This window comes from Hibiscus syriacus, unplaced genomic scaffold (assembly GCF_006381635.1).
Source record: "Hibiscus syriacus cultivar Baekdansim isolate YM2019G1 unplaced genomic scaffold, ASM638163v2 tig00117056_pilon, whole genome shotgun sequence".
NCBI lineage: Eukaryota > Viridiplantae > Streptophyta > Magnoliopsida > Malvales > Malvaceae > Hibiscus > Hibiscus syriacus.
In genome coordinates, this window is record NW_024063539.1 from 3,392,482 (window position 1) to 3,464,570 (window position 72,089).

At 33.6% G+C, this 72,089-nt stretch overlaps 4 protein-coding genes across 9 annotated transcripts; 1 reads left to right on the forward strand and 3 right to left on the reverse strand.

Moving 5' to 3' along the window:
• Positions 1 to 9,522: 9,522 nt before the first annotated feature.
• On the reverse strand, positions 9,523 to 12,396 carry LOC120198331 (glutamyl-tRNA reductase 1, chloroplastic-like). The gene is made up of 3 exons (XM_039199669.1): positions 11,808 to 12,396; positions 11,175 to 11,416; positions 9,523 to 11,041 (listed from the first exon to the last, which is right to left on the reverse strand). The coding sequence occupies exons 1-3, from the start codon at positions 12,088 to 12,090 to the stop codon at positions 9,887 to 9,889; spliced, it is 1,680 nt and encodes a 559-aa protein (XP_039055600.1). The 5' UTR covers positions 12,091 to 12,396; the 3' UTR covers positions 9,523 to 9,886.
• Positions 12,397 to 15,702: 3,306 nt separating this feature from the next.
• Positions 15,703 to 32,822, forward strand: LOC120198113 (symplekin-like). Of its 5 annotated transcripts, none has more exons than XM_039199490.1 (27): positions 15,703 to 16,050; positions 16,306 to 16,465; positions 16,818 to 16,910; positions 18,130 to 18,226; positions 18,421 to 18,592; positions 23,214 to 23,388; positions 23,741 to 23,857; positions 23,965 to 24,570; positions 24,684 to 25,286; positions 26,225 to 26,293; positions 26,768 to 26,881; positions 26,981 to 27,226; positions 27,458 to 27,505; positions 27,620 to 27,766; positions 28,123 to 28,284; positions 28,364 to 28,426; positions 29,525 to 29,635; positions 29,742 to 29,825; positions 29,921 to 29,968; positions 30,158 to 30,232; positions 30,826 to 30,921; positions 31,160 to 31,240; positions 31,322 to 31,393; positions 31,559 to 31,603; positions 31,728 to 31,811; positions 31,933 to 32,036; positions 32,339 to 32,822. In XM_039199490.1, exons 1-27 carry the CDS (start codon positions 15,845 to 15,847, stop codon positions 32,454 to 32,456), a joined length of 3,996 nt encoding a protein of 1,331 aa, XP_039055421.1. In that variant the 5' UTR covers positions 15,703 to 15,844; the 3' UTR covers positions 32,457 to 32,822. The 5 variants fall into 5 exon arrangements, with proteins under 5 accessions (XP_039055421.1, XP_039055422.1, XP_039055423.1 ...); XM_039199491.1 differs by having other exon boundaries at positions 16,824 to 16,910; XM_039199492.1 differs by having other exon boundaries at positions 16,827 to 16,910.
• Positions 32,823 to 33,366: 544 nt separating this feature from the next.
• Positions 33,367 to 35,924, reverse strand: LOC120198617 (probable beta-1,4-xylosyltransferase IRX9H). The gene is made up of 4 exons (XM_039199925.1): positions 35,078 to 35,924; positions 34,144 to 34,393; positions 33,811 to 34,030; positions 33,367 to 33,602 (listed from the first exon to the last, which is right to left on the reverse strand). The coding sequence occupies exons 1-3, from the start codon at positions 35,845 to 35,847 to the stop codon at positions 33,860 to 33,862; spliced, it is 1,191 nt and encodes a 396-aa protein (XP_039055856.1). The 5' UTR covers positions 35,848 to 35,924; the 3' UTR covers positions 33,367 to 33,602; positions 33,811 to 33,859.
• Positions 35,925 to 60,208: 24,284 nt separating this feature from the next.
• On the reverse strand, positions 60,209 to 66,340 carry LOC120198423 (protein FAM135B-like). 2 transcript variants are annotated; one of them, XM_039199773.1, is made up of 16 exons: positions 66,226 to 66,340; positions 65,538 to 65,947; positions 65,376 to 65,461; positions 64,819 to 64,973; positions 64,322 to 64,386; positions 63,965 to 64,159; positions 63,710 to 63,767; positions 63,085 to 63,330; positions 62,847 to 62,971; positions 62,396 to 62,585; positions 62,212 to 62,271; positions 61,887 to 62,135; positions 61,485 to 61,743; positions 61,200 to 61,405; positions 60,990 to 61,040; positions 60,209 to 60,852 (listed from the first exon to the last, which is right to left on the reverse strand). In XM_039199773.1, the coding sequence occupies exons 2-16, from the start codon at positions 65,711 to 65,713 to the stop codon at positions 60,562 to 60,564; spliced, it is 2,412 nt and encodes an 803-aa protein (XP_039055704.1). In that variant the 5' UTR covers positions 65,714 to 65,947; positions 66,226 to 66,340; the 3' UTR covers positions 60,209 to 60,561. The 2 variants fall into 2 exon arrangements, with proteins under 2 accessions (XP_039055704.1, XP_039055705.1); XM_039199774.1 differs by having other exon boundaries at positions 60,739 to 60,879.
• Positions 66,341 to 72,089: the final 5,749 nt, after the last annotated feature.

Here is a 72,089-nt window from a genome sequence, read left to right on the forward strand (position 1 = left end):
GTGATGCTGAAAAGGAACCTTACATCACACAGTCAAGGAATGATAGTAAAGAATACAAAGAACGGAGGAAAGCACATGAAAATAAGGTATTCATTAAACTTGTAAATACGTTGATACAAAATATAAGAACTATAACATTATATATTGTTAAAAAATGTAGGAAGTGTCGACAAGATGCAGCATTAAAAGGGTGAATTTATTAATTAAACACCTTAAGGAGAAGGGTCAGTTGAATGTGCTGGGAGAAATAGGTTTTGGATCGTTGATCGGAGTAAGGGATCGACCTATTCGGAGGGAATTGTGTCGATCCTTGATGGCACAATTTGACGTCAGTCAATGTATGGCTAAGTATGGTGATTATTCATTCCCTCTGGGGGTATCTACTGCTGCAGCCGTATTGGGGGTACAAAACAAAGGCAAAAGTGTTATAGAAGTCTGTAGGAGTAAGAACTGGAAAGCACTTGCCTCCAAATATGGTTTGAATCATAAGGTGACATATACTGAAGTTGAAGAGGATATCAAAAGTGGATCTTACTTGGGGGATGAGCTGAAGGCCCGAGTTCTATTGTACCTTGTCGGTATATTTCTTTGTCCAACGGGTGATACGTCAACGAACAAGGAATATATGAAGCTCATTTGCGATGAAGGCTTGAAGGGTGAATTCAATTGGGCTGAATATATCCATTCGAGATTGATTGAATCAATTATCACCTTTAAAAAGGGCAGCCAGAGATACCTCAAAGGGTGCATAGCAATCTTAGAGGTAAATGAGTTGAATCACTTTTTTGTGTTTTTATATAAAAATTCTAATTTTATTATAAATGCAGGTTGCACTGTTCGATTTTTGGTCGGGCTGTGAGGCAGTGCCGGCTTATGAAAGAACCGGAGTGGCACGCATCCGTGCATGGGGGAAGGAAGAGGTGGTTAGAGTGATGGTGAAGTTGAAGTTGGATAGAGGGAAGAAGCAAGAAATGGTAATAAATGTAATTAAATAATATTAAGAATATAATCAATGTCTTAATATTGTAATTTAATTTTTTGAAGGTTATTGGCAAGGATGTAGAGGAGGCAGTGGAGGCAGAGGAGAAGAAAGGAGGGATGGTTGTATTGAGGGAAGAAGTATTGGGGGATGAAGGTGAGTGGGACGACGGTGAAGCAAAACAGAGTAACTTCGACATTTTGATGTCTGAATTGGCTGATATCAAAAAAATCCAATTTGAAATCATGCAAAGACAATCAAGAGTCGAAGAGAAACTTGATCAAGTCGTAGAGAAACTCGAGAGGCATAAGGGGGTAGTGGAAGGAAAAATAGATGGAGTGGTGAAAGAAGTAGAGGTGTTGAGGGGTGAAGTGGTGAAAGAAGTTTCGGTGTTAAGGGGTGATATTAAGATGGTGACGGGAGAAAAATTTGAGGGAGTGGTGAAGGAGGTTGTTGATTTGAGGAGTGAACTTACGGGGGTGAAGGGGGTGGTTGATAAATACTCGGATGAAGGAGCTCAATTGAAGGGTGAAATAAAGATATGAAGAGCTATGTAGAAAAAAAGTACGATGAACTGAAAAAATATGAAGAAGAAAAGAGGGAGGAGGAAGAAGAAGAGATGGAAGAAACGAGGAGGAAGGAAGTCGATGTCATTTATACACCGGAGAGTGTTATAGCAGCAGTTTTGGATTCGGAATGTCCTGCACCCCAGAAGAAGAAGCAGAAGGTAAGTTTAATAAAAGAATACTTAATTTGATTTTTATTATGTTGTTGTGACAAAAATTTGTATGCAAAATTGTAGGTTGAAAAAGCGGACATTCCAACCGGAATTGATGACATCGAAGCTGCAATTTGTGATTATTTATGGAATAGCGAGTTAGAATCGGGGTAAGTGAAATATATTGTTTTGTGAGTGATATTTAAATATTTCATGACAAGATATTAATCCTAATGATTCATACAGATATTCTGTAATATCAATGGGAAATCAATTCGCTACTGTATACGACGTTGCAACGTTGAAGCCTACGGAATGGGTTGGCGGTGTGGTAAGTAGAAAGTAGAAAATAAATAAAACTTATTGAATATGTTCTGATTGTGTAATTAATTTTGTTAGGTTATCGATTTGCTCGCCTGGACCATATGCTACGATTCTCAAAAGTCACACCGGAGGATTGGCTACCTTCCATACCTCTTAGTGGTGAGTTAAATTAATAAATATTGAAAAGTAGTGTTATAGACGGTAAATTAATAATGTTTGTTGCGTAATTACAGCAACAGGCGTTGGAAGGCAACAACAAAGAAAGTGTTGAGGGTATTTCTACCTTCTGGGGTGTCATATTGGATAACTATGTGAAATTGACCGACTGTGAGAAGGTAAGACACCATACCAATTACAAATGATGTTTTCGGATATAGAATGTTGAATTTTGTCAAATTGGGTGTGAAATTTGTTGCAGATAATGATCACAATAAACTACCATAATTCACATTGGTATCTGTTGGTGTTGGATATGGTAGATCATGTTGTAACAATATATGATAGTATGTTTACAACTGAAGCAGCTAAACAGAGAGTGAAGGATGCTAAGAGATTGGTATGTATGTATGTATGAAAGGACATTATGTAAATTATAATGCATAATTTTTTGGTGCATAACTTCTTCTATTTTAATGCAGATTAAAATATTAGATTCTTATAATAAGAAACGCATTTGGGTTGAGTCATGTGGATCTCTAGGAAAGTATCCCTTGAAAAATTTCAAATTTGTGGAGCATAAGAAGAATAAGCAATTGAATGGGTATGAGATGTTATCCCAAATAGAAAGCTTAATTTATGCAGTATTCATCATATTGACATGTGTGGTTTTCAAATTTTGTAACAGATATGATTGCGGCATGTATGTGATGATGTGGATGGAATCGATCGGTTCTACAGGGGCAACTGGTGATTTTGTAAGTGGATAGAAAAAATTGTTTGTGGTAAAATTGTTAAAAGTCGTAGATTGAATGCTGTAGTTGACAATACTTAACGTTCTGACAATTTGAATATAGGTTGTTGGAGACTGGGATCGATCGCGAGTATTAAACGATCTCGTAAGCCACAATCAAAATGAACGAAGACAGGAGATAACAAAAGCTGCAATATTACATAGGAATAACAAAAGGATGCAATGATGTAAATGTCGAGTTAATTTTGTATAAGATTTATAATTTTGTATACGATTTATATTTTTTTATGTGAATATAATTATGAATGAGATGAGAAAAGTTAGCAGTATGTTGTTGTACATGTTTCTTATACACATTAAGGGTCATGTCGATACTAATATAGTTTGTGTCGAAATTTTTTTTCCAGAATGAATTAAAACAAGGTGCACGCACCCATAAAGTGTCGATCCATATATAAAAAAGTGTCGATCCCAAAATCATCGAACCCAAAAGTATAATGTAATATGTAATTTTTTAATCTAACCGGTACAATTATACCGGTTTTATGAGAGAATAAGTCTAAATAATGTGTCGACACTAATATAGTTTGTGTCGAAATTTTTTTTCCAGAATGAATTAAAAACAAGGTGCACGCACCCATAAAGTGTCGATCCATATATAAAAAAGTGTCGATCCCAAAATCATCGAACCCAAAAGTATAATGTAATATGTAATTTTTTAATCTAACCGGTACAATTATACCGGTTTTATGAGAGAATAAGTCTAAATAATGTGTCGACACTAATATAGTTTGTGTCGAAATTTTTTTTCCAGAATGAATTAAAAACAAGGTGCATCAATAAAGTGTCGATCCATATATAAAAAGTGTCGATCCCAAAATCATCGAACCCAAAAGTATAATGTAATCTGTAATTTTTCAATCTAACCGGTACAATTATACCGGTTTTATGAGAGAATAAGTCTAAATAATGTGTCGACACTAATATAGTTTGTGTCGATATTTTTTTTCCAGAATAAATTAAAAACAAGGTGCATCAATAAAGTGTCGATCCATATATAAAAAGTGTCGATCCCAAAATCATCGAACCCAAAAGTATAATGTAATATGTAATTTTTCAATCTAACCGGTACAATTATACCGGTTTTATGAGAGAATAAGTCTAAATAATGTGTCGACACTAATATAGTTGTGTCGATATTTTTTTCCAGAATGAATTAAAAACAAGGTGCACCCATAAAGTGTCGATCCATATATAAAAAAGTGTCGATCCCAAAATCATCGAACCCAAAAGTATAATGTAATATGTAATTTTTAATCTAACCGGTACAATTATACCGGTTTTATGAGAGAATAAGTCTAAATAATGTGTCGACACTAATATAGTTTGTGTCGATATTTTTTTTCCAGAATGAATTAAAAACAAGGTGCACCCATAAAGTGTCGATCCATATATAAAAAAGTGTCGATCCCAAAATCATCGAACCCAAAAGTATAATGTAATATGTAATTTTTTAATCTAACCGGTACAATTATACCGGTTTTATGAGAGAATAAGTCTAAATAATGTGTCGACACTAATATAGTTTGTGTCGATATTTTTTTTCCAGAATGAATTAAAAACAAGGTGCACCCATAAAGTGTCGATCCATATATAAAAAAGTGTCGATCCCAAAATCATCGAACCCAAAAGTATAATGTAATATGTAATTTTTTAATCTAACCGGTACAATTATACCGGTTTTATGAGAGAATAAGTCTAAATAATGTGTCGACACTAATATAGTTTGTGTCGAAATTTTTTTTCCAGAATGAATTAAAAACAAGGTGCACCCATAAAGTGTCGATCCATATATAAAAAGTGTCGATCCCAAAATCATCGAACCCAAAAGTATAATGTAATATGTAATTTTTTAATCTAACCGGTACAATTATACCGGTTTTATGAGAGAATAAGTCTAAATAATGTGTCGACACTAATATAGTTTGTGTCGATATTTTTTTTCCAGAATGAATTAAAAACAAGGTGCACCAATAAAGTGTCGATCCATATATAAAAAGTGTCGATCCCAAAATCATCGAACCCAAAAGTATAATGTAATATGTAATTTTTCAATCTAACCGGTACAATTATACCGGTTTTATGAGAGAATATGTCTAAATAATGTGTCGACACTAATATAGTTTGTGTCGATATTTTTTTCCCATAATGAATTAAAAACAAGGTGCACCCATAAAGTGTCGGTACTTTTTGTCCATATTGGAAGAAAAATGTGTCGATACAATTTAAAAAAGTGTCGACATTTTACACATCGGAACCCATAATTATAATGTAATAGATAATTTTGTAATATAACCGGTATAAATATACCGGTCTTATGCGCGAATAGGTCTACAACCTATATCGACACTTTTTAATATTGTGTCGGTACTTTATGTCCATATTGGAAGAAAAATGTGTCGATACGATTTAAAAAAGTGTCGACATTTTACACATCGGAACCCATAATTATAATGTAATAGATAATTTTGTAATATAACCGGTATAAATATACCGGTCTTATGCGCGAATAGGTCTACAACCTATATCGACACTTTTTAATATTGTGTCGGTACTTTATGTCCATATTGGAAGAAAAATGTGTCGATACGATTTAAAAAAGTGTCGACATTTTACACATCGGAACCCATAATTATAATGTAATAGATAATTTTGTAATATAACCGGTATAAATATACCGGTTTTATGAGCGAATAGGTCTACAACCTATATCGACACTTTATAATATTGTGTCGGTACTTTATGTCCATACCATTTAGTGGCAAACACAATTGTGTTATGGTGATGATTGACACCAACAATAGGCATAATTGGTCGACCATACAAATTATCTTTGTACGTTGTGTCGAACGCAATTACATCACCGAAGCATGTGTAATCCGATCTCGATGTAGAATCCGACCAAATAAGATTATACAATGCCCCCGATTCGTCTACCGAGTATGTCATAAAAAAACCCTGGATCATCATGTTCCTATAATCAAAGTAGGCAATAAGCGCATTCACATCCCCATCGACGATTTCCTTTGCTTTACCTCTTTGAAGTGCATTGTAGAGGTCTTTATGTGTAAATCCAACATTATGATAGCCCCCTGCCTGCTGCGTTAAATAGTTCATTACTTGTGACGTGCCAACACCGACCTCTTTCAATGTTGTTGCCTCATCGATATCAGCCTTACTTACAGCTCGATTAGAACGCATAAATGGTGTCATAGCAGATGTGCACAATGCATGATTATGTTTCTGATCAGACTTACTTATAACCCACTGATCGTTTGTATTTGTTGCTGTAACTACGACTCTAGCCTTACATCCTGTTATTGTGACTGGCGTATGAGCACGTTGACGATCAACAGTATTGACTTTTGATACTCGAAACCCTTCTTTGGAACAACAAATTCTTGTGTCTTCACATTCCCTTCCACGTCAAGCCGTGTTGTTCCCTTACGTGCACTAAACCCATGTTCCCGTGCGAATCCCTTGTAAAAGTGCCAAGCTTGATCACGTGAACAGAAGAGCTGACCAACCAATCTGTCAGATTCATCAACATTATGTACTTCATGGCATTCCTCGGTTGGCTTAACATTGTCTACATCAGTATTATCCATGGCAAAAATTTTGTTGTGCAAGTTCAGTGCTCCAGGAGTTGATGGATATGTAAACGAAGGTTCATTTTGAACATGTTTCTGTAGTTAAAGGGTGGGTACAACATTAAATTCGCAGTACATATTTAGGTATGTACAATAACTACAAGTATATTCATTTTAAATTCGCAGTACACTGTTAAAAAAATTGAAACATAAATTACATAAGTTTAAAAAAAGTATCGATCCTTTTTATAAAAAGTATGGACACTTTCAATATAATAGGTAAACATATGATGTAATAGGTAGCCCTTATATAATGTAATAGGTATCGTTTATATAATGTAATAGGTAATGGTTATATTGTAAAGTGTCTATCCTTTTATAAAAGTGTCCATACTTTTTTCAATGTGGAAAACATTAATTTAAGGTTATCTTTTGAGTGAGTTTTAAGATATTAATTTAGTAATTATAGGCGTCTAATGATTTTTTTTACGTTACGGTATATATTATTATTAAATTAAAAATTCTAAATAATATTTTATAAAATATAAAACAATCAAATAATTTTTTGTGCAAATGAAATTATTAAATCAATATTGTAGGTGGAAAACATGAAACACTGTTAAAAAAATTGAAACATAAATTACATAAGTTTTAAAAAAAGTATCGATCCTTTTTATAAAAAGTATGGACACTTTCAATATAATAGGTAAACATATGATGTAATAGGTAGCCCTTATAATGTAATAGGTATCGTTTATATAATGTAATAGGTAATGGTTATATTGTAAAGTGTCTATCCTTTTTATAAAAGTGTCCATACTTTTTCACTGTGGAAAACATTAATTTAAGGTTATCTTTTGAGTGAGTTTTAAGATATTAATTTAGTAATTATAGGCGTCTAATGATTTATTTTTTACGTTACGGTATATATTATTATTAAATTAAAAATTCTAAATAATATTTTATAAAATATAAAAAATCAAATAATTTTTTGTGCAAATGAAATTATTAAATCAATATTGTAGGTGGAAAACATGAAACACTGTTAAAAAAATTGAAACATAAATTACATAAGTTTTAAAAAAAGTATCGATACTTTTTATAAAAAGTATGGACACTTTCAATATAATAGGTAAACATATGATGTAATAGGTAGCCCTTATATAATGTAATATGTATCGTTTATATAATGTAATAGGTATCTATCTCGCATGTGAGTACTTATTCCAACCATGTGACAAGTGTGACAACTCCATCAACTCACAACTCAGCTTTGAACTCAATCAATATTGTCTTTTAGCTTGATGGTTCATAAAGCATGTTACTTGAACAATATGAATCAATTATGCAATTTTCATGTTCAATTTAACACTGCATTTCAAATTCATTTCATATGTAATTGGAGTTTGAATTTAAATTTCAATTTGAGTTTGAATTTCAATATATATTTCGGCTCCACTATAAATATTAGCCCAAGCCAATATGCATGTTATCATTGATTATTCCTAATTTCCATTGTTTTTTTTCCAACGTATAAACGCGAGGGAAATCCCGACCATTTATTTTTGGTCAACTTTAAAGCGTCAGAAACGTTTCGGGCGTATGATCTGGGTGGTATACAAGAAATGTAACAAATAGCAACTAAAATCATAAGTTGAGTACCACCCAAATCATAAGTCTGAAATACTTTCGATGCTCATCAAAATCCAAAGCTCATATGGTGCCAAGCAAAAGGAAATCAAAATCCAAATCTCATATGATGCCAAGCAATAGGTAGTGGTTATATTGTAAAGTGTCTATCCTTTTTATAAAAGTGTCCATACTTTTTTCACTGTGGAAAACATTAATTTAAGGTTATCTTTTGAGTGAGTTTTAAGATATTAATTTAGTAATTATAGGCGTCTAATGATTTATTTTTTACGTTACGGTATATATTATTATTAAATTAAAAATTCTAAATAATATTTTATAAAATATCAAAACAATCAAATAATTTTTTGTGCAAATGAAATTATTAAATCAATATTGTAGGTGGAAAACATGAAACACTGTTAAAGTATCGATCCTTTTTATAAAAAGTATGGACACTTTCAATATAATATAATGTAATGTAATAGGTAAATTTGCAATGCTATCGGTATAAATATACCGGTTTACTTATAAAATAGGTAAATATAAGCGCTACCTATTACATTATATAAGCGCTACCTAGTATGTTATTGTACTTTATAATATTTGCGGTTAAATAATATAACATAACCGGTCTAAATTTTAACCGGTCACTTGTTTAACCGGTCACGCCGTATATTAGCCGTTTTTTTAGGCGCCGCACCGCAGAACGACCCAACAGGCCAAGCACAAGCTAACAAAAATGCAATAAATGAATAGCTGTATAAAATAAGGAAAAAGAGTTGTAATTATTAATGGGATAAATTTTACTGTTATTTTATCACCAAATGGTTAAATTGTCTGCTCCTATACCATTGGTTAACCCTGATTGGTGAAAACCATTCAGATACGACACCAGGAGATGACTAACCTTATGGAAAAGCAACACGTGAAAGTCCCAATTCCAGGAAGAATCTGAGAGTATTTCCACAAGAATTTTTAGGAAGCTGCTGAGTTGTTTCCCAGACACAGCAAAAGGAGATATGGGAATGAATTTTCTATTGCATTTGAGACCCTTTTAAGTAAATCCAGTCTATCAAAGCCTAAAATTATTGTTTCCTTTTTCCTGTTTCTGCTTTTCTGAGCAGCCAAACACAGTAACCTAATCTAATGGCATTGCATGGTATCATATCCAGAAATTTTATCCAACAAGATAGAGAAGCTCATGAAGTAAATAAACATGGTTAAAAATTGGTTTAGTTTTGCATGAAGAGTTTTATATTTTAATTAATAATTGAATTTATTTTCACCAAGAAAAATCCCAATAAATGCATTTGCAGAAAATTTCAGCACTATATTAAAATAAGTAGTAAATGAATTACATGTATTAATTGTTCCCATTGATATCAATAGAAAATTATAAAGATGAACCCATACAGGGTTCAAGCTTACCTCATACTGGAATCTATAAAGCCGAAAGACACTACATAACACAGTAGAAATGCTTTAACCACAAATTAGGGCCGAGCAATGGTGTTTTACACCAATTAATCAATTGAAAAGCTGCTCCACAAGGGCCTCAAATCAGTTAGATCGATTAGCTACTCTGTTGCAAGTGTGACAGACCAAGGAAGTTCTCTTATTCGATTGTGAGGAAGGGTAGTTGATTGTAGTGTTAGAGGTTCTGTATTCGATGCTTACTTTTGGCCTTTTTCTATCTTTTCTCTAATTTTCTGTTCGAAAAGTGACATATCTGACTCGAGGCCGAACATTCTGTTAAGCGCATGCATGTTCTCAAGGACCTCGTCTAGAGTTCTATTGTCCCTATCATCACATCTCAGGTGCTGCATTGGACCGTGGAGAAGTTTATTCACGATACCACGGCTGAGATCTTCAATTGCCTTCTTTGATTTCTTTGGGATATCATCACCCATCTTTGATAAACATTTATTGAACTCCGCATCTCTAATTCTTTCGGCATAGGCTCTCAACTTCTTGAGTGTAGGAACAGTTTCCAGTGAATCCCTCCATGCTTCAAACTCTCTCAATTCTTCAGCAATGATGGACTGTGCTTCCATTGCTTTCCGTAGTCGGTCCTCCTTATTAGCAGCTACAACCTCTTTCAGGTCATCAACATTGTAAATTCGTGCACCTCCAACATCGGTGACACATGATCCTACATTACGTGGAACAGAGATATCGATGAATAACCTCAAACCACCGACTTCAGAACTGACCGGGGGAAGATTCTCAACATGCTCTTTTAAAAACAGTGGTGTTTCAGATGCTGTACTGGTGAAGACCACATCAGCTTCAGCTGAACAAGCGAGCATGTCTGTAAGGGGTCTGTAAATAATCTCAACACTTTTCGCCTCACCTTTTGCCTCAAGTTTCAGCTCTTCACGGATTGCTGCAACTCTCTCTTCACTTCGGTTAACAACAACCATCTTGGTGCAACCTTTTGATACCAAGTGCTTGATCACAAGCTTTCCCATCTTTCCAGCTCCAATAACTAACATTCGAGCAGTAGCGTGTGAGGACTTGGGAAGCTTCATTAATGCTAGTTCAACAGCAGCGGAGCTAACAGAAACAGCTCCAGCAGCAATATTAGTATCAGTTCTAACACGTTTTCCAACAGTAGAAGCACACTTGAACATCATATGTATGTTCCTTCCAAAACCAAGGACACCTTCTCCGGCTTTGAGAACTTGTTTAACTTGTGCAAGAATTTGACCTTCTCCAAGAACAAGAGAATCGAGACCAGCCGATACTTTAAATAGGTGTTGGGTAGCATCCTTGTTGTACAACAAAAACTGGTGCTTGCAAATCTCTGAAACTGGGACGCCACTAGTCTGTAACCAAAATTGTAGTTAGCTAAAAAACTGCTGCATTTGAAGTTTTCACATAAAATCGATTCATGAAACTAACTTAAATACTTAATAGAGGTTAATACGACAAAACTACAAAGGCCAACCGGTAATGTACCTTTGACATCCATTCCGTTACTTCTTTGACTCCACGATGTTGGGACAGAGCCACAACATATATTTCAATCCTGTTACAGGTGCTAAGAACAGCAGCCTCTTCTATATGATTCAAACTGCATAACTCCCCAATGGCTCGTGGCCATTCTGCTTCAGGAATGGCGAGTTTCTCACGCATCTCCACAGGGGCAGTGTGAACACTGAGCCCTATGACAACAATGCTGCTCCTTTCCTTTGTATATCCTGGCATAGATCAAATGAGGATTCTCGGTAAAAACAGTCATAAAAGGGAAATTGACATCTACATTAAAGATGAAGGGCCATTATATCTAAATATTGGTTGATTAAGATCTAATAGTTCTGACATTAAAACCATACAATTATGCCGATTAGCTATGAACACAAGAAACTAATGATTTTGGGGGATTCCTGATCGCAATTAACTAGATATTCCTTGTAAATTGTTACCCTAATATTTAAAAAGTATGAACAAGTCAAACAGGACTGCTTCAAAAAATAAAATTTGAAAGTTTTCAGCGAAATCAAATTAAGCACCACATCAATCAAAAAACAATTCACAATTAAAAGCAACATATAGAAAATAAAATTTAGCAGAAATTAAAGATAAACGTACTGTCAGCTGCGGATGTCTTGAGTTGTTCAAGAGCAGAGAGTGCGGCAGTCTTGGAAGAATAGATTTTTTCGACTTCCAAAGCGGCGTTGGATTCAGCGGCTTCACATCTAATTCCTCCACTCCTCGAAAGCGTACCTTTCATTCCACGATTAGCCTTGTTAAAGACCTTTAATTGTTGCTGATAAGGAAAATAAGCTCGGGAAAAAGTAGCCGAAGACGATGAACAATAATTCATCAACACATTCTCCAATTTAGCGCCGGAAAAACTCGAAGAAATCGCCATGATGTTGGAAAATTTGAAAAAAAACTCACGATCTAAACCCCCAAAATATATTAAAACCCAGAAACACAAATTGAAGGGAGAAATTGAGCGTGAGCATTGAATGGGTATTTATAATATTTCCTAAAATCGAGGGAAAAGGCGTGTGGTTTGATTACGTATTTGTCTATGGTTGAATAAATGCAGTGGTGGGTTTAGTTTAGTTTATTTGGTATGAAACAATTGACCCAAACCAAAATTCAACCAACGACCGGTCAATTCAAGCTTTCTGTTGGGGGAAAAGAAAAAGTAAAATGTGGGAAAATTGAAGGGTAAAATATGTATTTAGTCATTCATATATTTCTATGATTCTTTTTTGGTCACTAAACTATTTTTTAAAAACATATTTAATATTTCGTTTTGATTCTATTTGGATCATCAATTATTAAAAAATTAATGATATTATTGACGTGTTATTATAAGATAACATCATGACATCATAAATAAAAAATAAAGAATAAAGAATTATTATATCAACAATTATATTTATTTTTTTAATTGTGAATGATTAAAACATAATGTTAAATATGTTTAAAAAAATAATAGTTAAATGACTAAAACAAAATAATAAGAATAGATAAGTCACTAAATATAAAGTGTACCCAAATTGAATTGGGGAAGGTATTAGCATTGAAAATAGAGAGGGTTTTCCTGTTTTCTGATTGGCTGATAGACTGGAGACGCGTGTTTTATCCACACTCCTTTCCTCTCACTTTAGCTCTTGTTTGGTGGCCTGTGGGATATTTAATTATTTTTTAATTTTCATTAAACCGAATAACTCATTTAAAAAAAACAATAACGTGAATATTCAACTTATACATTTTTTATTGTAAACCGTCCAAATCAAATTACTATAATATTACTATAAATCGAATTATTATTTAATGTTAAATTTTATTTAAAATGAATTATAAAATCATATAAAAATTAAAAAAAAAACATATTTTATAATATCTTATAGTAAATAATTATTTAGGGTTTCAAATAGTAGTCTAACTCAATTGAATCCTAAATCAATCTCTCTCTATATTTAACTATTAATTTTAACTTTTTTAATATAAATGAGATCGAAATTAGAAAATCATATTTCTACATACGGATAAGAAAGATTATGAATATTACGGAACAATATAATAAATACAAATTTTGATGGTGAACCGAAAATGGATATCGATTCATCGACTAAAATTTCAATCTTAGCTATATAATCTGCAGTCATCTCGGCTGCACCTCGGGTTAATTGAAAATCAACGAACCAAATTTTGTTGTAGAACGTATCTAACAATATTACTTTAACTTTGTTAATAGAAAATTGATGTACTGTGGTTAAAAATTATCACCGGACAATTGATTTGCATCATTCCTAATGCAACATGTGGAAAACTCATAGTTAAAACACGTACCTAAAATAATTAATGACCATTAAGCCTACGGGGTTTGAGATAAACAATTCTCGTATTATAGTCAATAGTCACGTGGGATATTCATAGAGAATTTAAATTTTTAATTTTATGTATCAGAAGTTTTGAGTTCTTATTGTTATATTTACTTCCATCGAACTTCAGAAATACGAGTTTCACATTATAACTCCAAAGCAATAGACCTTCAGAAATACAACTTCGATATTATAGGTATTTGGGCTCTAGAAAAAAATCATACGTAAGAATCGTATAAAAATAATTAATGACCATTAATTCGTAAAGGTGTGTGATAAATTAATCTCATATTATATTTTTGATTCATTGAATTAGAAGTTTCGAGAGCTATGATAATATAATAACATTAAATAAATCAGATAAGATGTGGAATATTATAAAGGCAAGGACGACCTTATTCACTCAGTTTGCTCCATTTGTAAATTTCATAATTTGACTTTACTTAAAGAATTTATTACCTCATCTTATAGATCAACTGATTGTTGTTGTTTTTTACTTTTATATTAACAATAAAAATTTATGTGTATAAATATAATTAAATGATATATATATATATAACGATCATAGATGTATAATATCAAAATTATGTGTCATGTAAATTAAATATATTTACTTTCAATAGATCATCTTTAAATTTAAGTATAAATAGATAAATGTCTAAAAATAAACATAAAAAAAAAACAAATCATAAACTCACACTTAAACAATAATATTATTAAATGATATAATATTCATATGAACAATGAACTCATGAAAGACTTTAGGCTGTAAACTTTTTATGAGTATACTCGTTATCATAGAGTTTATCCCAATGTACTCTATGAATATTTGTCCACTATGTACTCTATGAATAATGTGCCAAATCTGTGAACGCATATATTCGACTCTCAACAATTGATGAATATGAAATCTTTTGTACTTTCTAAAATTTGATGTTAATCGACATTGAGCATAACTAAATTTATCTCATTTAATAGTACTATAAATATCACTTGATCTAAAAAAAATTATGTCGAATCTTTTGAGTATTTTATTGATATTTCTTTATGAAAATTCAAAAAAAACTCTAAATCAATCTAATTTATTTAAAATTTTAAAACGAAAAAGATATTTCCAAGATCATTTATCTCAAAATATTTTAAAAAAAATTATTAATTTCGTCCGTTAATCTTATATTATTGTTGACAAACAATATCTTCAACACATGAAGTAAAAAAATATACTTATTCAATCAAATATGCGAAACACAGAATCATCAATATACCTCCTACTAAATTTTATGACAATCACTAATTAAATTTTTGTACTAAAACTTATTTATAAGGCCACCAGAAGAAGAAAGCATTACAAAAAATACTATAGAATTTGATCCATTTTTTGTCACAGTCGGCTCTGTTGCGCCTGAAGGAAAGGTTACATAGCTCCTACTGGGCTACTGGCTGTAATAGCTCCAATTCCAGTGCCAACATTTATTGCAATGATCATCACAAGTAATCTTACAGAAATCACCATGTTAAAAAATTGTTTGGATTTGATTAAAGATGGATATTTCATTTTACAAATTTAATTTTTATAACTTATTTAATGATTTTTTTCTATTTTTTTTGTATTTATATGATTTGTTTAGTTTTTTTTATAATTTCATAAAAATCTGTCAGAAAATATTTTAAGCAAGTTTATTTCAAAATAAAAATATCTTTTAAAATTTATCTTCCAAAATTATTTCTAATAAAATAAACAGATCCCAAATCTAGTAAAATATTTAACATATCATATCCGAATTTTAATATAACAAGTACGTAATATTTAAAATTAATCTATATATATATATATTTTATCAGAAATAAATTAATTTTATTAAATTAATAAAAAAACAGAAATGTAAGAATTAAATTTTTTAAATTATTTTAAAATAATATAAATACAATTTTTTTTATCATTTTATCAATTAATAATAGACCATGTCTTCGGCATATAATAGTCGATTCACTGTTGGATTATTTTACCGTAGAGTAAAATACGGAAATGGCTAGTATAAAAAGGGGAAACAAAACGGTAAACTTACAAATGAAATCTCCACTTTGACCTCATAAAATCAAGAAAAAGATAACACCGAAAAAATAAAATAAAAAAATCCTCCCCTCTCCAGCCTCATAATTTTTTCATATGAACCGCCCTCCGCGTCTAAGCCCTTACCCCTCAAAACCCTAACTCCGTTTCCCCTATATTCACAATTCCCACAAAAAATCAATCAAATTTCTATTGGGGGAAAGACCGAAGCCATGAACGTTGTAGATTCTAGAGACCAAGCCCTCTCTCTCCTCACCGCCGCTCTCAACCACTCCGACTTGGCCGTGAAGCTTTCCTCTCTTAAACAGGCCAGGGACATTCTTTCCTCTCTCGATTCTTCCTCCGCCGCCGATCTCTTCCCCTACGTAGCCGACCTCCAGCGTTCTCCTCATACTCTCGTCAGGAAATTTCTTCTCGAGTGAGTTTCAAACCCTAATTCTTTATTTTTCTACATATAAAAATATATTTTAAATATTTTATATCCTGTCGCTTTATGCTTAACTGCTTCTTAGTTTTAATATTTCTGTGATTAAGGAGCTGCAATTTTTCGAAATGTTTCATGTTAAGATTATACACATTACTGATCCAATTGCTTAGGAATAATTGTTTTAATTTGTTCTCTGATGTTATATTTATAATGTCTTATGTATTTTTTTTGTTCATTGGTTGGCAGGATAATTGAAGATATTGCATTGAGAACGATAGAGCATTCTGCTGTACTTGTACCAGTTTTAGTAGCGTTCTTGAGGGATGTTGACTCAGATGTTGTGAAACAATCTATTGTTACTGGCACACACTTCTTCTGCAGTGTCCTGGAAGAAATGACACTACAGGTTACTTTCTGCCTTTTAATTGAACCTGTAGTCCGAACCTAATCCAATATTCTTTTAGCAGTTTTCCCTTTTTTGATTGTATTTTATGCCACCATGTACAATTGGAGCACAATACTTTTAGATTTTCAATGTATGTGCTTTGAATCATTAATGTTTGCTGCTGGTTTTTAGTTACTGTTCTCTCTGATTGAGTTCTTGGTGATATTTTAACCACTTGATGTAGTGTCTTTGCATCAGTTTTTGGACTACCCAAAAAATTGATGATTCAGTCCTGTTATCTTGTTTTTTCATTTTTATGTCAAAATATTTGGTTTCTTACCTATGCTTAAATTTCATTTTCTGGAAATTTTAGTTTCAGCAGTATGGAAAAGTTGACCAGTGGGTTCAGGAACTATGGATGTGGATGGTTAGGTTCAAGGAAGGTGTGTTTTCCATTGCATTGCAGGTATGGCATATTTACTTTGGCTTTCCAAGATCTTAACAAATATTGGCTAATTTTCAATGGTTGACTATTTTGACCAAGGTAGGTGCTGTTTGATAAATTGAAATACTAAATTAAATGCTGACCTTCTACTATTGAACTAATTCTAGGAGAGCTGGTTGGTTGTTCGTTGAAAATTTATATACAACATAAATTTTGGTTGATTTTCTTTAAGAAAGAGATTTATCATTTAATAGAGTTTTCTCATAAAACAGTAATTTTAAAAAATGGCATATAGGAAAATTTTGCTAAAACATATGGCCATGTAATGATGTTATAAAATGATACTTCAAAAGTTGCAGATAGATGACATTGGTAGATTTTAACTACTTAATATGTTTCATTTATTATTTTTGAGGAAGTGGTGCTGTGAATGATTGATCGAACAAAGTTGTATCCTTAAAAGGCCACAAACTAAAAAAATTTAATTAATTGAAAATTGTTACTGATTTATCAAACACTTCTCTCTCTGTCTGTCTGTGTTTTCCTTCCCTTGGGGAAGGCTGGTTGATTGGTGGTTGTGTAAAAAAGAGTAGCTTCTTAATGTTAACTATAATAAACAATTTTTGGATATTAGGTTTCATTTATGTCCATGTTTACTATATAAAGAAACTGTGTTACAAAGCTTTTTATTTCAACGTGATATGTGATCAAAATGACACAGCATAAGTTTTGAGTATCTCTTTTATAACAGTTATCAGATGAGAGTTAAACAAATACTTGTCTTGTCTTGAGGTGGTGACTGATGCTAAAGTTTTGTTTACTAAAATGCATATCTGGGGCAACCTTTATGCACCAAAGGATCAGCGATAAATGGATAAGGCTCTTGACTTGATGCCTTGATTTGAGCAATTGGCTCTGAAAATTCTTGTGGGAGATTGTTCTTTTAAGTCAGAGAAACAGTGAAAATTTGCTATTCTGGATCCCTTATTTTCCCCTTAAGGGATCGAGGTGGGCTGTGCAGGTCTAATGTTGTATTAGGCTGTGCTATTGGTCTAATGTTGTTTTGGTCGTAGTGGTATTTGTTTGATATTTTTTTATACTTATTTATGTTCTTTTCTTCTCTATCACTATTGTCACTCTTATAAATTATTGTCTTCTGAGAATTATTTAATTTTACAGTGATTTCATATTATTAACTCGCTAATCATATCTAATCTATGTTTTCTCATTAAACTTGTAGCCTGGTCCAGTTGGGATAAAGTTGCTGGCGCTGAAATTTTTGGAGACATACATCTTGCTTTTTACGCCCGACAATGGTTATCATGAAAAGTTTGAAGGTATTGCATTCCAGTTGTGAAGGGCTCCACTAGGACATGGTTTGGTTTAAGGGTCATATAGCCATGTTTGGGAGTTTGAATTTTTGGGTTTGCATAGAACTTCTGTTTTGTTTTTCATTTATAGTATCTCCATATTTATATATTCTATAGTTACTGATATATATGGAAATTTATTCCTTTTAATGTTTCTATAGCTACCAGAGGAAGTAGACGGACTTTTAATATATCATGGCTAGGTGGTACTCATCCTATTTTGGATCCAGTTTCTCTAACATCAGATGCGAACAAGACTCTTTTTGTTTTACTTGACATGTTGCAACCAGTCAGTTGTCTCCCTGGAGCTGTAACAATCAATATTGTCAATTGGTGAGCTTTTTGTTACCAGTAGTGAGTTGTTTTTATTCCTAATTTATTGTATTCCATCTTTTCCTTTTTCTTGTGTCATTTTTCTAGGCACTTCTCATTACCTAGTGTTCTATAAAATCTGGACATGTGGAGTTTAAAATCATTAGGGGATTATAAAGCTGTACATGTTTGCTCTTCCTCCTAAGCTCCATATTAGGACATATAATTGTTTCAGTGGAGGTGAAAAAGTTTTTTCTTTTGATTTTGGGGTGATAAGCGTTGGTGCTAAGTCTTACTTGTTCAAGAATGCTGCAGATTGCCCTTTTGCTTTTCCCATTATGGGAGCTTTATTTGCATATTCATCTTTTTCCGTTTTATTCTAAGTAATTATATCCTGTCATAACTGAATAGTTCTTACTTTCAAGCCAGAAGGTCAGAGAGTTTTGTAATGGCACTTTTATTTATGCATACTCATCAATTGTCTTTACTGTCCATATGATAAATCAATATTAAATTTTATAATATGAGAACTGCACTGTGTGTAGAATTTTCCCTCTGTTTTACTTCTTTAAAACTTTTGGAGGGATTGCTGAAAGCTTGGAAGCAGGTTTTAGTACAAGTTCAAGTGCTTGTTTGTGATAACACTGCAGCATGTTGTTCAGCTCTCTTTTGAGGAGTTAATGGCCCTGGATGCTGCTGCATTGCTGGTGCAGATATTGGGAGTTACAGGGCTAGATAATGTTAACATTTATCTGTACTATGGAGCACCATTGGCCAATGATAGGAATGGTTAAGCAATGGACATAATCATCAGTCAACTCATGCTGAGAAACTTGGTGGTCAGGAAATGAAGTAAATTATTAGGGGGATCATATAATTTTTTTGGTCTCTGCTGTATAATTGAACAGCTGAAAATATGCAAGCTACCTTAAAATGTATTGGTTATTTTTACAACAGTTGATGCACATTAAGTATTTTAATAATCAAAATTCTTTTTAACTGGGGATTGTCCTGCTACCATAAATGTTTCCATTCTATGGTTTACAATTATTGTTATACCTATGTTTGTGATGCTGCATTATTTTCATGTTGCTAAGTTTATTGGTTTTATGGTCAACAATAAGACATCTGACCACATTCTCTGCAAGCACTTCAGCTGTTAGTTACTTTTCTTGGAAGATAATTGATTGGCTGTCTTTTGACTTGGTTCTTTGAAATACATTAAACTGCATGGCACAAGAATGATTTGATGCGAAAGATGGATGTAAAATCTTTGAATTTATACCCATTGACACTGTCACGCCTCAACTAGTTTCTATCTGCATATAGGCAAGCATTATTATGTCATGCAACGGTTTTTGCTTGAGGCAAGTTATCCTAAATTATTTTCAAGGAGTGGTATTATATTATGATTGTTTAACAAACGATAACAAATGATCAGATATATATATTCTCTCTATTGGTTTAAAATGTACACTTTTTTATAGTTTGGCTGACATTGTAGGGAGGTTTTTCACTTCCACAAGGGAGACTGCTTCATCATAAACTTTGTACCATCTTCTATCAAAAAAAAAAAAAAAACTTTGTACCATCATCATCATCAAAACTTCCTAGTTTCCTCTGAGTTTTTATCTTAGCAGCTTCTTTCCTTACTATTTTAATCACCAACCTTTATTGTATAGGTCCAAAATGTATAGTGTTTATTACAACTTACAGCTAGAGGGAATGTTTTTGGCCAAAAACAAAAGATATCAGAATTTTGAAGATAATACTCAGTCTTGTTGCAAGCATGTCTAGAAAATTGCTAAGAACTTTTGTATGGTGAGATGGTATGTACTTCAAGCTTGTTCATTGGTCCATTGTTAATAATATATAATTTATTTCTTTGGATGTAAATACTCATATTGCAAGAACAAAGTGAAGTTAAGTTTGCAGGTTGCACCATCTTTTGTATGTTTAGCAGGTTTGCCCACATAATTGGTGGTTATGCTATAAGTACATTCTCTGTTTTGTTTTCATAAAAGATGATGATGCAGGAGCATTTCCTGTCAGATAGCATCTTCATTATAATTAAGATCAAAATTGTGTATACTATAGGATATCTAGCAGCAGGGAAAGATGGGTGGTATTGACTTATATATTTGATATCTGGTGAACTGTCCGGAATTGTAAAGAATAAACTGGGTTTAAAATGGTCAAAGAATCTTGTTTGCAATATTAAAGCCTTTATTATGTTAATATTATTGATTATAAGTAGCCAAATACTGTCATTTTAACTGTTAGAAAATATTATATGCTAAAAAGATAAATTGCTTGAACTCTGTCACTTTGTAGGACTGTTCCCTGCATGATATGTGCCTAGGTTCTATGAATTACTTGAGCATGACTGTGTGAACCTGAAGTTTTTTTAAAGGCATCTTATTGCAGTTTCAACATGGAAATAGTTTTAGATTTTTGAAGGTGGTTGGAACCTTGACAAATTTGAGTATTACTTTTGAAAGAAGGTTTCTGATAGTTTTTTTATTTATGTGATGTCTGTTGGTTGGCCATTGTATACAAAAGACAGGTGTTGTAGGTAGGCATGCCTAGTTGCAATATTGGTCTTCATGGTTTTAGTGGTTGCATCCATTGAGGATCTTTTTTTCGTAAATCAGAGTAATACATAAGGTTGTCTGATTTCTTAGTAATACTTTTTTTATCCGACTCCCTTGAGGGAGGATGCAATGGTTCGCTGCATGCTTGCCAGCATTATGCATGACTAGATACCTGCCATGAAAATTTGAGTTATTTGCTTTGGTGTTGCTATTACTTTCACGCGGACAATGGCATTTTCCCCATAATACCCTGTGTATGTATTTTTCAACAGTGCTGACCTGACATCATTTGGATTACTTTTATTTTAGTTGATGTCTGTATATACTGTTAATGTGGGTGTAAGTTTATGTAGCTTAAAATAACCATGAAGTCATAGTTCAATGTCTGAAGTTGCTTGAGTCACTGTTTTGAATGGCATTCCATAAAAGATCTCTCTGGGAAGTGATTTTAAACTATTGTGTAACTTGAGCTATTTGAAAATTCAACAGCGCTCTTAAAATGTAAGCCTTGTTGAATATGTTGAACTGATCTCAATAGCATGATAAGAGCCAATCCTTCAGTGATTGAAGAGACATTCATATTGTATTTGTTTTACTGCTAATGAAGGGTTGCTGTTTAAGGATTTACTCTTATTTTTCTCACTTTAGAACTGCTTGAAATAAATTCTTTCAGCTGGATCATGTTGAGTTTACTTACCTGTAAAATATAGGGAACGTTTGTGAGGCAAATTTTGTTCATAGAGTTATATCTTCGCCTGCCTAGTTAGAGCATGTTTAATTTGAATTATTGGTTGGCGTCTTTAGTTAACTTGATTACTTGAATTGTCTTCTCTATATATACAGAATATATGGAGAAAAACTGAATGTGTTAATTCTTTTAAATCCATTGTTCTTGGAATTTGTAATTAAAGGGTGTCTTGTGTGGAAGAACATAAGAGTACTTAATGTTCTTTTCTGGTAATACTGTTGGGTTGAGTATCACCTTCTTATGCATGTTTATTTATTTAATTGTCTGTAATGTGCATGTGTCTTGAATCCTGCTATAGTTTCAGTTGACCTAGAATGTGGATTTTGAATTGAGACATTTGACTAATTTTTATGAGATATGGTGTGTCCATTAGTCATAAGATATGTTCAAGTTCTAATACTGAACTGTTTTATGTTTGAAACCAAAAGTGGTTGAAAGTGCAGCTTTCTTTTAGAGTCTTTTTTTGGCTGTCTATTGTTCCTGGGTATCCTGCTTAAGAGTTAAGAATTTGTTGCCAAATTGTTGGTTCTTTGATGATAGTTAAAAAGATTCTAGAGAAATTTTTACTGTACTTATGGAATGTGGAGATTAGCTTGATCTATAAAGAGCTTCATTGGAAATATTGGCGAAAGTTGGTAGAAAGTTCGGTTTGACTGCAGTGCTGAGCAAATTACAGAAGTCTTGGAGTGATAGGGAGGATTAGTTGATTTCAGGGAAGATTGTTTTTCTCTGGGGTAAAAGTTAGTGATTAAACAGACTTTTGTCAATGATGGATGGTTAATCTAGGGTTTTTCTCTTGTATGTTTTGAAGGTCTTTGTATACTTGTTGAGTCCTTGCTTAGAAATATTGTTCTGGCGTTACAATGTGTTGCTTAAGTTTTGCTTATGTTATGCAACTGCTCTTTTGGTTTTCTTTTGGGTTCATCTGATTACGTACTGCTTTAAAGTTTTATCATTGATAGAGAAAGGGTGTTGGGTTGGGGGGGGGGTCGCTAAATTATTGTGGGGCTCTTAGGATGAAGGAATCAGAAATGAGCTTCTTCTAATTGTGCCACTCTTATCTTTAATATTTGAATGGAAAGCTAACCTTGATCTGAAGTTTAGATTGATTGTGGCAACACATAAAATGTCTCAAAAATGTATTCTTTTTTTTTTATCTTGTCTAGAAATAGCTATAAGTCTCGGCAATTATTTTTTCATTCTTGTAGTTGTTTGATTGTGTGGAATTAGAATATTTTTTCCAATGCTAGAGATACTTTATATTATTTTTCTGTAATTTATACCCTTTTTTGTTTGTCAGTCTTGCTGCCATAGCAAGGAAGAGACCCCTCCACTACGGCACTGTTCTTTCTGCACTGCTTGATTTTAATCCAAACTTTGAGACGGTGAGGGAATGTCATAAAGCCAGTATTCAGTATTCCTTGAGGACTGCATTTTTGGGATTCCTGAGGTGTACTTATCCAGCCATTCTAGAGGTATTTTTTTTTTTTGGGGGGGGGGGGAATTCTGAATACAAAATCTAGAGGTAAATGATGTCTTTTGGTGAAACTAATATGTACACAGATCAGTTAAATTTTGGCTGCTGAATATCACCGTCTTCTAGTACTTTTAATTTTTTATTATTCTCTCTAAATGACTGATCACATTCTTGGTGGAATTATTATTCGAAGGTCACTGGATTTTATGCATCACAAATGCTATGTTGACTACTCCTGGCTAGTTGAATGTAAAAATGGAACATAGGCCTTTACAACCAGCAATTTTAACTTTTAGGGGCTATTTAGTGCTCTTGCACCTGACAAGTTGGATATTTATTTTGATGAACAGTCGAGAGAGAGATTGCTTAGAGCTCTACGAGCAATGAACGCAGGGGATGCTGCTGATCAAGTCATCAGACAGGTTGAAAAGTTGATAAAAAATAGTGAGCGTGAGCGTGCTTCCAGGGTACTGATTTTCATTGAAAAAACTGTTCAGTACATAATTGGAGTAACTGGTTTCAATGCTTCATAGCTTTTTACCAGATTCTTATGGTAAATAAAAAATGTTTTCAGGATGATCAAGCATCAAGCCAAGCATATATTTTAGGGGATGTGTCAAAGAAAAGATCTATGTCTCAAGATAATGAAGAACTAACAAATAGTTTTGAAATGGCCTCCAAGCGTATTCGCTCTGGTCCCAATTCCCACTCGACACTCACACCACCCACTCAAATTAACGATTCCGGGCAGGATTTTTCTTCTGTAAATGGAGCATCTCCTAATATTCCACTTTCGGATGATAATTTAACTCCTGTTGAGCAAATGATTGCAATGATTGGTGCTTTACTTGCAGAAGGAGAAAGAGGTGCTGAATCTCTTGAAATTCTTATTTCAAAAATTCATCCTGACCTGCTGGCTGAGATTGTCATCACAAATATGAGGCACTTGCCTAAAAGTCCTCCTCCATTATCGAAGGTTGGGACACTGCCTACAACTCAGCAAGCCATTAGTGTAAATAGTCGGGTTCAAGTTGTTCCACCTCCTGTTCCAACAAATTTGCACCCTCCTGTTTCCACACCCCAACTGCCTGTTACTTCAGCTGCTACAACTGGTTCATCCATATCTGATACATCTACTGTCAATAATTTTGCTGCAGATTCAAAACGCGACCCAAGAAGGGTAACTGCATTTTTCTGTCATCATATGTTTATTTTCAAAATGTTTTAACCTTCCCAGGTTAGGATCTTTATAAATGCATTTAGTCAAATGGAAGTTGACACTAACCTTTTCAGGATCCCCGTCGCCTAGATCCACGACGGGCTGCTGTAGTTGGAATGTCATCCACACCTGTTCTGGAGGACAGTGGAACTGCAATGTCTGAATTTGATGGTTCTATTTCTAATAAGCCTCTTTCAGTGCCAGTTGTCGAAACCCCTCCTGTGCGCTCTATGCATAACATTCAAAGCAATGATATGATAATAGAAGGTTCATCAATTGCTGGTGTTGAGCAACCATCTCCCGAAGGAGATGTGGGTGGTGAAGAAGACATTGCTCCAATTCTAGAGGTCAATAGTTCTACCAACCGCACAGTTTCTCCATATATGGATGTTGTAGAATCAGCTGAATTGAAAGCAGATGCCGAAGTGAAACACGAGACCGAAGAATCATTGTCTCCAGAGTCTGATCAGAATTTCCTAGGTTCTATAACCATATCTTCTTTGGATGAGACTGGTCGTGATTTACCTGTGCTACCATTATATGTTGAGCTAACTGAAGAGCAGAAAAGAAGTGTGAGAAAATCAGCAGTTCAACAGATTGCTGAATCATACCTGCATCTTTATTGGTCAGACTGTAACGAAACGCGCATGGCATTACTTTCCCGTTTGGTTGCACAGGTGACATGCTACATATATTTATATATGTATACATTATGATTTGTCTTTATTCTCTGAATGTTTGCTGCTGCTTTTTCTCTTTCCCGACATAACATTGTACTGTTTTAAATCTTGGCATTTGTTATCATGGAAATTGCTGCTGATTAAATCATGAGTAAGGCCTTAACATCAGTTCAGAGCTTACATACTGAATAATAGATATAGACTTGTAGATGAATGCTTAAAGATTTTTTTTTTCTGAACTCACCCGCTTAGTTATTTGCCTTAAAAGCTCTTCTAGTACCATCTAAAATTACTTGAGAACAGAGGCAATCACCTCTTTTAGAGCAATAGAGATTCAAATATGAATGATAGTGTGTCAGCGGTTCTGTGGAAAAGCAGTCTTCTTCAAAGGCTAGTAGGCAAATTGCAAGTTATAGTATAAGCTTTTCCATTTTTCTTAATGAACTGCTGTTGAAGTGCTTGGCAAATATGCTATGCACTGTGTATTGACAACTAATACATTGGACAGGTTTAGGGAAAATCTATTGGTGTTATTTTTATAGTTTTATTTTGGGGGGAACAAACCACCCGTGTGGTTTTGTGAATAGATTTGAGAAAATATGGTTGTTTCATGTAAAAAAAGTCTTCTTTAGAAGGTATGGCTTTTCTGAAACTGAAATTCTTTAGTTTCCTTTAAGGGATACTGAAGTAATGTTCTATTCCTTTTCTCAATGTGTGGGAGTCCTCTTTTCCCTTTGCATATCCTGGACTTGACCAGTTGGCAAAATGGTCCTGCCTCTTATTTTACTAAATTGCATACTTGAATAACATCTAGAATTATGTTGGATGATTTCTCAAATTTTAGACCTTTAGACTATTAGCATTCAATTCTTTGTTCTATTAAGTGCCTATGCAAGATGACATTCAAAATAACATGTGGTTATGTTTCCTATCAGATTGATGCCGGTGATGACATTATCGTCATGTTGGGGAAACAAATTGTCGTGGATTACCAACAACAAAAGGTATTCAAATTGTAATTTTTTCTTTGCTGCTTTTAATTTTGACTCTCTTCCTTTTGTTTAGTTCTACTCAAGTGTATGCTTCTGTTTATAACATGATTTACATTTCATTTGATCAATTCTACTCTTATGCATCTTTGGCGTCTGCGACAGAGTATTTTCTTTAGGCAAATAGTTTGCTTTTGATTAATTTGATAATGTTTTTGTTGTACTGGTATGATGGTTGTTTCTCGTTGATTGTTTGGTTGGGATGCTATCTTTGTTCTATACAGTATGGTTCAATTTGATTGTTTTTCTTGTTTATTTGGTCAAGAAGGAAAGTTTGAAACCAATTTTCTTGTTTATTCAATTTCTAACTTGATGGATTCCAGTTCCTACTGTAGTAGATTTTATCTGTCTGACCTAATTTCTTTTGTTTTGACATTCGAACATATTACTGCAAGTTGTATAAAGTCGTGTTATATTGACGTTTCTCAGGGTCACGAGATTGTATTGCAAGTTCTGTACCATCTTTATTCTCTCACAGTTACAAATTCAGTTGACAACTCTTCATATGCTGCTGTCCTTTATGAAAAATTTCTCCTGGAAGTGGTAAGCTCTTATTTAACAGAACCAACTTCAACTTCCCTCTCACCCCACCCCCCAAGAAAAAATAAAGGTAATGGATTTATCTTGTTTACTTTTCTGCAGTCCAAATCTTTGCTGGACACTCTTCCAGCCTCAGATAAGTCATTTAGCAGACTTCTTGGTGAAGTTCCATTTCTGCCCGACTCTGCCTTGAAACTATTAGATGATATCTGCTCTTCTGATGTGTTTGATATTACTGGGAAAGAGATTCGTGATGCTGAACGTGTGACGCAGGGCCTTGGTGTGGTCTGGAGTTTAATTTTGGGACGTCCAAATAATCGACAAGCCTGCTTAGGTATAGCACTGAAGGTAAGTTCGCTATGGCAATTTTAGCAAGGAATTGTTTGTTGGTTTCATGCATAAATCTGCATTTGTTGAATTCTTGCCTTATAATTATCCCATATTTTAATTAATGTTTAGTTTACCTGTAAGAAAGCCCATTCTTACATGAGAAATATCATTCAGTTTTCCTAGGCTATTCATGATTTATTTTTGCCTTTGTTTTGCTTTCTTATATTTATTACTCTTCCCGGATGGCAGTGTGCTGTTCATTCTCAAGATGACATTCGAGGGAAAGCTATCAGGCTGGTAATCAACTTGCTCCTTTGTAACATCTTTTGTCCGTTATCAAGCTTTCAAAGATTTTGGCTCACTGTTGCGAAGACAAGTCTTTTCTCACTTTCCTGAATTTATACTGTACAGGTTGCAAACAAACTTTATCAGCTGAACTACATATCTGGGGAAATTGAGAAATTTGCAACAAATATGTTGCTGTCGGCTGTGGATCAGCGTGCTGCAGGTTCCGAGTTTATGCAGTTTGGATCCATTGATGAAAGAGTCGAAAGGGAGGTTAGGGATATCTTCTAAAGCCCCTTGCTTGTTTGTTTTCAAAAGTTTGTCAAACTTCAATATTTAGCTTTGTTAGATTAATATATTTGGGCTTTTGTTGGTATTTGCATATGATTGAAATCTGTATTCACTGTATTGTTGTTTTGTTGTCATGGTTTATTGTGAGTTATCTTGTATGCCTTGCCAGAGACCCTGAGCCATTTTCAGCTTATATCACCTTTTTTCAGTCTAGTACAAGTAGCTATGCAGTGTGCATTTGAACATGTCTGGACTTGATTGATAAAAGTGAAGACTGTTTCCAATCTTTAATTTGTTTCAAAATTTTATCATAATTTTTCTTGCTGAAAATTCTTCAGGTTGGAAGTGCGGACATGTCTACTAGTGGATCTCAACTTTCAGAGCCCAGAGCATCTGGAATTGACCCCGGAAATACAGAATCAGCAAGTAATAGTCTTTCAGTAGTGTCATTTCCTGAAGCTCAACGACTCATTTCTCTGTTTTTTGCTTTATGCACAAAGGTTTGCTTCTGTTGATTGTTTCTTTGCCATTTTATGTGTATTTGTGGTCTAATTGGTTTTTTTACCCCTCCTTTTTCAGAAGCCTAGTCTTCTTCAACTCTTATTTGATATTTACGGGCGAGCACCAAAAGTTGTAAAGCAGGTGTGTCTTGTATGTTTCTGGCTTTCTTTATTGTTCATCATCTAATTATTAGGAACAGATTAGATTAGGCTGCATGTCCTTGTAATCTGTTTTCTGGTGTATGGGAGGTTGATGTAGCTCCACAGAAATATTGCATGGGTTGCAACTTCTCATCTGTTACAGTGATAGAAATGAAATAAGAGCATATGTTTCCCAGAAACCACACAAGTTGTAGAATGATTTGGTTTTTATGTTGTACCTAATCTCTGAAAGCCTAAGGTCACTTTTGTTGGGCATTCATAATGTAGGTATTTCCTAAGCTGCCTGCAGTTAGGTTGATTGAAAGTTTGAATTTGATCTTCAAGTATGCTTCATGTAAATACGAATATAAATTGTGTAGGTATGAACCAGTTTTAAAGCTAATAATTGGTTCCTTGGTTTAGTTTATCTTATTTAACTAAACCATGATTCTTTGTCGATCTGTTATCTATTACTTGATTTCATTAGGTTGGCACTTTAACTTGAAGTCAAGGCCGAGTTTAATTTTGGTCAAGTTATCATGTGATTCGATCTTTTTGTTTATGGCCCTTGGTTGTTGCAAGTTTTACATCCTTACCGAATATAGGCGGATGCACTATGGAATTCTCTTTTCTTTCAGCACATAATTGTGAACATTTTGTGAGAATCAATGACTGCCTTTGCATGGGGAAGTGTGAGTCATTGATAATTACCAAGCCATATGTGCAGTAATGTAAGAAAACTCGAGAGATTCTGCCAGATGCTGCCTAGATTGGCCCCCTTCCACTTTTAAATCTTAATGGATATAGGATCCTTTCTTGACCATGAACCTTCTTGTTGGATGCTTGAACTTTCATCTTTACTATTGTTGTTACCTTGTATAATCGAAAATGTAACTTTTATCAGTACTTTATATATGATTCTGCCAGATGCCGTCTAGATTGTCCCCTTTCCTCTTTTTAAACCTTCATGGATGCTTGAACCTAGAACCTTCTTGTTGGATGCTTCAACTTTCATCTTTATTATTGTTGTTACCTTGTATAATCGAAAATGTAACTTTTATTAGTACCTTCATTTGTCCTCTATTTGTTGTTGACGTAGGCTTTTCATCGCCATATGCCTATTGTAATTAGAGCCTTGGGTCAGTCTAATTCTCAGTTGCTCCGAATAATATCTGACCCACCCCAAGGAAGTGAAAATCTGTTAACACTGGTAGGCTCTATCTCCATTTCTATTCTGAAATTTATTTTAGCTTTGCAACTTTATTTCTTCTGTTTATTCTTGAATGACACTGATAGTGGTTTTGTTTTCTATTAAGGTGCTGCAAGTATTGACCCAAGAGACAACTCCCTCTCTTGATTTAGTAGCCACTGTGAAGCATTTATATGAGACTAAGCTGAAGGTTTCTTTTTTAGCTCATATGATTTCTGCCTCTCACAGTCTTTCCTAATGATTACGGTTTGCCTTATGAACACCCTTATGGCTGTTTACTTGCAGGATGCTACCATTCTTATTCCAATGCTATCTTCACTTTCCAAGAATGAGGTTTGTTCTGAATTTCCTTCTTTCTTTGTTCAATCTCTTAGCCTGACTATGTGCATTCATTTCATTTAGAAAAACAAAGTAAAGGTGACTTATTAGTGGTGTTGATCTGATTTCATATGCTCAGCTAAATATCTTAAAGCTGAAAATGTAGCTTTAATCATGTTGGGTATAACCATTAACCGTTCTCAGGTGTTGCCTATTTTTCCTCGGCTTGTTGACCTTCCACTGGAAAAGTTCCAGCTGGCACTTGCTCACATATTGCAGGTACATGTGAATGCTATTCTTTTTCAATTGTAATATCTTTTTGCCTTGAATAGGGTAATGTTTACCCTTAAACTCCTAGATATGAAATTTTGGGACGAGTTTGCTCTATTTATTTTGTGTACTCTTAGAAGTTGCTTCATATCACTACCCTACTTTATTATTCCGAAGGAAGAAACAAGACACCTTTAGAATCAATAAATCCTGAAGATAGTGATTTTATTATATTTGATTTATGGTCTCGTGGTTGTAGTTTGCCTTTTGCCTTTCTCAAATTTTACAATAAATAAAATAAAATCATATTTCATTAATAAAAATGAGAAAGAATGTCAATACTGAAACATAATAGATGTGCATTAAAGAAAACCTATCCATTCAAGTTTGTTATAAAGTTCAAATATTTCACAATGTTGTTGCATCTGCACCCAGACGCTACTATTCAGTCTCTTCTTTAGATTGGAAGCAAAGAACTAGTATAGGTAGCCTACAAGTTTTGTTTTATGGCTGTTTTTCAATATATTTTCTTAGCTTAAAGAATTTTGATTGATGAGACAAAACTGTAATTCAAAGTGTTTTTCTTTCCTTTGTTCTTGCAGGGTTCAGCCCACACAGGTCCTGCCTTGACCCCTGCTGAAGTATTGGTAGCTATCCATGACATCGTTCCTGAAAAAGGTGGTCCTCCACTCAAAAAGGTGCGTTGTTTATATAACTGAATCTTATAGTTTCCCTGATCGAAGGAATCTATTCTCTCCCTGACCAAGTAGGATGTAATCAAACCTAGGGCTGCCATTTTCTTCCCCTTTGCTAAGCAAACTTTGGAGCACTACAATCTGCAAAACAATTTTCATTTTGAGAGGTTAATGGCTGGTTGCATCTTCTTTTACATGTTCCCTCTAGCTGACTTGTCTGGTCCTTTTAAAATTTTTCCAGATAACAGATGCTTGCTCAGCTTGTTTCGAGCAGCGCACGGTTTTCACACAGCAGGTCTTAGCGAAGGCCTTGAATCAGTTGGTATGTTATGCACTATTTTATATGGGGTTAATACCACACTTTTGTATATGTACTAATGCTTTTCTTTCCTTTTCAATTCAGGTTGATCAGGTCCCTCTTCCGTTACTTTTCATGAGAACTGTTATTCAGGCAATTGATGCTTTTCCTACCCTGGTAAGTAACCATATTTTCATCTCAATCTCATTTTGCTACTAAATCTGTTGACTTCGGGATAACTTGGCTGGCTGTTTCAATTTGTTTTTGGATGTTTGTGCAAGTTTCACCTTCTTACTTAATTGGAAACCATATCTTCTGAGCCCTATTTTCTGTTGTACCTAGGTCGATTTTGTCATGGAAATCCTATCCAAACTTGTGAGTAAACAGGTTGGTAACTCAACCCATCTAATTAAGAACTTGCCTATGTACCCGGACAAGAACTGCACACCTATGCTGGTAATTGGCATGCCGGGCAAGACAACTGAAATTATTGTCTGTTTGTTGAGTGTAGATCTGGAGAATGCCGAAGCTGTGGGTTGGGTTCTTGAAGTGTGTGGTTCAGACACAACCTCATTCATTTCCTGTATTATTACAGGTAAAATAGGGTCTACTACATATGAACTCCCTCTTTTCCCTGGCGCGTATGAAAGAACCTTTGGCTCTTTGGTCATAATGTTTAGGCTTACAGCTTTCATTTTATGTTTTGCTGATTGCAGTTGCCACCGCCGCAACTGGAGAGCACACTGAATAAATATGACAGTCTCAGGAGTTCCCTAGCTTCTTATGCAAGCCAATCAAATATAAAAGGTTCACTGCCTAGGTATAGTTCTCTGGATTCTAATCGAGAACCTTCCTTGTGCCGAAAACTGGAAAAAGAAAAAAAAGAAAATACCAGCTTCTATTTTTCATTTTGATTTAACTATTATTTCAGAAAATCGATCTCGATTCCCGTTAATGTTAACAAGGCATTGTGGGTGAATGTTTCGGTCAAAATTAAGAAACATAAGTATCTTTTGCATATAGTTCAGGCTTTTTTTTTATTGAAGTATCTTTTATTTCCATAACATGAATCATATGCCTTTTTATGTTAGTAATTTGTAATTGCTTAATACATTTTGGTAGATCAACTCTTGCGATTCTCGGTCTTGCAAATGAGCAGCATACGCAGCCGCAGCAGCAACCACATATGCCAAACTTGCATTCTTCAGACACTTCTGTTCAGGGAGCAACTCCGACATAATATTTCAAAGTTGATCCGATTCTATTTGGTATGAGAACACGTATACCTAGTTCGTCGTGAAATAAGCATTTCTAGAGAAGGCATAAGCAATGAAGAGGATTCATCAGTTACCTCCAGCTTTCTGCAGTTTCCTTGCATCTGTAAATTGAATGTGTATCATATAAACCTCATAAGGTTTCTCTATCTATCGAGGGGTTCCCTTGTTTTGGCTCAGGGGGTCCTGTTTCAATGATTTTTAGGTCTCGGGGAATTTTGATTTTAAAGGCAAAAGAGTGTACTGAATGTCAATATATGAATTGGCTCAAGCCTACATGGAAGAGTTGTGCCTTAAAGCTAATTTTTTAATCTTGTTTGTGAAATTTTTGTTGTTTAATTTTTCGAAATTCAAAAAGTTTACAATGGGATATAGATTTTTATTTCCCTTGCAGTATATGAATGAAAATGAACTGCCCTGAAATTTATTCGATCCCATGTTTCATAGGTTATCAAATGTGGGTGAATAAAAAATACACCCCTAAGTTATAAATAGAAATATTAGAATAAATCATTACATTCATAGAATATGAAATAATTGAATTTAAATTACTAAATATATTATATTTGAAAAATTAATCAAATCAATTCAGATTGATTTCATTGTGGACATATAATTAAAAGATCACATATAGTCCAACAATCTCAATACAATTAAGTCATACGATCCAATTAATGACAAACGTATAAAACCAGTTTAACTTATTACTCTTCGACTGCCCCAATTCTGAAGGATTGTAGAAAACAATGATAGAACATTAACTTACAAAAAGTATGAGGTCAAGTGAAAATGCCGAGGCCAATAATACATCACAATCGATTTCCATACACAATGTAAAGACCATGGATCCACAAACAAATCCACCGCCCATTTTTTTATATGGAGATTTCTCCAAAAGAAATACAGAGTACCGGAACTCAAGAAGAACTTGTTCTGTAAGAATATTTCATGTTACAGAATTCTATGAACAAGAAAAATCACAAATCTTGTCTCCTGGTCGTTGCCAGATGAACAACTGTGCAGGCACTTGGCTATACTATATGGTGATGATTGCTGCAAATTGGCTCTGAATAAATTGAATTAATGAATGGCCATGTAGAACACGGGTCCTACTGTTACAGGAAAATGGCTCCAATCAGAAACTCTTCAGCATAAGAGATTATTTAGATATCTGATTAAAATCAAAGCAAATTATACACAATTGTCTTGAGCTGTTCCGTAGTCATTCGTTTTTGTTTTCCCTAGTTCTCAGGCAGGCCAATATTTCTGATAACAAAAGTCAAACTTACTACAAGGGAAATCAAGAAATGAATCTCTTACCCGTTTATCCCCCTCCTTAGCATTAAAAAGTTGTGGACCCGAGCTTTCATCACTTAATAGGCAAGGTAACCTCCAGGTTCTTCTGAAGTTGCCAGCCTTTGGGATAAACAAGATTGCCGGTATCTAAATGGAGATGCCAGTTCACAATCCTTGAACAACCAGGTGCTATACCTTCCATTTGGCTTTCATCTTCCACTACTTGAGCGATAAATGTCGTTTCCTGCATAGGAGAAACAAAGGCTAGAATCAAGCTGTGAGCCTGTGACATTTGTAGAGAAAATACACATCAACATCAATGAAATAGTACAAAATGCAACATGGTATGGTTCATACTTGCAAACCCTCCTTCACCGTGTCCAATTGTCGAATTGGGTTTGAGAAGGGGTACCCCCATCGCTTTGGATCCCACAAGATGGTGCTGTTGAAAGCAAATCCTGACATATCAACATGAAACCTACGAAGTCTTTTGCTTTTCTCATTTGTGTGCCATCCAATTACTTGACTCGCATTGCATACCGGACCTTCCAGAATTGCCTTGTTTTTGCTTTGTTCAAGCATGGCAACAGGCCAAGTTCCAAAACGGCTACACCACAAGAAAATGCGTGTTATGAATTTGTGTATGATAGCATGATTTGGAAAAGATGAAGCATTTCATAGTAACCTCTTTACAATTACACAATCAGAGAGAGATCTCAATCCAAGCTAGGAATTAACCAAAATAGTTTAAGATCTTCATTAGCCTTTTGAAAAGGGAAAACTTCTAAATAGCAGCTAAAATTTTGAAGTCAACTAACCAAGTCCGACATAGGCATACTCATTTCTTTTCAACATTTTTTATGTACTGAGAGGATCATTACACTTTATCTATGTCCGAACTCGAGTCGAATAAGATTATTTTGAGAAAAATAAAGAGTCAGGGCAACACAGATCAAGATTACAACAAAACAGACAATGAAGGAGAAGCTTGAACAAATGAAACTAGATCCAGTTACTCAAATAACAAAGAGCTAAACAGGCTGATTTAATCCACAAACAAGTCTTACTATTTAGTAATGGCAATAATTTTTCAGATAGTCAATCACCAACTACTAAACCAAAATCCCCAACTGCTTGCCCATCAAAACAGGATGTTAATAAGAACAATTCAAGAACCATTAACTTCCCAACATTGATTAGGACCACTTTTACCCAAATTTGCAATCCTCGTTGACTCTCTTAAAAAGCAAGATTCCATAAAAAATAATAATAAAAAAAATCATAAAATTACCTAATAGTTCTCAAGCTTTCAAACAACTCGAGGGTGTACGCATTGTCGTCGTCAGCGAAAAACACGATGCCGTCAAGCTTGTGCCGTTCGATATGTTCCAAAGCGGCATTCCTTTGATGAACCCCTCGGTCCTTCACGTTACTAGAATTGTGCGGGGACACCACGTGCCGATACATAACTCCGGTTTTTCTCAAAATCTCGGCTGTCTCCAACGACACCGTTTTCTCCTCCACCACTATCCAAACCAAAGGCGGCTTCACTAGCCTCAAAACTTGGCCTAACCTGTTCAAGAAATACGCTTGGAATGCCCGATTATAAGTCGGCGTGACGACAATTAACTGCTTTAACGGCTCTATCGAATCGGCAACTTCCTTTTGTTCTTCCAATCGCGTATTAACGCCTAATGCAACATAAGAAACAATCGGATCCTCCAATTGGAGGTCAACATCTGGCGGTCTGAGATCGGGAGGAGCGAAATCCTCGGCTTGGATTTCGGTATCCATGTGTCCAAACGGAGCAATACCGAAAAGCAAGCCTATTAGAAAAAATAAGAGACAGCGGCAAAAAGATCGACGCCATCCTCGGCGGTAAATTAAATTGAAGGCGGTGAACAACAGCGTTGATGGAGTGGAAGTGGAGGAAGAGGGGAAATGTTTAGTATTTCCGGTGTGGAAAGGCTTGTTAGACGGAGAAGAGGAGAATCCGCCAGCGCCGTTCTGACTCGAACGGCTGTGAAATGCCGGAAAGAGAGTTCGACGGATCGAAGCCATCTGATTAGTTGACAGGAAAATTAAAAATAAATAAATAAATAATCGGATGTTTAAGTGAGAGATGGGAAATCATTTTTGTAGTTTTTGAAGAGCTTAGACTCATCGTCTTCAACTTCCAGCTTTTGTTTTATTGTTTTTATTTATATTTTATTGTCACGCGTATTGCGGCATATGCGTGTCGTAACCGGTTTTTGTCCGGGCACGAATTTTTTTTTACTTGACGGGAAAATTAATGTGAATAAATGGTTTTGAAAATAATTTGGGAGTCGCCATCTGCCTTTTGGGTCAGGTAGGTCGAATACCTAAGAATTATTTTTTAACAGAGTTTTTAAGAAAAACATCAATTAAAAGATGAACTGATCTGCGTTTATAACCAAAAATTCTTTCTTTTAATAATAAAAAGGGATTCGTGGTCGGTTACGTTTAGGGAAGGATTAGCACCCCTACAACGTCCAAAATTGGTACTTTTTAATTATAAATTGTCTCTATTATTAGAAATTTAAAAATTCAAAATATATGTAATTTATAATTATGTTATTTCAAATTTTATTACTATAATTTTTAAGAAAATATATTAATTTATAAAAATATTTATTTATTTAGAAATATCAGAAAAGGACTTCTAGGTGCTTTAAGACAGCTCTTTTCTTCGATATTAATAAACAAATATTAAAAATGTAATAATTTTTCATAAAAATGATTTAAATAAATTATAATTTTTATAATATTTAATATAAATATATTTATAAGACTAAGATAATAATAAAATAATAATTAAAGCCATAATTAAAATATAAGAGTGATAACAAAATAATATTGTAATTAAATAATGATCAAAATAAAAGAAATTAAAATTATAAAACTAAATATAAAGTATCAAAAATAAAGATAATAATTTGAAACATTATGAAAGATAATGGTTAATAGTGTAATTTAACCTAATTAATTAATACAGGATTAAAATAAAAAATACTAAACTATAAGGGACTAAATTTGATATTTACCTAAATATATATATATATGTTAATAAGGACTAAATTAAAATAAAATAAAATTCAAAAACTGAATTAAAATGTTCAGAAATTAATTTCAGTGACTAAATCGTAAGGATTACAAACTATAGTGACTGCGGAAATGGTTTACCCATATGTGAAATTACACAGTTACCCTCACCAAAACGGCGTCGTTTTGATGAGGGTATTTATACCCATTTAAGCCGGCCCTAAGGGCCATCTTTCTCACTTCTCTGGTTTTGCTTCTCTCTCTTTAGAGAGAGAAGCTCTCGTTTTCTCTCGCCGGAAGAGAAAACCGGCCTCCGTTTCCGGCGCCGATCGCCACCGCTGGCCACCGCTCACGGTGACCGGAACTCCTAAATTACTCTAGAGCATAGATCTCGACCTTCTAAGGCCGAATATGGCCTCCGTTTGTCCTAAAATGCTCTAGATCGTTCTAGATCTAAAATAAATCGAATGTTTTACCTTCGGTTTTACAATGATTCCGGTGGTTCCAGACGGTTTAAAGGCTTCTACGATGGTAAGATACTCCTTTTCCTCTTCTTTCTAGTTATTGGTTGTTGATTTATTCTCGTATTCTGCTCTCTGTTTGGTTGCTCCGTGGCTGTTGGTCTCCGTTTTTTCTTTTTTTTTTCTGTGTAGTGGTGGCTTTATAACCTTGATGAGACTGTCGTCGGACCGGTACCGAGAGGGAAGCTTCGGTGAGTCACCAAACTATGTGGTGACTCACCCCATAGCTGCGACGTAGACGGTCAGAGTCGTGGCAGCAGAGCTTCTGGAATGTTCGTCGGAGACGTCGTGGCAGTACTGAAACGTCGGCAACGGTTGGACGAGACATCTGGCTTGGGCTTCTGGAAATAGTTGGAGGCGTGGGGCGGCTGGAACTCACTGGAACTCTTAGAGCGGCGGCGGCGTCTGGAAGCTAGGGTTTAGAAAACCCTAGCTGAATGTTACAAACCCTAAAGGGTTTGGGTTCTGCTGGGCCGATTGTAATTGTAATCGGGCCCCAATTTTGGGCCTTGTAATATTTTTTTTATTTAATAATAATAATAATACTAATATTAATAATAATAATAATAAAACAAAAATAAAAAAAATTAATGTTTACAGCTGCCCCTCTTTGCTCATTCTTGTGTTAACAAGAATAGAGCAAAAACGAAAAAACAATAATTTTTTCATTTGGCTTCTTTTGAGTAGGATGGAAATGTTGAAAACATTCCGCCCAGAGGTCTTATGAATGACCCCGAGGGTTTAAAAACATCAAAAAGATCCCGAAGGCTTTTTGGAAACATCATGCACTGAAGGACTTACAGATGACCCTAAGGCTTTGAAAACATCAAAAAGATCCCGAAGGCTTTTTGGAAACATCATGCACTGAAGGACTTACAGATGACCTTAAGGCTTTGAAAACATCAAAAGGATCCCGAAGGCTTTTTGGAAACATCATGCACTGAAGGACTTACAGATGACCCTAAGGCTTTGAAAACATCAAAAAGCTCCCGAAGGCTTTTTGGAAACATCATGCACTGAAGGACTTACAGATGACTTTAAGGCTTTGAAAACATCAAAAAGATCTCGAAGGCTTTTTGGAAACATCATGCACTGAAGGACTTACAGATGACCCTAAGGCTTTGAAAACATCAAAAAGCTCCCGAAGGCTTTTTGGAAACATCATGCACTGAAGGACTTACAGATGACCTTAAGGCTTTGAAAACATCAAAAAGATCCCGAAGGCTTTTTGGAAACATCATGCACTGAAGGACTTACAGATGACCCTAAGGCTTTGAAAACATCAAAAAGCTCCCGAAGGCCTTTTGGAAACATCATGCACTGAAGGACTTACAGATGACCCTAAGGCTTTGAAAACATCAAAAAGCTCCCGAAGGCTTTTTGGAAACATCATGCACTGAAGGACTTACAGATGTGGGAAATAGTTTATTAAGTAAAAAAACTAAGGAAATCGTTTTCTTACTTTTCAACAATTTCATTTTTAGAAAAGATTGAATGAGAAACTATGGAAATCGTTTTCTCATTATTTTTCAAAATAACATGTTGATTGGGTAACATGCCCCAATCTCAAAATAATGCTCATTTTTGTGGATTACGTCCATCTATTCTTCAGATGTTCGCGTGATTCCTGTATTTACGGTTTTGAATACCTTCTTGTTGTAAGTTATTTCTTACCATGAATCTTCTTGTTCTTCCGAAGATCTGTAAAACTTCATTTTTGAATGCACTCAGATGTATCAATGTAATGCATTGTCTATTGTGCAAATGATGTTCTTATGAATGCATGAATGTTGATGCAATCTTCATTTGACTTCAAAGTGGTGAACTCGATCTTCCTTCAGTTCATCATTTATTGCCAGGGTTACCTCTGGATATCAGTATCGCAACTTATGCTATCAAGCTTGCATTCATGCAGAATCATCTGATCAACTTATATCTTTGCTGTCTTCTTTGCTTCATGAAAGTCTTAGAAGAAATGTTTCACTTGTGGAACTCTTGTCGTAGTCAAAACTATGACCTTGATGCCCCATTTTGTCTTGGATAAAACCAACTTTATTTGTTTGGACTTGTGTAGAAATCCCATAAAGTTTTCATCTTTGAAAAGAGAATCTGTCATCTTTAAAAAGAGAATCTATCATCTTTGAAGAGTGTAGATGTAGATATGCCTGACTCAGCAGGGATTAATTAGGAGAGTAGAGTCTGATCTGATTTGACTCTTGAAACATATCACAAGGAGGATTTATTCCAATTCCTTTCATGTCTCCACATCTAATTGGATCTCGAACAAAATAACTCAAACCATATCATGTAAAGATATTTAACAACAACCTATTGTTTGATCTTAGTTGGCTCCACTAGTTTCTTGTTGTCAAAATTTTCAGCTCTTCTTCTGTGGAAAGAAATCTTCATTATATCTCACTTTTAATCTTGAAGTTGAAGAAGACAGACTTCATCTTGGATCAATAAATAGAAACCATATGATCGCAACATTGGTTCAGTATCAGAATAACAGGTTCGTAAAACATTTGACAGTGCATTCATCTTTTCCTGTGGCTTCTGCTCAGATGTTCTCAAACATTGAAGATCTTTGCCTATTGTCCAAAGCTTTTGAATGATGTCACAAGATCATTTGAGAACAAAAACTCAGTGGGGATTCAAGTGTAATGTTGGTATGACCAAAAAGTTGGTCAAATTCACAAGATATGCTGGTGTCGAATTGAATAGGAGACACTAACTGATCTTGATATCATCTCGGGTAAAGACAAATGTGATACTGATCATATTTTCTTCTATAATGATCTTTGTAGGAAGTAGCAACACATCAACTGTAGGATCAATGTACAGAAAGATATCCGTGGAATTTTTGCAGCTGGGGATGAAATACAAATGATAAACCCAAAATAGATGAAAACTCAGTTCATCTTGGCTAGCAATGATGATCCCCAAATAACAACGGAAATAACAGTAATATAAGTGAGAATCGAGTCTCCCTTTTCAATGTCATCAAGGAAGCAAAAACTGATGTGAAAAACAGCTTCATAATCTCAATAGTATGGTTGAAACTATTTGCTAGGAATCTCAAAGAAATATTTTCAATTATCACTGACACACAGAAGGCCAAATTCAATGCTGAGATCTTAAGGAACTGAACCCTGGATCAAGTAGTCTACATGGGGATCATCTTTATTCATGCAACCGTAATGTAGTTTATCAAAGAACACACTGTCATGTGACATACGGTTAAGAAGATTAGGTATTTGAAAACATACTTGCTGAGTAAACATTTATTCAACATCATGATCATAATGTAATTGCATGATGAACGAAGCAATTATGTATAGTCAGCTCGACTGTCACTGTTTCACCATTTTCATTCTTCATATCTTTCTGTCTCATTGGAAATATTTGTTCAAGTCAATGATCTTTACACAGGATATTGTGGGCCTTCAACATGCCCCAACATTGGCTAATACAAGTGTTCAAAATGCATCAACAGTTCTGATTCTGATTGAAATGGGTTTTCAGCATGCCCCAGCATTTTGCTGATAAATATTCAGAATATTTCAACATTTCTGATTCTGTTTGAAAAGGGTTTTTAGCATGCCCCAATATTTGCTTCTTGTTAATCTGAGTCTTCAAAATACCCCACATGGATCTGTCTGAAGTGAGCTTTAAAATGCCCCAATATTTGCTGATACAGATGTTAGAAGTGTGCTCAACATTACTTCTTGTTGAGATGAGCCTCCAAGAATGCCCAAATATTCATATTGCTGTGAGCCTTCAAAATGCCCCAATATTCTATTTCTGGTTGAAATGGGCCCTCAAGATGTCCCTCTAGATTTATCTGATTCACTCTCAATCTCTGTTTGAATGGAATGTCATGATCTCCACGAGGTCCAATTTTGATAATGAATTGTTGTAGGTACTTGTAGCTTTATTCGTGCCCCAAATCTATTTATCTTGAATACTCTCATTCTGGTGTCACTAAACAGTAGTGTTATCAAGTAACTGGAATTCTCTTCATGTTATCACAAACTTAAGAAGTATTCAATCATTCTAACAGAAACGTCTGAGATATATGTCTTCTGAATGAGGTGACCATTTTCTGTATCTGGAGGGATTTAGTCAGACAGTGAAGTAAAAATAGCTTGGTAATCCGTTCCAGGCTGACACAGTGGCTTATCATCTTTCAGTGAAGGTCATCTCTGAAATATACTTTTATGTAGGAGAGAAACCAATTTATGCATACAGTAATCTGATGCAATGGCAAGACTACATATACAATGGTACAAGCTCATCAAAAATCCGCACCCATGCAACATGTTGATTCTGATAACAACTCATCTGATTATGAAGCGATCTTTCAGGATGATTTCACAGATATTGATAGTTCTTTCTGATAGTGAGGAAATCATGAATTCTGATTCTGATGAGGAGAGTAAAATGTTATACTTGACAAAAATGGGATTCTCAGAGGCTGAAGCTTCAATAACCATGGAGAGATGTGGTTCAGATTCATCAATTGCAGAATTGACAGATTTTATATGTGCTGATCAAATGACTAAGGTTACTGATGCACTTCTTATGGTAGAAGATAGGAAGCCATTATGCAATGATCCCAATTACAAGCAAAGGCGAAACTTGGGCTATGATTTGTGGAAAAGGAAGAAGCAGAAGAAGCTTGAAAAGAAGCTTCTTAATGAAGATGATCATGCAGTTCATCTTTCAATTCCAATGATCGGTTCTGGGGTTCCTACCGAATCAGATCAGATAACTCAAAGAACACTTCCAGAAGATGCTATTGGGTCTCCTTATTTCTACTATGAGCAAAATTCATCTTTCAAATCCAATGATTGATTTTGGAGTTCATACCAAATCAGATCAGATAACTCAAAGAACACTTCCAGAAGATGCTATTGAGCCTCCTTATTTCTACTATGAGCAAATTCATCTTTTAAATCCAATGATTGATTTTGGAGTTCATACCAAATCAGATCAGATAATTCAAAGAACACTTCCAGAAGATGCTATGAGCACATTCATCTTCCAAATTCAATGATTGATTCTGTGGTTTCATACCAAACCAGATCAGATAACTTAAAGAACACTTCCAGAAGATGTTATTGGGTCTTCTTATTTCTACTATGAGCACATGGCACTTGTTCCAGTTAATGTTTGGACTGGAATATCACATTACTTATTCGATGTAAAGCCAGAAGTTGTAGATTCGAAGCATTTTCATGCTGCTACACTGAAAAGGGCTATATTCATAATTCTGCCAATTGAGAACAGATTTTCTCTTATTCTGCTTCCTCCATGTGCTGATGCTTTTCCATTAACAAAGAAATGATGGTCTTTCTGGGATCCAAGAACAAAGTTGAATTGTTTATAAACATGTACAGGAAGTGCCAAACTGACAGAAAGGATCTGTAAGGCTCTTGAAGCTTATGACAATGAAACACCTTCGAGTGTCCAGAAGTATGTTCTTGATGAGTGCTTGAAAATGGAATCTGGTATGGATTAGAAGGAATAAAATGGTTCCACTTGAACCTGATGAGGTGGAAATGCTTCTAGGTTTCCCTAAAAACCATACACGAGGAGGAGGATCTGCTAGAGACATGTTCCTCTAGGTTATCAATGTCCTGTCTCTTTTCTCTGGAATCAGTGATGCAGAGATTGCCTTCTATTGTCTTGGCATATCTTTGAAAACAAATGTGTAAGAACTGAATGATGATCGGTTGGAGCAATTGATGAGTAGTTTTGGCGAATTCGACCTTGTTGTCAGTGTCATCCAGCGTAACAACCTTACTAGAAGAAATAAACATCATCATGATGAACTAGAAGATTTTTGTTAGTGCATTTTCTTGCAATGACTGCCACAGTGACTGTCTATTCTGCTGCTCCAAAATACACACTGCCATATCCCACTCTTCCCTAACCATGGAAAGGTTTAGTTGATGGTAAAACTGGTTATCTCAACTTTTAGAATCCTGTACGGCATACAAATGTAGAATTTGTTCCAACGTCTTATTCTGTGCCATAAGTCCTCAAATTCAACAATCTTCTGAAGGACATAATGAATATCATCTTGACAAAGAAAATAATCAGCATAGAAGAAGTAGCAATAATGTATCAAGACTTGAGCTAGCATCACGGTATAACCAGAGTGCAGGTAGTGACTTGTTCATGGCTTTATGATGTAATCTTCTAGAGAACATGAATTGATGATTGGGAAAATAATCTGTCTGGTGATGCTTATCGCCCTCAGCATGAGATAAACGATAATCTTTCTTGATGAATTGCTAATGTCATAGGAGAGTGTCACAAGTTTAATTCTCCAGACTTTCTGGCTTCTTGGACCACTTGCCTTCAAAAATGTGAAGCGCTTCATTCTTCTGGCTTCGTTCATTCTTTTTCTACAATAGAGGTAGAATAAGCAACAATTGCTTTAAGGACCTTCCTCATTTGAGACTGTATTGTTTGAAAATGTTTTTTCTCATTTCTTTATTGAAGAATGAAAGAATTTTGCAAAGTATTACCCCTTTCAGGTTCACAATATAATCGAATCATAAACAATGAGTTTAATGAATATCAAATAAATCAACTACACTTTTAAATCATTCAAAAATCATAGTTCTATGGCAAGTGTCAAAATTATTGACTGATTTGAGGTGTAGGTTGATTTTGGTAAAGTAGGTTCTTTCAAGTTGGTTCAGTATGTCGTTTCGGCTTCCACTATCTTGAAGAAAAGGTTGTTATGCTCATCTTGTAAAGATGCTTCTCATTTCCAAAATCTCAGGAACGTCTTTGGGATGTGCGGTGCTTCTTTTAAGAGCTTAAAATTGTCTCTTATGTCGTTGTTGCACCATTCAATATTCGAGCCGCCTTTTCAGGTTTTCAACTCAAATCCTCCTTTGGTTCTAAGATGTTATTTAAAAATTTACATCTTGAACCCCCCTTTTATCATTTTTCATATCATGTATTAAAGATTTTAAAAACCAATTTTTGCAAATAAAAATCAATCTTGGAAGGCGGAATGAATTCTAAAGATATCATCTTTTACTTAGAAATCCATGTATGATTAGAATGGACTTTTCAGGTACGTAACGTAGGCCATGGCTTATGGTTACGAAAGAAAGGGATAAAAAGGCCCAAATAAGTGTTTAAGGATAATCAAACCAAGGATCAATTCATTCTGATGCCATCAATCTTGCCTTGCTTAACTTGGATCTGCTTTGTTGGGGATTTTTCCATTATTTGGATCCCTCTAGACTGCCAAATTTTGGATTCATTTCCAATTTCTCATATCTTCAGCATTTCTTGCTCTTCTTGTTCGTACACTATCAACCTTGTAACTTGAGGCTCAATAAGTCACCCATCTTGATTCAATTTTCCTTCTTCTTTTTCCTTTTTGTTTTTTTTATTTCTGTTTTTTTTGTTCTTCTTTCTTTGCTGGATGAGTATAATACTTCAACTGCTTTGAGTACCTCCTTTTCCTTCTGTATTTTGGAGATTTTCCATTATTCTTGATTGGATTGATCTTCAAGCACTCTGTATTTGACATACCTTGTAATTCAAAACTTTCTTGACTTCATGGAAACTTGTCTTCGTAATAAAACTGTATTGACAATCTTCATTCTTGTGAGCAAATATCCTTCAACTTGCCCCCTAATGTTGAGGGTGATCCTTGGTTAGGGTTGAATCAGAAGAAAAATTATTCAGGCCCAAGTGGGGACAACAAATGATATTTATATATATATAAAAGGATAAATGAAACAATGTCGTTTGTCATCTCATACACAGAAACCTTTGTAAAAGGAGGTATCCACAGGGGGATTAATATTCAAGATTAACTTTATTTACATGAAAAATGTAATTAATGCATGATATATTTATTTCAATCAATCACTTTCCCCTTCTTCTTTGAGTATGCCCTAATCATTCGAAATTATCTTCAATGAGTTGGTCCATGATGCCTAATCTCGTCTCTTCTTGCAGTAAGATTCACGAATAGTTGAAAGTTTGGTTCTTTTTAGGTCTTTTGGTTTATGATGGTTTTGTATTTGGAAGGACAAATGTGTGACTTATAAAGTCATGTATATGGTGGAAGGTAGTATCATCAATCAATCGACTCTACCTGAGAAGGTAAACATCTAGTGTTTGCATCTCAAAAACAGGTAGAGACATTTCTTCAGAGTCTCAGATAAATGTAGTGTCAGGATTTGGTTTTGGTAAAGGTCGAGTAATTGGTGTTGGATGGGATATTGAAGATATAATTTTATCACTTGCCAATAAATCTATAACTCTTGAAAAATTAAAAGAATATTTAATCTACTTGATACTCAATAATTTCAAGATTAAAATTTGATTCCTTGCTCATAACCTTAATAAGCAACACACATTTATTTATTGCACAAAAAGCGGAGAAAGGAACAAAAAACAAGTTCAAACAAGATGCTGAAAATAGAAAAGTACTACAGTGGTAGATAACACTTCCACTTATTTATTTTATTATGCCTCATTACTCCTATAATGGTATGTAATAGGATCAGGGTTCTTTTCTTCATTTGCCCCCCATTTCTTGATCATTTCTTGTGTCAAAACCCCTTTGTCAACAAGCATCTCAATTTCTTTTAACAATGGCCTACAATCGCCTGTAGAATGCCCCTTTACCCCCAAGTGGAAATTATAAACACTATCTTGATCATAGCTATGAGTAGAAGGGTTTGATGTCACTTTAGTTGGTCTTGGTGTGATGTATTGACCTTTAACCAAATGAGGATACAAATCTGAAATGGACATTTGGAATACTTCCAAAGTTTTTCTTGATCGCATGACTTTCTTTGGTCAATCCGAATAGTTACTTGCTCTTTTTCTTTTGTAATTACTAGGACTCTGGATGCAACATTCATTCACATGATCGGCTTTTGCTTTTTGATCCCTAGGGCTCTTGGATGTGACTTTTGAGTTTTCTTCACTGATTATATTCTCAATTAAATCTCCACTTGTCACAAGATTTTCGAATTCGTTTGTCGGATTTGCCTGCATTAATTCGAAGAAAGACGCTGGAAGGGAATCACGAAACATACGTGATATCTCTTCTTCTAACATGGGAGGTTGAACTTGTGCTGCCACTCTTCTCCATCTTAAGGCATATTCTTGAAATCTTTCATTGGTTTTCCTTTTTACTCTTCGAAGATCCATACGTGTTGGAGCTAAGCCTTTAACATACCGATATTGTCCCAAAAATGCATCAGCTAAATCTACCCATTTCTTGATCAGTTCTTGGGTCAACTGATTGTACCAGACTACTGCTGGGTTAACAAGACTATCATGGAAAGAGTGAATTAACAGGTCATCAGAATTTAAATATCCTCCCATTTTTCTGCAAAACATTCTCAGGTGGATTAGGGGACAACTTGTGCCATCATATTTCTCAAAATCAGGCATTTTGAATTCATGGGGAATAATCAAATCTGGAACCAAGCTAAGCTCTCTTGCTTCTAATTCTTTGTGGGAAGTATCAACACATTTCATATTTTTGATTACTTCATCCATCTTCTTGAATCTTTCCTCATATTGCGAATAATGAACAAGGCTATTCTTTGGGTTCAATTGGGATGCCCCATAGGGTTTTACCATTTTCGACTCTTCAATCTGACAGCATGGTTGCTCTTTATCAATTATCTCTTCTTTATCAGATGTCACATACTGAATAATTTGATTTGATCCATCTGGTACTGAATCTGATGTTTCTTTCCTTATATCCGGAGGTAACCCTGTCAATTGTTCTGGCCACTGATCTTGTAGTCCCTTATAAGATTGCTTCATTATTTTCATGATGACAGTAAAGTAATATGAATGAATGACCTTGGTTTTACTGTTACAAAACCTTTCATTAATTATTAACATGTTTTTATAATTAAAGTACATGACAATACTTAAATAAAAATGTGAAAAATGCATAAATGGAAAAATAAGAATGCAAAATGTGCAATTCAAAGATATAAAAAGTAAAATGCACAGATACAAAATGTAAATGCATGTATGAAAAGGTGTTACTTAAGAGTGATCATCTTAGAACAGATTTCATTGAACACAAAAGCTTCAGTACATCAAACAAAACTTTTACATGTAGGGGACAACTTTCAGTCCTAACTTCAACAAAACTTTACATATAGGGAATAACTTTCCCATTTTCTTCTCTAAAACCAAGTTAGTTTATCAGCTTATGGGCCATATTGCTTGTCTGGACTGCAGCTTCTTCCATGACATTCTGGTGTTCTTTCATCTCCTATGTCAATTCTTGGAGTTGATCATTTTCCTTTGTGAGAGAACATTTGTGTTCAAAAAGTTTTTTTTTTGGACAAGATCTTTATGTATGTTGCAACTCTTTTTCAGTTTGGTGACCCCTGCTATCCACTATTCTGGGGTGTTTCCTATACCAGCATTTTGAAAGGCTTGACTGACCTTATGGAAGTCTTCATGTATGGTTTCCATTTTGGTGCTCAATTTATCGTTTTCAATCTTCAAATGACGTATTTGAGCTTCAAACCTCAGCAAATCTTCTTCTCTCTGGGCTCCCCTACTTATATTCTTACCTTTGAAGACTTTTGGTATTAATCTATCAGGACCCTTGGTTACCAAACTAGGTCGATCATTTACCATAAATTGTAAGGTTCCATGATCCAAAAGACTTTGGACTCGGCGTTTGAAGGCAAGACAATTCTCGATGGTATGTCCTTGAGCTCCGGCATGATATTCACAATGAACGTTGATGTTATACCAATTTGGATACGGAGGTTAGAACGGTTTTATATAATATGGATCCACTTCTCGTGCTTCAAATAGCTTCTCATACAACTCTTTATATGATGTGGGGATAGTATCAAGATGAGAGCCACCTTTTGTCTTGGATTGAACCTGAGTTTTAGACATCGGGAGCAGACCAAACTTTGATAATTTCTGATTACATGATTTATTCTCTTCTCTGGGAGCTTGTACGGTTGTCACCATTTCTTTGGTATCTCCAGACGATTTGTGAATACTAATGATGACTGTCTGTAATTTCTCAAATTGGTTAAGAATCGAAGTCCCTTGCATATTTGAGATTGCAGGATTATGTTTATTAAGCTTTCTCTCTTTCTGTGCAGGAATCTCTTCTCTTTTGGCCAAAACAGATATTCTATCCATCATCTTGGACATCTTCTCTCTTATTTCTCGTATCTCCTCTTGCTCCTTAATGAATACATGATCTCTAGGTGCATAGCTCTCTTCTATCCTCGGAGTTCCCTCGGGATGTCTTTTCTTGGCCGCATCATATTTTGTTTGATCATAGAACTTTTTGTCCATTTATGATTTCTTTCTAATTTGATGAACAGTCTTTTCAGTTAACACCTTTTGGTCATGATCATGCAATGCAAACAAAAGAAAATAATTTAAACAAATTAGAGCAAAAATAACATACATGGGAAAATAAGAAAAAATAAAATGGTTAATACCAACTAATTGAAAGAAAAATTTATTTATCATGGTATATAATAAATCCTAACCTCATGCTTTCTAGTTCCATGCTTTGTTTGGAAAAATTAACCTAACCGCATGATTTCTAGTTTGCATGCATTTATTCAGGGAGAAAAAATAATAAATTAAAAGCTAGAGCTTATTTCTCCTTTGTGTACACCTATGAACAAAAGTTCAGTACTGTCTTAGATTAGGTGAATTTCTAGGGTTTATTATATGCAAAGTTTCAATTCTAGGAGTAAAGGTACTCGAATTGTCCTTGTTGATGCCCCCTTGGGCTGTCAACCCTCAATCCTAGTCCATTACAGACTTAAACGGATCGAGTTCAATTCGAGGGGACACATTTCTCTATACCTGACACGGAGAATAAATTCCCACGAAGACATAGAGCATATGAACCCCAAAAGTTACTTGCTAGGTCTGACACGGAGAATAAATTCTCACGAAAACGTCGCTTTCACTCCTACTTAAAAGGGACAAACTCAATTATAGAGCTTTATGTTATGCAATGCAAGTGTTGTGTGTGAGGAGAAATGTTCAAACCTCTAACAGAAAAATAAATAATAAAATAAAATACTTGCAAATAAAATGAAATATTAATAAGAAAATATATAAAAACTATAAAAATAATAAATATATAAAAAAATTGAAAAGAAAGAATTATAAATTAAATATATGAATTTTTAATTTATAATTAATAGAGACAATTTAAAAGTTTGACCAATCCCCAGCGGAGTCGCCAAGCTGTCGTAACCGGTTTTCGTCCGGGCACAAATTTTTTTTACTTGACGGGAAAATTGATGTGAATAAATGGTTTTGAAAATAATTTGGGAGTCGCCATCGGCCTTTTGGGTCAGGTAGGTCGAATACCTAAGAATTATTTTTTAACAGAGTTTTTAAGAAAAACATCAATTAAAAGATGAACTGATCTGCGTTTATAACCAAAAATTCTTTCTTTTAATAATAAAAAGGGATTCGTGGTCGGTTACGTTTAGGGAAGGATTAGCACCCCTACAACGCCCAAAATTAGTACTTTTTAATTATAAATTGTCTCTATTATTAGAAATTTAAAAATTCAAAATATATGTAATTTATAATTATGTTATTTCAAATTTTATTACTATAATTTTTAAGAAAATATATTAATTTATAAAAATATTTATTTATTTAGAAATATCAGAAAAGGACTTCTAGGTGCTTTAAGACAGCTCTTTTCTTCGATATTAATAAATAAATATTAAAAATGTAATAATTTTTCATAAAAATGATTTAAATAAATTATAATTTTTATAATATTTAATATAAATATATTTATAAGACTAAGATAATAATAAAATAATAATTAAAGCCATAATTAAAATATAAGAGTGATAACAAAATAATATTGTAATTAAATAATGATCAAAATAAAAGAAATTAAAATTATAAAACTAAATATAAAGTATCAAAAATAAAGATAATAATTTGAAACATTATGAAAGATAATGGTTAATAGTGTAATTTAACCTAATTAATTAATATGGGATTAAAATAAAAAATACTAAACTATAAGGGACTAAATTTGATATTTACCTAAATATGTTCGCATGCATTTATTCAGGGGGGAAAAATAATAAATTAAAAGCTAGAGCTTATTTCTCCTTTGTGTACACCTATGAACAAAGGTTCAGTACTGTCTTAGATTAGGTGAATTTCTAGGGTTTATTATATGCAAAGTTTCAGTTCTAGGAGTAAAGGTACTCGAATTATCCTTGTTGATGCCCCCTTGGGCTGTCAACCCTCAATCCTAGTCCATTACAGACTTAAACGGATCGAGTTCAATTCGAGGGGACACATTTCTCTATACCTGACACGGAGAATAAATTCCCACGAAGACAGAGCATATGAACCCCGAAAGTTACTTGCTAGGTCTGACACGGAGAATAAATTCTCACGAAAACGTCGCTTTCACTCCTACTTAAAAGGGACAAACTCAATTATAGAGCTTTATGTTATGCAATGCAAGTGTTGTGTGTGAGGAGAAATGTTCAAACCTCTAACAGAAAAATAAATAATAAAATAAAATACTTGCAAATAAAATGAAATATTAATAAGAAAATATATAAAAACAATAAAAATAATAAGTATATAAAAAATTTGAAAAGAAAGAATTACAAATTAAATATATGAATTTTTAATTTATAATTAATAGAGACAATTTAAAAGTTTGACCAATCCCCAGCGGAGTCGCCAAGCTGTCGTAACCGGTTTTCGTCCGGGCACGAATTTTTTTTTACTTGACGGGAAAATTGATGTGAATAAATGGTTTTGAAAATAATTTGGGAGTCGCCATCGGCCTTTTGGGTCAGGTAGGTCGAATACCTAAGAATTATTTTTTAACAGAGTTTTTAAGAAAAACATCAATTAAAAGATGAACTGATCTGCGTTTATAACCAAAAATTCTTTCTTTTAATAATAAAAAGGGATTTGTGGTCGGTTACGTTTAGGGAAGGATTAGCACCCCTACAACGCCCAAAATTGGTACTTTTTTAATTATAAATTGTCTCTATTATTAGAAATTTAAAAATTCAAAATATATGTAATTTATAATTATGTTATTTCAAATTTTATTACTATAATTTTTAAGAAAATATATTAATTTATAAAAATATTTATTTATTTAGAAATATCAGAAAAGGACTTCTAGGTGCTTTAAGACAGCTCTTTTCTTCGATATTAATAAACAAATATTAAAAATGTAATAATTTTTCATAAAAATGATTTAAATAAATTATAATTTTTATAATATTTAATATAAATATATTTATAAGACTAAGATAATAATAAAATAATAATTAAAGCCATAATTAAAATATAAGAGTGATAACAAAATAATATTGTAATTAAATAATGATCAAAATAAAAGAAATTAAAATTATAAAACTAAATATAAAGTATCAAAAATAAAGATAATAATTTGAAACATTATGAAAGATAATGGTTAATAGTGTAATTTAACCTAATTAATTAATACGGGATTAAAATAAAAAATACTAAACTATAAGGGACTAAATTTGATATTTACCTAAATATATATATATGTTAATAAGGACTAAATTAAAATAAAATAAAATTCAAAAACTGAATTAAAATGTTCAGAAATTAATTTCAGTGACTAAATCGTAAGGATTACAAACTATAGTGACTGCGGAAATGGTTTACCCATATGTGAAATTACACAGATACCCTCACCAAAACGGTATCGTTTTGATGAGGGTATTTATACCCATTTAAGCCGGCCCTAAGGGCCATCTTTCTCACTTCTCTGGTTTTGCTTCTCTCTCTAGAGAGAGAAGCTCTCGTTTTCTCTCGCCGGAAGAGAAAACCGGCCTCCATTTCCGACGCCGATCGCCACCGCCGGCCACCGCTCACGGTGACCGGAACTCCTAAATTACTCTAGAGCATAGATCTCGACCTTCTAAGGCCGAATATGGCCTCCGTTTGTCCTAAAATGCTCTAGATCGTTCTAGATCTAAAATAAATCGAAGGTTTTACCTTCGGTTTTACAATGATTCCGGTGGTTCCAGACGGTTTAAAGGCTTCTACGATGGTAAGATACTCCTTTTCCTCTTCTTTCTGGTTATTGGTTGTTGATTTATTCTCGTATTCTGCTCTCTGTTTGGTTGCTCTGTGGCTGTTGGTCTTCGTTTTTTTTAATCATAAGAAATAGCATATTGAAACCCTTTTTGAAATCTATTATGTATCCACCCTGACATGAAAGTGAAGAATGGCAACATATTTTTCTCCATGTATGGTTTAGGCAGCTTACAAAGAGCCTGGAAAACAAGTGAATATACAATCATAAAACCATCCAAACACCATTAGAAGATCCTTCATTTATAGTGCTGATAAAAAAACAGAAACTTGGCATCTAAGCAATTGAGTAAACTCGAACTTCGTCCAAAATAGGGCCGCAAAGAGACCCAAAGTCATCGGTCTTTTTGATTGCTTATTAAGGCTTATTAAGATCCTTAATAACTTGAAATTATAATGCTTATTAAGGCTTTTCTTTCCACAGAAGAAGAGCTGAAAATTTTGACAACAAGAAACTAGTGGAGCCAACTAAGATCAAATAATAGGTTGTTGTTAAACATCTTTACATGATATGGTTTGAGTTGTTTTGTTCGAGATCCAATTAGATGTGGAGACATGAAAGGAATTGGAATAAATCCTCCTTGTGATATGTTTCAAGAGTCAAATCAGATCAGACTCTACTCTCCTAATTAATCCCTGCTGAGTCAGGCATATCTACATCTACACTCTTCAAAGATGATAGATTCTCTTTTTAAAGATGACAGATTCTCTTTTCAAAGATGAAAACTTTATGGGATTTCTACACAAGTCCAAACAAATAAAGTTGGTTTTATCCAAGACAAAATGGGGCATCAAGGTCATAGTTTTGACTACGACAAGAGTTCCACAAGTGAAACATTTCTTCTAAGACTTTCATGAAGCAAAGAAGACAACAAAGATATAAGTTGATCAGATGATTCTGCATGAATGCAAGCTTGATAGCATAAGTTGCGATACTGATATCCAGAGGTAACCCTGGCAATAAATGATGAACTGAAGGAAGATCGAGTTCACCACTTTGAAGTCAAATGAAGATTGCATCAACATTCATGCATTCATAAGAACATCATTTGCACAATAGACAATGCATTACATTGATACATCTGAGTGCATTCAAAAATGAAGTTTTACAGATCTTCGGAAGAACAAGAAGATTCATGGTAAGAAATAACTTACAAGAAGAAGGTATTCAAAACCGTAAATACAGGAATCACGCGAACATCTGAAGAATAGATGGACGTAATCCACAAAAATGAGCATTATTTTGAGATTGGGGCATGTTACCCAATCAACATGTTATTTTGAAAAATAATGAGAAAACGATTTCCATAGTTTCTCATTCAATCTTTTCTAAAAATGAAATTGCTGAAAAGTAAGAAAACGATTTCCTTAGTTTTTTTACTTAATAAACTATTTCCCACATCTGTAAGTCCTTCAGTGCATGATGTTTCCAAAAAGCCTTCGGGAGCTTTTTGATGTTTTCAAAGCCTTAGGGTCATCTGTAAGTCCTTCAGTGCATGATGTTTCCAAAAAGCCTTCGGGAGCTTTTTGATGTTTTCAAAGCCTTAGGGTCATCTGTAAGTCCTTCAGTGCATGATGTTTCCAAAAAGCCTTCGGGATCTTTTTGATGTTTTCAAAGCCTTAAGGTCATCTGTAAGTCCTTCAGTGCATGATGTTTCCAAAAAGCCTTCGGGAGCTTTTTGATGTTTTCAAAGCCTTAGGGTCATCTGTAAGTCCTTCAGTGCATGATGTTTCCAAAAAGCCTTCGGGATCTTTTTGATGTTTTCAAAGCCTTAAAGTCATCTGTAAGTCCTTCAGTGCATGATGTTTCCAAAAAGCCTTCGGGATCTTTTTGATGTTTTCAAAGCCTTAAGGTCATCTGTAAGTCCTTCAGTGCATTATGTTTCCAAAAAGCCTTCGGGATCTTTTTGATGTTTTCAAAGCCTTAGGGTCATCTGTAAGTCCTTCAGTGCATGATGTTTCCAAAAAGCCTTTGGGATCTTTTTGATGTTTTCAAAGCCTTAAGGTCATCTGTAAGTCCTTCAGTGCATGATGTTTCCAAAAAGCCTTCGGGATCTTTTTGATGTTTTCAAAGCCTTATGGTCATCTGTAAGTCCTTCAGTGCATGATGTTTCCAAAAAGCCTTCGGGATCTTTTTGATGTTTTTAAACCCTCGGGGTCATTCATAAGACCTCTGGGTGGAATGTTTTCAACATTTCCATCCTACTCAAAAGAAGCCAAATGAAAAAATTATTGTTTTTTCGTCTTTGCTCTATTCTTGTTAACACAAGAATGAGCAAAGAGGGGCAGCTGTAAACATTAATTTTTTTTTTTATTATTATTATTATTATTAATATTAGTATTATTATTATTATTAAATAAAAAAAAATATTACAAGGCCCAAAATTGGGGCCCGATTACAATTACAATCGGCCCAGTAGAACCCAAACCCTTTAGGGTTTGTAACATTCAGCTGGGATTTTCTAAACCCTAGCTTCCAGACGCCGCCGCCGCTCTAAGAGTTCCAGTGAGTTCCAGCCGCCCCACGCCTCCAACTATTTCCAGAAGCCCAAGTCAGATGTCTCGTCCAACCGTTGCCAACGTTTCAGTACTGCCACGACGCCTCCGACGAACATTCCAGAAGCTCTGCTGCCACGACTCTGACCGTCCACGTCGCAGCTATGGGGTGAGTCACCACATAGTTTGGTGACTCACCGAAGCTTCCCTCTCGGGACCGGTCCGACGACAGTCTCATCAAGGTTATAAAGCCACCACTACACAGAAAAAAAAAGAAGAAAAAACGGAGACCAACAGCCACGGAGCAACCAAACAGAGAGCACAATACGAGAATAAATCAACAACCAATAACCAGAAAGAAGAGGAAAAGGAGTATCTTACCATCGTAGAAGCCTTTAAACCGTCTGGAACCACCGGAATCATTGTAAAACCGAAGGTAAAACCTTCGATTTATTTTAGATCTAGAACGATCTAGAGCATTTTAGGACAAACGGAGGCCATATTCGGCCTTAGAAGGTCGAGATCTATGCTCTAGAGTAATTTAGGAGTTCCGGTCACCGTGAGCGGTGGCCAGCGGTGGCGATCGGTGCCGGAAACGGAGGCCGGTTTTCTCTTCCGGCGAGAGAAAACGAGAGCTTCTCTCTCTAAGAGAGAAGCAAAACCAGAGAAGTGAGAAAGATGGCCCTTAGGGTCGGCTTAAATGGGTATAAATACCCTCATCAAAACGACGCCGTTTTGGTGAGGGTATCTGTGTAATTTCACATATGGGTAAACCATTTCCGCAGTCACTATAGTTTGTAATCCTTACGATTTAGTCACTGAAATTAATTTCTGAACATTTTAATTCAGTTTTTGAATTTTATTTTATTTTAATTTAGTCCTTATTAACATATATATATATTTAGGTAAATATCAAATTTAGTCCCTTATAGTTTAGTATTTTTTATTTTAATCCCGTATTAATTAATTAGGTTAAATTACACTATTAACCATTATCTTTCATAATGTTTCAAATTATTATCTTTATTTTTGATACTTTATATTTAGTTTTATAATTTTAATTTCTTTTATTTTGATCATTATTTAATTACAATATTATTTTGTTATCACTCTTATATTTTAATTATGGCTTTAATTATTATTTTATTATTATCTTAGTCTTATAAATATATTTATATTAAATATTATAAAAATTATAATTTATTTAAATCATTTTTATGAAAAATTATTACATTTTTAATATTTATTAATATCGAAGAAAAGAGCTGTCTTAAAGCACCTAGAAGTCATTTTCTGATATTTCTAAATAAATAAATATTTTTATAAATTAATATATTTTCTTAAAAATTATAGTAATAAAATTTGAAATAACATAATTATAAATTACATATATTTTGAATTTTTAAATTTCTAATAATAGAGACAATTTATAATTAAAAAGTACCAATTTTGGGCGTTGTAGGGGTGCTAATCCTTCCCTAAACGTAACCGACCACGAATCCCTTTTTATTATTAAAAGAAAGAATTTTTGGTTATAAACGCAGATCAGTTCATCTTTTAATTAATGTTTTTCTTAAAAACTCTGTTAAAAAATAATTCTTAGGTATTCGACCTACCTGACCCAAAAAGCCGATGGCGACTCCCAAATTATTTTCAAAACCATTTATTCACATCAATTTTTCTGTCAAGTAAAAAAAAATTCGTGCCCGGACGAAAACCGGTTACGACAATGCGTATTTTGAGTTGTACTTTATATTTTACCGCACCATAACACCCTCCCGCGTTTCATAATCATACGAGTTATGAGCTTTAATTATAGTATTATTTTCGGATCCAACACTTCAATAAAATATATGCTAAATTATACAAATGGTTCCTAAATATTTAAATTTTATATTTTAATCATCAAACTTTTCAATTTTGCAATAAAATTATTGAATTTTTAAGGGTAAAATACACCAATGGTCTTTTGATTATAAGATACTACTTTATTGATTTTAAAATTTACAAAATAGTTCCTCGACTATAAGATGCCGTTTTGTTGAGTCCTCAGACTATTAAAAGTTAAAAAATGTTCACTCGACTATTCATATGTTCCAAAATCGTCATTTTCCGTTAAAAAAATTTATGGTTGTCTGAGCTGGACATTAACTTGTTGACTGAAATATGATAAAATTTGACCATAAAATTATATTTTATGGATTGACTCTCCATTTACATTATATTATCGAGTCAGTGCTTGAAATATTATACAATCAGGCCAGTGTTTGAAAGTAATAGTGGTACCGATAGACATTATTAAAATATGATTTTATCATATATCAATCAACAAGTTAAAGTCTAACTCAGACGACCGTCAATTTTTTAATGGGAAATGATGTGTTTGGAACATATGAATAGTCGGGTGATCATTTTATAATTTTTAATAGTCGATGGACTTAGAAAAATGTCATATAGTTGATTAATCATTTCGTAATATTTAATAGTCGGGAGACTCAACAAAGCATTAGTCTATAGTCAGAATTATTTGTGTATTTTATATAATATTTAATTGGGTAAACAATATAAATAATCACTGAAGTATGAATAAATTTTCATTTTTCAATACTTAAATTTCAAAAGTAATAAAATAGTCATTAATATTTAGGGATGGGGATGGGTATGAGACCCGAACTCGACGGTTCTGACCCGACCCGACCCGATCAGGTCGGGTTTTTAAAAAAATGGGGTTTGGGTCAGGTTTTTTAATGTGATGTTTGGGTCGGGCCGGGTTCAGCTTTAGGGTGGAAAATATCCGACCCGACCCGACCCGCAAAAATATATAATTTTACATTATATATTTAAGAATAATTACAATAATACCCCTCTATATATTATTTTTTTAATTAAGTCACTGTTTTTATTGAATAAAAATAATATTTTTTATTATTTCGGGTCAGATCAGGTCGAGTTTTTAAATTATATATCGAGTCAAGTTCGGGTCAAATGAAATATTATTTTGACCGGGTCGGGTCTCGAGTGAAAGATTCCTTATTCTCGGGTTGGATGGACCAAAAACCCGACGGATGCCATCGTTGTTAATATTATCGTTTTTTAAATATTCCGTCCCTCAAATGTTAACATTTGTTACCCATTAATATAAGATTAAAGTGACACGTTTGGTTGGACGATTGAGTTGACACTGTTTAGTCAAATTGGTACCCTTTCACCATCCACGTTGGCACCCGGGAAAAAGTAGATAAAGGGGATGACAGACATACCTCCTCATAACCTTGAGCGATAAGATAGAGAGCACCACAGACCTTCTCAGCAATATTTGGGGCGCCCTTCATGCTCTGTAGCAGAACTATGATTATTTGTTGGTAATTTTCTTCAGTGATGATAGGTATATCACAGATCTTTATTTTCGTCCAAAAGGAAGTTCTCGGGCTTCAAATCCCGGTAAAAAAAAAATCGACAGCGGTTGTCAGTTGTTGGAAGTACTTACGAGCAGCGTTTTGTTTGAGTTTTTGCCTTTGAAAACTTGGGAAATAGTTGGCTGCCACGAGCATACTCCATAACGAAGAAGAATGATTGTAAAAGGTATTTAAACAAGGACCTCATTACAATACTGCAATCTCTTGTGAAGAGTTGGAAGAAGCTGAAAAAAAGCTTTCGAGTGCATTAAAGCTGCCCTATCTTTATTTGTTGATTGGCTAGGTGATTAAGGCCAAAGAATTCCTGAAGTCGTTGTGGGGAAGGATTCCAGTCAATCGAAAAATGTATCATGCATGCCTTGTTCAAGGCAAGTATAAGACATGGTAAAAGAGTGCATAAACTTCTGGACCGCATGAAGAACCAAAAAGGATATTGGCCATGAAATCCAGCTAAATTTTCGTAGGTTGGTTCCTAATCATCCATTAATCTATGTCTAATGTATGCTTGCTGGCCATTGTAGGCATCCGGACCAGGTTTTAAATAGCGGTCCGCGACCGCGATAGTGCTCGTGGAGCAGCGGTAAGGCTGCCTTCCGATATACCTACAATAGAGTCTGCTATGGCCGCAATCGAGGTAAACACGACTGCGACCGTGATTTGAATCATTGATCCGGACTCGAATTTCACCTTCCAGTTATTAGCATTTGACAATCCAGTTATTCTAACATAAGACAGGAAACCAGAAGAAAATGTCATTTTTGTAGTTGTTTTCATGGTTTATATATTTATACATGAAATACTTAAAGACGCTATATTTTACTGGTGTTTGACAGTATAAATAACCCCACCATTTGCAATTTAATATCTTAGATTGTATTAATAAAATAAAAATAAAAATTCTTAGATTGTATATATGTACATGTAAAGACAGATATATCTTCACTTGTTTTCTGATTAGAATTGCAAAAAGGCAACAGGTATGAAGCTTCTGTTATTTATTATACGTGAAAGAACTTGACGTATTAACATTAAATGTTGCAAGTTTATAGCTTAATCTCAGTTGCCTATGACAAGGACAACCCATTGAAAACTTTGACATACGAGTTTGGCTCCATAAATATTGGCATGCATAAGAAATTCTAAACGAGAAGATAAACCTACCAGTTCACTTATTCTTATTCTAATGTTTTTATTTTGATCAATATTTTCCCCTCAAAATCATATCTTACAATTTATGTTCATAATCTTTATTAGACATTGAAAACGCATAGACATCATTTAGACATAGCTACTCGGACCCGAATACTTTAGAAAGAATAATATTATCTTTTACTACTAAGGTCACTCAATAAAATTTTTAAGTGATGTGATATAATAACAATTTTAATCCACTTTAATCCCTAAATATAATAATTAGTTTCACCTGCCGGTCGATGATTATAACCTGTGAAATAAAATCATAATAGTTACCATAATAATTAAAGATTGAATAATTATTTGACACTGTGAATTTAACTCCACAAACGACCTTAACCTATCGTCATGTCCTTTGTTTTAAACTCCATTCCACGAATATAAAACATTTGCATTTATTTCATCGCATACCATATAATCCTTTAGAAAAGCAAAAATCATGAAACGAATTATTGAGAACCTAAAATTATAGCACTAAACTGTCTGCTGAATTCATTCCAATGCTTCTTCGGCATGCTTACATACATAAACATGATCATCCTCTACCATTGGAAAGTACTGAGTCATTCACTGCAACCCAAAACAACAAACTAGACTATTCCATTTTTCTTTTACATTGCTAGTTTTTCTAAACAATATCTACCGTAAAAAGCTTCCACATTCTAAACTCAGCACTTTTAATGCCAGCAAAACTCCGTGGTAATGGAAAACGACTGAGCTAGATCAAAGATACAACTTTTCCACATAAGCATCTTCAACAATAATTTACAGGGGATACCATTGGTCAACGCACCTGTCCCTCGTGCAAGTTTTGCTCATTTGTGATGCCCGGACCTTGAAACATTGATTGCAGGCTCTGCAAATCACGATTGATCTGGATACCAGGCTTGAGAAGGTGGATCAATAAAAGTCAGACTCCGGTAATATGTTTATTGAAACAGTTCTGGAAATGACCACATTATGAAGCGAGCAAAAATATCCGACTCCAAAAACTCTATATGTGCAGCTCGTCCAATGAAAGTATTCAAGTTTTTGCCATACGCGGATGTGTCAAAGTTGACATCACAACGGATAAACACCCGATTCTCAGAGGTAGGTGCACGTATCTGGTCTAAGCAGTCATTCAACATCTCCAGAAATGCTTTTCCCTTTCTGGAGTAGTCCGATGATGCTGCCCTGCATGACTCAATTCTGGCAGAATGGTACGGGACATAACCATCCTGTGAGGCATGTCATCTGTTAATGACCTTATGACTAGAAGGGAAAACATTTAAATGATACAATTATTGTATTATCATTCAAAACCACAACGTCAAACTGCTCAAGATGGTAACAAGTTCAAAGAGGCACGGAATACCTGGGGTGATGAAAGGAGGATTATATTCTTGAAATTATCCAGAGTTTTTTCCTGAAAGAAGAAAATAGACTATTTCAGAAATTCAGAGCATAAAAACAATTACATATTTCTGACATTTCTTCAGCATAAATGGTCAATCAAAACAATAGTAAGTAATGAAAGGAAGAATGGCAGCAAATGCAAACCATACTGCGAATTTGTTCACAATACCTTAGAAAGTTTGAAGAAAAAAGTGTTACGGATATCTGGGTCATCTGTGAAAGTTAGCTGATGAATGCACTGTGTCCCCTTGAGCTTCTTCAAAAGCCACAGCCCAGAATTGAATAAAGAATTTGAACTGTATAGATATCCCAAGTGTGGCCCAGACACAGATACGTATGTATGAAGGAACCTAAGGTAAGGTTCCATGATAGTCTCTGCATACAAAAACACATATCAAGCAGATATTTCAAAATAAATAAAAATGCGAAATAAGCTTTAGACAATAATTACTACCTGCTAATGCTGTTCTTATTATAATGTTTCCAATAGAGTGTCCGACAAAACTAAGTCTAATATCTCGTAAGTTTCCATTTCTTGAAGCTTTATCCATTTTTTTTTTAACATATGCAATCACTTCGTGTGCAAGCCTTAGTCCCATATCTCTGAAGTCTCCTGATGTTTTCTCTTCATTTGCCTCCGACATAAGAAAATGTATCTTGGAATCTATCAAAAGCCATTGGTTCCTAACAAGTCGCAAATCCAGATGATGACCCTATATATTCAAGTCAGGATTAAAAATCATATTTGCCCTTTCAGGTGTTGCTTACTAAAAGATACTCCAGGTCAAATAATTCACATCAAATTAAGGCAACAAAAATACAACCAAAGAAACAAGTATGGGAAACCAAAACGCGCCTGAAAACCATGCACAAAGACAACAATCTTCAAGTCATGCCCACTCTCTCCAGCACTCGTACTTGATTGGTTCTTTCCGGCTTCAGGGAAAGCACTCGTGGTAGCTAAATTCATTACATCTAAATTCCTCAAGTAAGAGTTATCACTAATAGAACGACGAGGTGCAATTATTACACGTTCCATAATTACAATAGGAACTCCTGAAGGATCTCCAAATATTTGCATGTCTTGGATTGATCGATTGTTAATCTGTGGGCAAACATTTGTGCCGATAAACTAAGGTAAACAGCAATAAAGACAATAAGAAGCATAAACACAAGAATACCCTCATTTGTCCAATACTTCGCCGATGAAGCTCAGCCCGCATAGTTGCTAACTCTGCAGGCTGCATTGCACAAGATCAATTTTCCAAATTAGAAACTAAATGAAAGAACTATTGTCTCTCAGAACTGAATACTTAAGCCAACAGCAATATCTTCATACAACAATAATGTAAAACAAGTATTTACATCATCGGTTAACTTCAACAAACTTGGACCTCTCTTATGCACAAGATGATGGGAAGGCTCATCAAAACCACCATTTATATAATGATGAGGCATTTCAACATTAGTGTAAACCATCCATATTGACCATTCAGCTCTTCGATCCTTAGCCAATGCATCACGAAGGAATTGCAATATTTGTGCTCTATTATCCCTGAAATATAATGCAATTTTAACACCTAAAATAAGCACAAAAATGACGAAAGCTACATTAAACGACTCAACTCATCTTTTCTGTTTATTAGTAGTTAGGAAACGGTTAATATTATGAGATCCAAGTAAATATTTGAAGATAAATAAAGCAAATGAGATTGTTCTATTAGATTGTTCTATTAGAAAATACTTTTAGTTTAAGCATGTACTGAGTACACTTGGTATTCTTACAATAACTGCAAGCAAAAATGTATAAACTGACCTGTGGAAATTCAGAAACGTGTTCCACAAATACAACACTTGTTCACCCCACAGATTAAACATTTTAATTATATCATCCTTGGATAAATTCTGCAGCAATTGAACATCTAAACTGCTATTGACTCCCTGTCAGAGAGAGGCAGGTATTATAATTTCAGTCAAAAATAAAATCTATAAAACCACAAAAAAGGACAAGTAAATAGGAAAGTGTATGCAGCAAGTTAAAATAAAGCAAGGACCTCAAGACCATTTTGTGGCTTGCCTTGTCCGGAAACTTCATCATGAGCAGTAACCGGATTTGCTTGCAAAATAGAATCAGATAGCTTTGTTTCATCCATTGTGGATGTAAAGTCGGCTAAATCAATTGCTTTGTCAATACCATTGCCAATTCTTTTTAGCTCTGCAAGTAGCGTGTCACGAGCATCTAACAATGCCTTAACAATCGTGGTATGTTTCAAGTCAATAGATGCCGTTCGTTCTAATGCCTGGTATATAACGTAAATGAACTCAGTGGATAGAATACTGACTATCAAGGATAATAAGCTACAACAAAACTATAAGATGAATTTGCACTATTGCACAAGTAAATCCTCAGAAAATTCTAATGATTATACCCCCCACCAACCAACCAACCAAAAAAATCCCCCTAAAAAATCAACATCTTTATTAAACATTTAAACTTAAAATTAAAACTAAACCAGCTATATCAAATCTTAATATATTATAGATGATAGAGCCTCATAATTCTCATATATTCCACCCACTGGCCACTGTATTACACCCACAATTTCCATCACATAAATGAATAGACTATGTCATTTTAGATATGTTACTACTTATTAAAATCCAATGTTTGGAACAAACCCGACTGGATCCATGGATAGTTCCACCAGCAATGGCACCAGGGGCACTGTAAGAAACCCTGACATAGTTCAACAGTTCAAGTTACTACAATATATCTACATAACATAATTTGTTTTATAAACAAAATAATCCCTCTCCCTTTCTATTTCATTTCCACCAAGACTCACCCCACCTCAAAAGAAACATTCAAAAGGGGTGATGAAAGGAATATCTCGTGCGAAGTTAGTATCGCTTTTTCTAGAATCTGTGACAAACCTGGGTATTTTCTTTGTGCCCTTGCGAGAACCAGCTTTTAGAAGACAGGAGTGAACACTTACATCCACAAGAACAGCATGAAATGAATCAAAATAAACTGGGCAATAGGAATGCAGTCCTAAAATTGCTTTAGGAGGGATCCGAAATTCATGGACAGCAGCAGGGTTACCATCTGAAGAAGCCTGAAACTCAGAACTGAATGCAGTGCTTTTCAGACATTTATGGGCACTTTTAACTTGAAAATAGAAAAGAAAGAAAGAAATGAAACACAAATGAAAATATCTACACACAAATAATACAAGTGCAACTTTAAATTGAAATCATAAAGTCATATGAAAAGAGGACTTATCAACTTACCCTTTCTCCGTTACAGGAGAATAGAGAAGCTCAAACTTCAAAATGACAGCTGATGAGAAAGGACCCTGTTAGGTATTACTACATCAGCACCATAATAGGATATAATATTATATATATTGACCTTAAATGGCTCAGCAATAGCCAAACTACAATCAATGTAGGAAAGAATCTATGCCTTTCCTCCATGAATATGAAAAGAAAATGAAGAGAACACTTGCGAAAGTCATAACTTTCACGAAAATAAAATGTCACTTTTCTTTAAGATGTGGTTGGGGTACATATTTTGCCGTCTTTTAAAATCAAAAGAGCAAAGCATCAAACCTATAGTAGACTAACATTAAGTCATATATTTACTAATGAAAATATGTGAATCAGTGGTCCAAGCAGGTTACAGCAGTGTAAGTTCTGGCAATGTAAGCTGTTCTCTCCACAGCATAAGGTGTGTTTGGTGCAAATATGGGTATATATGCAAAGAGATAAAAGGAGAGATTGTCTACCTCATTGACAGTAAGGGGTAGATTAAATGCAACCAAGATAGATAGAAGAACATCCTGTTTGGCATATTTTATTCGAAAAGGCCTTGTTGCAAAACTGTTGTCGCTATCATCGATCCTCCAAACTCCATATACATCATCAGAACTAACATTTGGAGCTGCAACATATTTGTAGTCTTATTAAGGAAAAAATGTTGTCTGAAGGCAAAGATCAATAGTTGAGTTTTAATTAAGCATATAACAGACATCAAATGTATTTGCTTCAACTGCATCAAAAATATTTTGATCAATTAATTGGACAACATAGCACATTCTGCTATTGTGCAGTGGCACTTCCCAATTGAGCACACTGCGAGGTTCCTGTATGGGTCTCTAGAGCGACCACTTTAAATACAAAAAGCTAGAATGACAGAACATAGCAACAAGTGCAATGTTACAAGAATTACAAATAGAAAGTTTCTAACCTTAAGAAAATTGATATATTTTTTCCTATAAATGAGTGGAGGCAAAAAGATAACGAACATTAGAAAGAAAAAGCCACTAAAACTTATACTAGTTACCTTCATATTGCATGACTCTTGAAGGTGCTCCTATAGAAGTATACCGTTCATTTTCCCATCTCATAGTAATTTTAAGTCGATACCATCTAAACAAACACAAAACATAAGAACTATGATATGCACAATTCAAATTAAACTGGAAATACAAAAAATGCTCTGTACCCTTGCTGGAAAAGATCAAGGTTATGAAACCTATGGATGTAAATTGCAATCTCTTGGACAGTGTCCAACATGACAGCCGGCTGTACTTGAGCCGGTTGCGGTTTTGCATCAGGTAACTTCTTCGCTTGTTCAACTCTATTATTCCACCCAATTAACCACCCAATACGTAGTAACATATGTAATCAAAATCAAGTGTCCACAAATCTTGCATCCCTCTTTCTTTTCTCACACTGAAGTAAAAAAATCCACGGTCCTCCTCAAAACCACATTACTTTCTTTTTGACTCTCATACAATCACCAAAGAAAAAAAATCAACCTCACATAAAAAAGGAAAAAAAACAAGAAACTAATAACTCTCTACACGATCCACTGTCTTTATTTATCCTCGAACAAAAACAAATTCTAAACAGCTGCAACGAAGACGAATAATAAGATCAAAATCTTGAAGAGAAATCATCATTCCAAAAAATCAGAAACAGCATTTCATTGAAGGCTGCTATTTTACGATAACATTACTATCTAAAACCCAGGTAACTTTTTTTTAAAACCCAAATTAGAGCTTTTTGAGATTATTAACAAAATCGAACAAACTTTGTTCAGAATAAAAATTATGAAGTTAATTAACAAGTGTAAAAATAATATAAAATAAATCTAAATAATAATGATGAAGGGGGGAAAATCCACAAACCTGGGCTCAGATCTACAAATTTTGTTTCTGTGTGAGACAAAAGATCAAGACTAGGGTTTGCAGTTCTTTTCGGTGTTATAGCTACAGATGAACAAAACGGAGATATGGTTAAGATATATATGTAATATATATTAAAAATGAAAATGAAATATATAAATGATAGTATCTACGTTAAAATAACTTTTAATAATTAATTCATATTTCTGTAATTCATAATATTAAATCTAAGGTTTTAAAAAGCAATGACAATTTTTTATTATTAAAATTATTTGATTATAATAGTAACAATATTTTTAATCTAGACACTCTTTAATTGCTATAATAGTAACAATATTATTTGATTCACCATTTATTTTTATATTAATAAAGTTGTGGATTCAATAAGTTAATTTTTTATACAAAATTAAAGTTTATATAACTTTATAAATTTAGAATTCAATTTTTTAATTTTAAAATTTTAAATTATAAATCTTAAATAAAATATAAATTATTAAAATAAATAGCCTTAGATAAAATTTAATTTACACCGCATGTATATCAGATATATATATTTTTTTAATTTAATTAGTTTAATTCTCTGTCTTAATATGCATTTAATTTATTTGATGATTAATTAAAAATTTATTTAGTGGTCTCAACGGTAAAGATAAATATTGTTCTTTTTAGAGGACTCAAATTCAAACGGTTGCGTCTGCATGATGTATATGCATTGTTAATGACTAAAAAATTATAAACAATTAATATCTTATAATCAATCGAAATATTTAAAAATGAGTAATTTTAAATAAAATAAATAAATAAAATTTAAAAATAAAATATGTAAATAAATAAAAGGGTAAATCATAAACTTACTCACGAAACCTATACTTTTAATTTTTTTCAATGTCATCACTTAGTTTTATGACACGGCAACTTACATGAAAATGGCATTGTTTTGGATTTTTACGTAAAATCAAGCCATTGTTGTCAAAGATTGACGAATCTGAAAATTTCTCACCAAATTCGCTCGAATCTTTTAAACGCATTCTATTTTCGTTTAATCGAAAAACAACCCGAATTCTACAAATTTAGCGGACGACCAAGATTCATACCTTATAATAACTTATCGGAAACTGCTCCTATGAAGCTGTTTCGATTCAAATTCCAAGACGATGGAACTCAATCGAGCGAACCGCTAGAATGCTGCTTTTGAGAGTAAGCCTCGTTTGTTTGAACCACCGTCTGTGTTAAAACCACTATGTTTAATAACTTAGTGGGTCTCCACCGATTTGTTCTCCTTATAGTATCTTTACTCTCTTGTGCACCCACATTCGAAATTTGAAGCATCGTCGGACATAAGCACTCTATTATTCCCTCGACAAGACTACCGGTGACCAGCGGTTGTCCAACAGTAGTGACTCCATTTTCAAGGTCGATTTCTAAATCTTTAAACCTAGAAATCATTTCATCCATGAAAACACGCTCTACAATCTCAATTCTCAGTCTAAAAAGTTCAACCTCAAGAACCAACCTTATCCAGAAATAGCTTCCCACGGAGATAATTTGACACTTTAACTTGAAGAAACAAAGTTGACAATGTTATAACTTTAAACTCACAGGAACAACTTTCAACAATGCAATATAACTTAGAATATAAGCCTTGATATCAAACTCTTGGAAAAGAAAGCAAGAAGAACCGAGGTCCGATGCTGAGGAAAAAGCCCAGAAACCAAGTTGGAAATGAATGGAATGTATAGATTTAAGGGATTTGGATTCGAAACACACGTACAGAGAGAAATATGTGAGAAGGGAAGTACAAGATTGGAGCACTGACTGGGTTTGAGATTGGGTTTGGGGTTAGGATTTGAGGTTGGCGTTTGAGATTATGGCTTAGTAATTTTGTTTTTTTTTCCAAATTCCATTTGATATATAATATTAACGAAAAATATTATGTGGTCTGTCGTGGCTTATTTAATATTAAATTAATTCACGTTATTAAGTTGTTAGTGTGAAAAACAATGGAGCGACAACAAATTTTAATCTTTACAGTTCAATTATTAGATTTAAATTTTTTAAATTTTAATAAATAAAATATGAAAAAAATAAAGTTTAATGAATAAATTTGTAATTTATTTTAAATAAAATTAACTTCAACCACTAGTTCAAGTTTCAAATAATTATATTGATTGGACATTAGTCGAGTTAACACTTTTTGAAGAGATCGTTTATCTGAATATACTTTTTTTTATTTAGAAATTACAAATTTATAATTAACTTTTAAACACTACAATTTATATTTGTCTAAACAATTTAAATAGATAAAAAAAATTTGAACAACAAATAATACAATGATTAGGAAATAAATTATGCTATTTATATTTGTACTTATTATTTTACTTTTATATTTAGATAATTAAGATTTGTTTGAAATTTATTTGATTCGTCTTTATAATACAAAAACATCCCTTTCAAAATAAAAAAATTATTTATAAGTCTTTCTAACATTTTTATATTTTATTAATCAAAATAGTATTTGTTTAAAGTTTTTTTAACCAATTAACAACGCACATTTATAGATGCAACTACTCAAACTACTCACGACCTTTAAAAAAACAACACTCTCTTATATCACATGAACCATCTGATAAGTTTTTAATATCGTAAGTTTATAGTTTGATTGTGTGCAAAAAAATTATAATCATGACACTTTGACGAAATATTGAATATAATTCCTTTAATTAATACTATGATGAATGGGTGAATATTTTTCAGAAATTAATTATCATTTATTTATAATTATGTTCGAAAACTTAGATTTGGATTTTTATTTTTGACTCTTCATATCTTACAACCCTAATAATATGTTAGGAAGTTTCATTTATATTAATTATTATGAACTATTAATGTTTGGAAAATCTTCTCATAAAAATGGAAAAATATTAAAGTGTATCTTTTATACAAAAGAATTCAACAATTAGCAGGTTGACGACAAAATAAATTGTTTCATCATATGATTCAAGAAATAAATTGCCTTTAATAAATATTTTAATTATTTGGAAATCTTCTTACCTATAAATTAAAGAATAATACATTATTAAGTCAAAAGTGTATGAGAATATGAAGGCATTAAATTTGGGCATGATTGAAGGAAAGGACAATAAGACAGAAGAATTATAAGAAAATAACAATGAGCCTACAATCACATGTATTTGTATGTGATAACCCTACCTATCCCTAGGGGAACATGGAAATGTCCCAAACCCAAACCAATTTTGATTAAGGACTCAAAAAGCCTGTAATTTTTGCCTTGCTTCTCTTTTTGCCATTTTGTTCAGTTTTAATGAAAATTCATTGAATTTGACAATTTCAAATATTGCATATATTATATTGAATAATTAAACATGATATAAAATATGCTAATATAAAAAATATATGATATGGATTATTAATATGTTAAAATTTATATAATATATTACGAACGAGGGTTTTAGATGCATGTTTATCCAAAAGGTAATTGTATGGTTAAATATAACAATAAATCTGTCAATATACTTAATTCGAGAATTTTATATTTTTCCGTTAATTATCGTAAATTTTTATTTAATCTTTATTTTAAGTGATTTTTCATAGTTATTTTGGATTTGACTAAAACATTTTCGGGTCATACAATTCTAACACGACTCTATATTTTTATAGCGGAATATAGTTAAGCTTTCTTAGGCGGTTCACCTTAACTAGAGAGGTTTTTTATATATGAGATATTATTCGACCTAAAAATTTGGTTCATTAAAATTATAATCTATATTTGATCTTAAAAAATTAGATGTTCAGATATCTAAATTTGAACATTAAATTTAATTTGACAAAAAATTCAGATTTTGATTTTATATTTTGTGATTTTATGTAACATCTTCTATACCTCTACTATATATATTTAATTATTCACACATAATAAACAATTAAACATTCTAATTTTTATTAGACTAAAGCTGTAATACTCCAAACTTCGGGTCAGTGACTGAAATGTAATGATTTAAAAATTAGTGATTATATTTTGATAAATTAAAAAGTTCAAGGACTAATTTTAAAAAATGTTGTTTATGACTTTTTATTAAAGATTGAAGGATTGAAAGACAAAGTGATCTTTTGACAAGGAATGAATTTAAAATTCATTTCTTAAGGGTATATATATATATATCTCACATGTGACAAAAAGAAGGAAGAAAGCAAAGAAATATTTGGAAACTTTTCTTTTCTCCTCTTTCCCGTAAACTCCACTATCAAGATGAGTTTCTTAAGAGTTGATATTTCTTACATTTTGAGTTGGGTTTTGGGTTCATGGTTGGTATAGAAGATTAAAGAAGCTTATAGATGATGACGAAACTAAGTAATTAAGGAATTATTGATGAATTAGTAAAATGAGTTTTTATGTGATTTTATGAGATTGAGTAGTATTTGGATTTCTAATGATATATTTGACTTGTCAAATGTCTAATTAAGGTGTTTGAAGTGTTAGAAAGGATTTAAAACATGTTTGGAAAACTTGTATGATTTTAGTTTCAAGAGTTTTATGGAAGAATTTAGATGAAAAATGAGTTTTAACGGATATAAGTTAGTGGGAATAAGTGTAAATGAGTTTAAAAACAAGAATAAAGTTAAGGGTAGGAGATTTAAGTGAAGTTTGAGTAAAATTCGAAGTGAAATAAGTGAAATTTGGGTAAGAGTATCGGTACTGGAAGAACAATACTGATATTATAAGGTTAAAATTGAAGGAAAAATTATGAATATGATGAACATGTTTTTACCCTTATGAATATGTGAACATGTTTTTACAGAAGAAATGATAATTTGGAGTAATGACATATGAAATGCTATGCTTATATGATATATGTAAATAAATGATAAGTTCATAAAGGCTGGTTGAAATGCAATGAGTATTTGGTATATGGATTTAAACTTAATACTATGTAAATATTTTCTAAGCAAAAAGGTTATGTGAATATGTGCTAAGTGAATATGTTCTATGGAACATAATTGATAAGTGAGAAATGTTATAAGAACTGCTACGAGTAGATTATGTATGTGGGAAAAGATACTTGAATAATAAATGTGAAAGTATGCTATGTGGATAAAAGTCATTAGGAATAAAGTATTGAAATTAATTATAAACTAAAGCGCAAAGTATATTTTATGAGAATTAGGGGTATAATTGGCATGCCAAGAGTCGAGGGTTCTATGTGGTCATTCTGGACAAACCTATGTGGTCCTTTGGGAAAAATATGTGGCACTTCGGTGCAAATTATATGAACAGTGGTGATTGCATTAGTGCACAACCTCAAGGTACTCGCATACCTTGAGTTCTCAGCGATATACGTTGGGCTAATAAAACAAACTTGATATAATTTGAACAATGAGTAACAGTACAAAACAATAATGAAGTGTCTATGGATTTTATACGAAATGTTTCAAAGAATTGTATAAGCAAGTATCAAAGGTACATATATAATTAATCAATGGGTAATAGTATATGTTATAAGTTATGAATAGTATGATGTTATAAAATTTAATGATTCTTTTGGAAACATTTATATAACAATTTTATTATTTTATTATATGTAATATTACCTTACTAAGTCATAAACTTAGAGTGTGAGTGTTTACACACGTAGGTCCAAAGAGATTCGAGGAGTAAGCCGAGTAAGCAAGGCAGGGCAACATAATTAAGAAGATTATCAGATCAAAGAGAATTTGAATTGTATGTGTTTTGTTATTTGAAATATTGCTGACATGTACTAATAATGTTTTAAATTGTAGATGCTCTGATATGTTTTGTAAATATGTTTTATTTTTCAATAAAAGTTAAATTTTAGTCAAATTTTCAAATA

Excerpts from the sequence above, each read along its gene's own strand:
- LOC120198113 (XM_039199490.1), top strand. The coding sequence starts at position 15,845 with ATGAACGTTGTAGATTCTAGAGACCAAGCCCTCTCTCTCCTCACCGCC. Across the intron at positions 26,882-26,980 it reads AAAAATTTCTCCTGGAAGTG|TCCAAATCTTTGCTGGACAC; the intron begins GTAAGCTCTTAT and ends ACTTTTCTGCAG. Across the intron at positions 27,506-27,619 it reads GAGGGAAAGCTATCAGGCTG|GTTGCAAACAAACTTTATCA; the intron begins GTAATCAACTTG and ends TATACTGTACAG.
- LOC120198423 (XM_039199773.1), bottom strand. The coding sequence starts at position 65,713 with ATGTTACTACGTATTGGGTGGTTAATTGGGTGGAATAATAGAGTTGAA. Across the intron at positions 64,387-64,818 it reads TACCCCTTACTGTCAATGAG|GGTCCTTTCTCATCAGCTGT; the intron begins GTAGACAATCTC and ends AATACCTAACAG. Across the intron at positions 63,331-63,709 it reads CTATCCATGGATCCAGTCGG|GCATTAGAACGAACGGCATC; the intron begins GTTTGTTCCAAA and ends GTTATATACCAG.
- LOC120198617 (XM_039199925.1), bottom strand. The coding sequence starts at position 35,847 with ATGGCTTCGATCCGTCGAACTCTCTTTCCGGCATTTCACAGCCGTTCG. Across the intron at positions 34,394-35,077 it reads GAAAGCTTGAGAACTATTAG|CCGTTTTGGAACTTGGCCTG; the intron begins GTAATTTTATGA and ends CTTGTGGTGTAG. Across the intron at positions 34,031-34,143 it reads CGGTGAAGGAGGGTTTGCAA|GAAACGACATTTATCGCTCA; the intron begins GTATGAACCATA and ends TCTCCTATGCAG.
- LOC120198331 (XM_039199669.1), bottom strand. The coding sequence starts at position 12,090 with ATGGCGATTTCTTCGAGTTTTTCCGGCGCTAAATTGGAGAATGTGTTG. Across the intron at positions 11,417-11,807 it reads CAAGACATCCGCAGCTGACA|GATATACAAAGGAAAGGAGC; the intron begins GTACGTTTATCT and ends GATCTATGCCAG. Across the intron at positions 11,042-11,174 it reads TAACGGAATGGATGTCAAAG|ACTAGTGGCGTCCCAGTTTC; the intron begins GTACATTACCGG and ends TTTTGGTTACAG.